General features: G+C 43.3%; 1 protein-coding gene across 4 annotated transcripts; it reads left to right on the top strand.

The window, feature by feature from the left end:
• Nucleotides 1–2,210: 2,210 nt before the first annotated feature.
• On the top strand, nt 2,211–31,405 carry LOC120020424 (aspartyl/asparaginyl beta-hydroxylase-like). Of its 4 annotated transcripts, none has more exons than XM_038964082.1 (11): nt 2,211–2,538; nt 13,594–13,749; nt 14,000–14,044; nt 14,784–14,852; nt 20,736–20,813; nt 22,248–22,310; nt 22,509–23,135; nt 23,543–23,635; nt 25,327–25,368; nt 25,555–25,599; nt 28,981–31,405. In XM_038964082.1, the coding sequence occupies exons 1-11, from the start codon at nt 2,499–2,501 to the stop codon at nt 28,986–28,988; spliced, it is 1,266 nt and encodes a 421-aa protein (XP_038820010.1). In that variant the 5' UTR covers nt 2,211–2,498; the 3' UTR covers nt 28,989–31,405. The 4 variants fall into 4 exon arrangements, with proteins under 4 accessions (XP_038820010.1, XP_038820009.1, XP_038820008.1 ...); XM_038964081.1 differs by having other exon boundaries at nt 2,234–2,538; nt 22,239–22,310; nt 23,546–23,635; XM_038964080.1 differs by having other exon boundaries at nt 2,240–2,538; nt 22,239–22,310.
• Nucleotides 31,406–62,779: the final 31,374 nt, after the last annotated feature.

The following is a 62,779-nucleotide window of genomic DNA, read 5'->3' as shown; positions in this document are numbered from 1 at the left end:
CCACAAATGTGCATGTGTCTGCTCAAACGGTCAGAAACAGACTCCATGAGGGTGGTATGAGGGCCCGACGTCCACAGGTGGGGGTTGTGCTTACAGCCCAACACCGTGCAGGACGTTTGGCATTTGCCAGAGAACACCAAGATTGGCAAATTCGCCACTGGCGCCCTGTGCTCTTCACAGATGAAAGCAGGTTCACACTGAGCACATGTGACAGACGTGACAGAGTCTAGAGACGCCGTGGAGAACGTTCTGCTGCCTGCAACATCCTCCAGCATGACCGGTTTGGCGGTGGGTCAGTCATGGCGTGAGGTGGCATTTCTTTGGGGGGGCCGCACAGCCCTCCATGTGCTCGCCAGAGGTAGCCTGACTGCCATTAGGTACCGAGATGAGATCCTCAGACCCCTTGTGAGACCATATGCTGGTGCGGTTGGCCCTGGGTTCCTCCTAATGCAAGACAATGCTAGACCTCATGTGGCTGGAGTGTGTCAGCAGTTCCTGCAAGAGGAAGGCATTGATGCTATGGACTGGCCCGCCCGTTCCCCAGACCTGAATCCAATTGAGCACATCTGGGACATCATGTCTCGCTCCATCCACCAACACCACGTTGCACCACAGACTGTCCAGGAGTTGGCGGATGCTTTAGTCCAGGTCTGGGAGATCCCTCAGGAAACCATCCGCCACCTCATCAGGAGCATGCCCAGGCGTTGTAGGGAGGTCATACAGGCACGTGGAGGCCACACACACTACTGAGCCTCATTTTGACTTGTTTTAAGGACATTACATCAAAGTTGGATCAGCCTGTAGTGTGGTTTTCCACTTTAATTTTGTGTGACTCCAAATCCAGACCTCCATGGGTTGATAAATTTGATTTACATTGACCATTTTTGTGTGATTTTGTTGTCAGCACATTCAACTATGTAAAGAAAAAAGTATTTAATAAGAATATTTCATTCAATCAGATCTAGGATGTGTTATTTTAGTGTTCCCTTTATTTTTTTGAGCAGTGTATAACATATATTTTGATTTGTTCAACACTTTCTTGGTTACTACATGATTCCATATGTGTTATTTCATAGTTGTGATGTCTTCACTATTATTCTACAATGTAGAAAATAGTAAAAATAAAGACAAACCCTGGAATGAGTAGGTGTGTCCAAACTTTTGACTGGTACTGTAAATATATACACACACACACACACACACACACACACACACACACACACATTTCCCTACTTCAATCAACAATTGTCCATTATGTTCATGTGCAGTTGTATTCCTGAAAAGCATGTCTAGAATTCTCTGCCTGCCACGAACCCATTTAAGGATGATGTGGACTCCTGCATGACTGGGCACGTGGGCGCAAGCTTAGCACAAGTGTACATCATATAATTGAATATTCAACTGGAAAGTCATTATTTGTATACTACCGCATACTTGCAGTGCATGAAGGGAGTACTCTACTTTGATAAATATAGATATCCGTTTCTGAAGAATTAGAGCAGAATCAGCATTGCGCTGACACTGGATTTAAGTGCGCAAACACTAATGAGCTCATGGAAGCTACTAGGCTATGCAATTAATTGGGCTTGTTCGAAATTGGAGCAGACCGTGCAGGCGACTGCCGACTGACTGATCTACAACAAACCTTGCATCAATAATAACTACTCATTATTATTTGTAGATCAGTCAGTCATAATTTACCCATGACACATTACGGTTTTGATTCTCTCGAACACGGCCATTCTCTACACACAGTCTCTCGTCTTGTTTGTGATAACTCACTTTTAGTAGGTCTTTCTATCAAATGCACATCTAACATGCATTAATAAAATTCCGTCACAAGGCAACGTGGCTTTAAGCGACATATTTGTTAAAAACTGTTTACAACTGCACTATGGCTCCGTGATTACATAAGTTACGTAATAAAGTGATGAACACCGTCTGGTCTCGCGATGGATTTATCTTCTATCTTGCCACGTTCCAGTACAGAAAAAAACGGGAATGAACGAGGGCTTTCTCTAGAAGGGATACAACTTTTGTCAAAATTGACTTTATGTAGCAGGTTTACGAGAATTTACGCAGCAGGTTAGGATAATTAACGTATCAGGTCCGAAGAATTAGGTCAAGGTTAGGAAAATAGTTAAGGTTCGGGTTAGCGAAAACCTCCTTTTGAGGTCAAATTCGAGAAAAACTGTATCCCATCTAGACATGACCATGGGCGAAGTGGTTCTAACCTGCGGGTATCCACACGATTGAATAAGACAACATCCTCTGAAAGCGAATTGGACGACATTTTCCCTTTCTCCGCCCATCTTGTCTTCGTAAAACCCGCACTGGCTGAGGGCGCAGTCACTCAAAAGTCGACGGGGTTGCTATGGGCTTCGGTTTATGAGGGCAGAGAGATTTGATTTCTACTGGGCCACCTTTAATGCAAGAAATTGACAGTGACGCTCGCTAATTTTTAATTTCCACTTGAATTCAAGCAACTTCGAATAGCCATGGTCACGAAGAAAAACCCACGAGGACAGAAACTGAAAGGTTCGTAATTTCAATTTCAGTAATGGCAGTGGTGCATGCAACCAACCTTCACTTGGCTACAGAAGGCCTTTGAAAGTTAATCGGCCGGCATTTAGGCAATGCAAGTTAGCCTACAATACTATAGACCCATAACTGGACAAGATGTAGCACAACGTCCACAATATACCCAAAAAGTTACCAAACAATTGTGTCCCTTTTTATGGAGTCACCATCAACTATACATTTGTCGAGTTATAGTAGACGTCACAAGTGTCTTTGTATCCAGATGATAGAGGCTTTGCCTCTCTGCTACATTGTATAACGAACGAGGCATTCGTTCGATTTGAAGCACTGTTGCAATTCGTTAGGTTGCAAAGCATAGCATGAGAGTATCAGGTCAATTTTTGATTACAATTGAGTGGCCTGTGCACAAATGAGGACTTTGAGTCATATCGTTCCCAATTATTGCATTGTACGCAGCAAGGCCAATTAAATATCTTCCTCGTAGACTACAACAGAAACTACATCAGTAGACGATGGTATCGTCCCCTTTTTTAGTTTTTGGTCGTTTCTCCAAGTGTTCACGTGTCAATAATGGAAGAACGTGGGAGGGGTTACACGTGGCTTCTATCGTCGTCGCGGTTTCAAACCAGGACCCCTATGGAGACGTTTTAATAATATGGCGCCGCTCCCCAAGTTATCAAGATAATAAGTTACAATGGCGTGGTCTGAGCCCCATACTTTAAACGTTAACTAGTGGTTTAAGGGCAGACAGACTGCAAGGGGGCGCGGGCTTTACATGTAGCCTACGAGTCATGCTAAATGTATGTCCCCTTTGCAAAACTCCAGTTGCATTGTGACACGTGGCCTTGGGCCGTAGAATGTGTTGCACATAGTAAATTATTGGCATAATCTCATAACATCAGTTTCAGTGCCCTTCCTACTTTAGGCTAGGCTACTTATAGAACTTTATTTCTAAATCATTCGTCTGATACAGAACGCCCGATGTCCACTGTTTTGTACTCTTTAAAGAAATATGATAATCATCAGGCCACTATTCATATCGATCATATCAGTGTGAATATTACGGGCCAGGCTTTTGACTGAGCTGCAATACTAGAACGTTTAGAAAAGTAATCAAGAAATGAATTACAAACGTTACATCAATTTAGTGGTTGCAAATGAGTTGAAGATGGGTCTACACACGTCGTATGTTAAGTGATAAAGGTAAAATAATGTTTAAAAAAAACTTTATGTACAGTTATCAGAGTATTTCACAAGACAAGGCGCCTCCCCCTTCATGTATGTTGACCGTTGTACGGGGGCATATTCACTAGGTGAACTGTTCAGGAAGTTGCAGAAAGAAATGTAGTGTAATATCTAGAGGTGACATAATTTACTATTCTACACGACCGAGAAGCATCTGTCATACATTTATGAGTTAACATTGGTTACGTTGCACCGCCCTGAACAGGCCCTCATACTCACTGCCCAACGTCTGACTATGAACTGCCTGCCTATGGGTATAGGGATGTGACTTATTGATACATGAAAGCGAAAGCTGTTTTCGATTCTGCATTTATGGTTATGTAATAAGCAGTTAAAAGTATATGCCAAGTCAAATTCTGTACTTTATGACCAATCTAAAAATGTATGTAACCAAATGTTTTCTTTTGAATGTACATTCTTTCACCATATTGTTTGTTTAGAGGTTTGATTGTCATTGATATTCTACAATGGTTTTCTATGGACATTTTATTATGTATTATCAAATTGATATATATATTTTTTTTTATGAAATTGCCCCATCCCAGGCTTCCTCATCTCTTAGAAGCTTGGTGTGATTGGACGAAGGCCAAAGAACTGGTAAAGGCAACAACTGCTTGCCCTGACCTGTGTGAACATGTTTTTTCTTTGCAGTGGATTTAGTCAAAACTAGATACTATTCTTGAGGAATAATCTTGCATGTGTGGTGTGAGCTTGTTTGTATGGGATGTTTTATAGCTTACTTGTACAAGAGTGGCAGGATTGGAACATGTTGTATAAACTTCCCACATGCTCTAAATGTTTGTTTTTGCCTCACTGATGCTGGAGTTAATTTGATTGCTATTGAATTGATAACACAGAAGTATCAATATTTGGATAAGAGTTAACTGCCCATTTTATTGCTAGAGTCCCGTGTACATTATGTAGGCCTGCTGCATCTCAGAGCCAGGACACGGTTTGTTCAATTTGAACTATGGTTATGCATTTCGGGGTTCTACAACTATTGAAGGACAGACAAGCTAGTCTTTATGGAGAGTCAGTAATGTGGTTTTGAGATTATTTTAGCTATTTGCCTTTTAAAATATTCATACCAAGTTTAGTATTCTGACAGTAGCGGTGCGTGGATAAAGTCACTGAGGAAGCCAAGTCAGGAAGAAAAGCCATATTACAACCTATGTGGTAATAGCGTTGTTTATAACCTGTTAGTTCATATCCCTTACCACCGTGAGATAGATAGATACACACACAGTGCATTCGGAAAGTATTCAGACCCCTTGACTTTTGAAATGCATAGTTTTTTCCCCCCTCAGTCTACACACAATACCCCATAATGACAAAGCAATAACAGTTTTTTTTGTGTTTGCGCATTTATTTAAAATAAAACAGAAATATGACATTTACATAAGTATTCAGACCCTTTACTCAGTACTTTCTTGAAGCACCTTTGGCAGCGATTACAGCCTCGAGTGTTCTTGGGTATGACGCTACAAGCTTGGCAAACCTGTATTTGGGGAGTTTCTCCTATTCTTCTCTGCAGATCCTCTCAAGTTGGATGGGGAGTGTCGCTGCACAGCTATTTTCAGGTCTCTCCAGAGATGTTCGATTGGGTTCAAATCTGGGCTCTGGCTGGGCCACTCAAGGACATTGAGACTTGTCCTAAAGCCATTCCTGCTTTGTCTTGGCTGTGTGCTTAGAGTCGTTGGCCTGTTGGAAGGTGAACCTTCGCCCCAGTCTGAGGTCCTGAGCGCTCTGGAGCAGGTTTTCATCAAGGATCTCTCTGTACTTTTCTCCATTCATCTTTCCCTCGATCCTGATTATTTTATCAGATTAATCAAACCATTGACGTAATGAATGATAGCATTGTGCACCAGTAATACTAGTAAAGACAGTTGGGCACAGATTCCAGTCAATATAGTCAAGTTGAACTTGAACACTTCTTGTGCTTAAAATGTCATATGCACTTTCAGTATAGACTGAACCATCACACTACCACCACCATGCTTGACCGTTGGTATAAGGTTCTTACTGTGAAATGCAGTATTTGGTTTTTGCCAGGCATAATGGGACCCATGTCGTCAAAAAAGTTATACTTTTGACTCATCCATCCATAGAACATTCTTCCAGGAGTCTTGATGATCATCCAGGTGCTTCCAGGTTATTTTCTGGCAAACTTGAATCAACTTTTTGGATGAGATGGGTCCCATTTTATGTCTGGCAAAAACCAAACACTGCCTTTCACAGTAAGAACCTCATACCAATAGTCAAGCATGGTGATGGTAGTGTGATGGTTTGGGGATGCTTTGCTGCCTCAGGACCCGGAGGACTTGCCTTTTAATAGAAGGAACCATGAATTCTGCTCTGTATCAGAGAATTCTACAGGAGAATGTCACGCCATCCGTCTGTGAGCTGAAGCGCAGCTGGGTCATGCAGTAAGACAATGATCCAAAACACACAATCAAGTCTACATGAAAATGGTTAAAAAGCAACAAATATGAAGTTTTAGAATGGCCGATTCAAAGTCCAGACCTAATCCCAATTGAAATGTTGTGTCAGGACTTGAAACGAGCAGTTCATGCTTGAAAACCCACAACTGTCCCTGAGTTAAAGCAGTTCTGCATTCCCCCACAGCGATGTGAGAGACTGATCAACAACTACAGGAAGCATTTGGTTGCAGTCATTGCAGCTAAAGGTGGCACAACCTGTTATTGAGTGTAATGGGGCAATTACTTTTTCACACAAGGGAACTGGTTGTTGCATAACTTTTAATTAAATCAATAAAATAAGTATATATCTTTTTATGTTATTTGTAAAGGATACCTTTATCTAATATTAGGTTTTGGTAGAACATCTGATAACATTCAGTATAGAAAATATGCAAAAATGAAAAAGGGGCAAATACTTTTTTGCTGCACTTTTTCAAGTACTTTACACCATTGAATATAATGTACCAAGTAATTACACATACATAAGATATTACTATATATACACAGTACCAGTCAAAAGTTTGAACACACCTACTCATTCAAGGGTTTTTCTTAATTTGTATTATTTTCTACATTTTAGAATAATTCATCAAGGATATCTCTGTACTTTTCTCTGTTCATCTTTCCCTCAATCCTGACTAGTCTCCCAGTCCCTGCTGCTGAAAAACATCCCCACAGCATGATGCTGCCACCACCATGCTTCACCGTAGGGATGGTGCCAGGTTTCTTCCGTACCTGACGCTTGGCATTCAGACCGAAGAGTTCAATCTCGGTTTCATCAGACCAGAGAATCTTGTTTCCTCATAGTCAGAGTCCTTTAGGTGCCATCGGGTTCTTGGTCACCTCCCTGACTAAGGCCCTTCTCCCCCGATTGCTCAGTTTGGCCGGGCATCCAGCTCTAGGAAGAGTTTTTGTGGTTCCAAACGACTTCCATTTAAGAATGATGGAGGCCACTGTGTTCTTGGGGACCTTCAATGCTGCAGAAATGTATTGGTACCCTTCCCTAGATCTGTGCCTTGATACAATCCTGTCTCGGAGCTCAACGGACAATTCCTTCGAACCCCATGGCTTGGTTTTTGCTCTGACATGCACTGTTAACTGTGGGACCTCATACAGACAGATTTCCTTTCCAAATGATTTCCAATCAATTGAATTTACCGCAGGAGGACTCCAATCAAGTTGTAGAAACATCTCAAGGGTCATCAATGGGAACAGGATGCACGTGAGCTCAATTTTGAGTCTCATAGCAAAGGGTCTGAATACTTACGTAAATAAGGTACTTCTGTTTATTTTTTTTATACATTTGCCAAATTTGCAAAAAAAAGTTTGTCATGGGGTATTGTGTGTAGATTGAGGGGGGGGGGGGATTATTTAATACATTTTAGAATAAGGCTGTAATGTAATTTGTTCTTGAAAAAGTTAAGGTGTCTGAATACTTTCTGAATGCACTGTATATATTGGGTCAAATTACATTCATTAGACCTATGATTCATTGTTCATTACAGCTAAATAATTTAATGTATTAAATAAATAATAAATGTCAAACGCTGAAGCTAATTTCTGAAGCTTCTGTAGGCTATTGCAGTAGTCTACACAGCATAGAAATACATTGGATTTTACACCGCATAATACGATTCCCAGAGTGCATTTCATCTCCCAGGGTGCAGTGCTCCGCCCAGGGCTGCTGGCTGGCTACCGCTCCTACAATTTCTCTTCATTACTTCAGTTTAACTGACGCCCGGCCCAGAAAGATAATTTCCTTAGACAGCCACATAGCAAAGTCAGATTATAAAATTCCTAATAAGACACTTTAGTTATCACCTTTGTGCACAAAACATCCATTGCATTATTCAAATAATTGTCACTGAGGTCCATTTTTATTTTTTCCCTCACTCACAACCGAAGATATTAACATTTTATATTCATCCAATGTCGGCCATGTTTTTGGATGACGTGATGACGTCGTCGCTGCTCCCTGTGCGCACTGTTCTAGTGCGTAGTGATGGGGGGTGGGATCAATATCAGGATACATTTTTTTGACTATCGTAATATTATTTTGCGCTAGTTTGCTGTACCTGCACCAAAATGATTACTTTCTTCATAAGTTGTTCTCCATTCTCTTTTTAAATAGGGAGCTAATTTTGTTTTAAGCACTTTTATTTTCATGACTGATCAAAACTTCTCATGGCTCTCTCTTGTCCATCTGCAGCAGCAATATGTTTGGAACATCGAATCGCAATAAAATCACAGTATGTAATCGCAATACATATATCCTATTGGCACCTAAGTATCGTGATAACATCGTGTTGTCAGGTCCCTGGCCATTCCCAGCCCTACTAGTGCGTGTGTGAAGATGGGCCGTGTAAACTGAATGCAACCCGGATATAGATGGTCCATGAATCGGCGTATGTGAACGTGAGTAGATTACGTTTAAAACAACATCTGACATATTGGACACGGTCTCTAGTTCTTATTATACCTAGGCGTTAGCAAGCCCAGACAAATGGGAAGTGTTTCACGTGACTTTTGGGTTGTAATCATATTTAAAATGCTCACATGAATTTCATACTTAAGATATTTTCATGACATTGTCACTCAAAAATAATTTTAATTCAGTTGCTAGTAGAATAACGTTACAATGCAAATGTCATGTGTGAAATCGTTTTTTATGTTGTTTTGGAACTCAACCTCCCTTGCACTGCACGGCTTTGTAACACATTTTGCTTAGTTGTTTTGGTGGGCTGGCCCTTATCTGCTCGCTAAGCAAAGTATTTCTATAGTTAGCTTCTGAAGCCAGTCAACAAGCTGCGGACGTGGAGGTATGATGTTTCGTTAGAAGTCATGCTGTTGCATTTTCTCTCTCTCACTAGCTTCGCAGAAGTTTGGCTTGCTTCTCAAAAGTGACTCGCGTGCGCTGTCAGCATCATGCACAAGTAGCCTGGCTAGCTTACTGCTGCCCCCTTGAGAAGACAAGTAGCCTGGCTAGCTTACTGCTGCCCCCTTGAGAAGACAAGTAGCCTGGCTAGCTTACTACTGCCCCCTTGAGAAGACAAGTAGCCTGGCTAGCTTACTACTGCCCCCTTGAGAAGACAAGTAGCCTGGCTAGCTTACTGCTGCCCCCTTGAGAAGACAAGTAGCCTGGCTAGCTTACTGCTGCCCCCTTGAGAAGACAAGTAGCCTGGCTAGCTTACTGCTGCCCCCTTGAGAAGACAAGTAGCCTGGCTAGCTTACTGCTGCCCCCTTGAGAAGACAAGTAGCCTGGCTAGCTTACTGCTGCCCCCTTGAGAAGACAAGTAGCCTGGCTAGCTTACTGCTGCCCCCTTGAGAAGACAAGTAGCCTGGCTAGCTTACTGCTGCCCCCTTGAGAAGACAAGTAGCCTAGCTAGCTTACTACCGCCCCCTTGAGAAGATTCAGACAAATTACTAGACAGATTCCATCCTCTCAATCTGTATTCCGTATATGACGAGACAAATTTGACAGACTGAAAGTTAAATATTTCTAGTACTGAACCGTTATTCATGTTCTAGTATCGAAAAAGTACCGACGTTTCGGCTATACCGTGCAACACTATTCATTTTAGATTTCAACTAAGCACCATTGTTAGGCTAATTTCCTGATGTTCCCACATAGCATTATATGGGCTATCACAGTGCTGTTACGTTACTGGTAATGTGAGTAGTATCACTAAAGGTCACTTTGGTTATGCATGCAAACTAGTGTGTTGGCTCCATGTGTTTAGAAGGAGCTTTCAGCAATATGGTAACCCTGTATCTGGTCTGGAGTCTCTTTTAACTCTATCTGTGGACTTGGTGACTTGGGACTGGCCCTTTTAACCAAACCATTACAGTGTATAGGTGTATAAGGGTGGGGCACCATGTGTGGGTTGGATACCAAGCAGGTTTTATGGTTATAACCTGAGGGCATTCTCTGGAAAACTGAACACATCACGATTAGATCAAACTGGCCTTGGGAGAGTCTGGGGGTGGGGGGATTGAGGACGGGAGTAACATTATCTTGTCACCTTGACAATAGCCACCAATTTCTGTCCCAAAATGTCATGGTGTGTGTTTTGAGGGTGTGTTTGTATGTTTGAAAGAGAGAAAAGAAGGGGAGTGTGTCAAAGCAGACATTCCACAGGATCCTTATGTAAGCTCAAACTGAACAATATGTACTCACAAACGACAAGCAGAGACCGAGAACAGGGAGAGGGAGTCCGTTTCCTCCAACTAACTTACTAAACATTTGAAAAGAGGTTACAGTGGAACTACTGAGGTGTTGTGGTCATGGAGCATCCAGCTGAAAGACACGGTGCGTGTGTGTTGAATACATTCTCACTGTAAATGTTAGTTTTGCATCAGAGGATGTGTGTGTGTTAATACATGTATGTGATAGGTAGTACACAATGGCAGCCTTATTCATTTGGTAATCTTAACTTTTTCCTCCTAGTACTGACTTTGCTGAAAGCTACTTTGAGGAAAAATGGACTTACTATGACTGAGATATGTGGTTGTCCCACCCAGCTATATTAAGATGAATGCTCTGGATAAGAGCATCTGCTAAATGACTACAATGTAAATGTAGGGGGGAGTTGGTTATGAGGCTCTCCAGAGAGTTGGTAGGGAATGGTGTGCAGTAAACGCCTGCACGAATGGCTCGGGACAGGAGCACCAGATCTGCTAGATTAGGGCAGCACCCTTTTCAGGATTGTCAGTACCAATGTTCTCATGAGGATTGCAAACTGTTTAGAAGGTTTGTTTGCATCTGATTTGTAAGCCCACTTAGGCTATTTTCATTCTGTTGTAATATTGTGTAGGCTTAGTGTTCAGAACTGTATGCCTACATCGAGTAGCAAATACTTTAAACCAAACAGATGAAAATAGTGCGAAAAGATTCTGGTTTTAACATGACCAACAACTTTCTGACCAAGGTTCGAACAGTGACCAGGTTTCGGACAGATTAGCCTGCCTAGAGGTTGATTGTTTCAGCTGTTTGTACAGCCTCCCACGTATTTTAATGTGATTTTCATGTGTGCTTGGCAATGTGTGGCTCATTGTGCATTTATGCATTTGCTGTTTCTTGCTATGATTTGTGGTCATGTGAGTGATGTTCTGGATGAGCAACATTTAACACAAAAAATAACCCAACCCCTTCCCCCAACTTGCACACTGTTTTTCAGCAGATTGTCCTATGTCACAGGTAAGGTACATTTGTCGCAGGTAAGGTACATTTGTGAAAGGCGTTGTCCCTCATTTCCTGAGTAGGCAGAGTAGTCGGCAGTTTTTAAATGCCTCCATTCTCTCTAAGAGCCTGCTTAAACCGCCCATGTAGGGCTAACGAGTATCCCCCTGGCAACCAGGCAAAGTCACTGAAAGCCAGGATTTGCATGGCCTGTGGCCTGTAGCCTTTAAATCCCTCTCCCTCAGTCTGCTCAATCACACGGTAGTGTGTGTGTGATTAGGTGTCAGTCAGTTCTCCTAGTAAAGAGCTCCCCTTCTCTACCTGATGCTGTTCTATTGTTACTGGGGCGGGAGGCAGCTGGTGATGGGGGAGGGGGGCGAATCGATACAGTATCGATTTTATTCATAATTCTTTTGCAAAGTAGCATTAGCGAAGGCTAGTTTGATCATCCATTTTTAAATAGTGAGCCAACATTTTTTTTCAGCACTTATTTCCATGACTAATCAAAACTAAATTTTTCATGCGCTCTCTCTGTAGCAGGCATATAGTGAGCAATATGTTTGGAACATCAAATCGCATTATCAAATCGCAATACGCAATACATATTGAATTGTGAGAATCGCAATACAAAAATCATATCGGCAACTAAGTATCGAGATAATATCATATCGTGAGGTCCCTGGCAATTCCCAGCCCGAGAGGCAGCACTATAATGACAGCCAAGAGGGATGCTGGGTAATGTCCCGTTGGCATGGTGTTAACAGAGCCTCTCCATATGAGTGCCTGAATGTCTTCTGGCTGGACAAGAGGACAGCTCTAAAAATAGCCCTATTTGCTGGTTCAGGTCCCATATCAGGTTCCAGCTGAGTTTGCCAGGAACAAAAAGAGGAGGAGGGCACAGAGGTTTGGGGGAAGGAAGTATAAGGGTGATAAGAGACGCACGGAGGCTTTTCCCAATCGGACTGGTCAGGGGCAGTCTGCACAGATGGAAGAGCCAATAGTCGAACCCACCCGGGTGCTTGAACCCGCAATGGTTGTCGAACAGACCGAAGGTAGATGGAGCGACGCTGTCACATAAGAACTTCATCCGGAATGAGGAATATATAGATATATACGTTGATTCGACCCGTGGCATCTTCTTTTGGTGATGGTAGAGAAACCGTTGTTTTTCTGAGGGGTCCAGACCTTGGGTTAATACTTTGGCTTTTGTTCTGCTCAGCTTAGGGACGAGAAGAACAAAGGACACAGCTCTGTGGATAAAGATTGGGCCTAGTGTTTGGGTTGGTTTTGGTGCAGATGTGGAACAACTTTATTTAACTTTTAGAATGAAACATCAGAAACTGTAGTGTGTGGATGGATTTGCAAAAAAGTGAAGTTGACTAATTGGTGCATTAATTATGACAGAGGGCAAGGGGATATTTTGTTGGGACTTACCGAGACATATTTTTATAACTGTCACGACATTGACATGAGCAGGTGCTGTGTATCTGAATATGGTGCATCTGCCTATGTGTGAATGGTTTGACCTAGCTTGAGGGTAGGGGACTCGGCACCTGTTCATTCTTCCATTGCCATCTCTTCGAATACATTGATATTTTTACCCATAGTGCTCTGTGTACAGTGTCAAATGCACCCAGAATAACTAGCTACTCTACTGATTTTGTATTGTTGCCTTTAAGGACAACCATAGATTTTTGGGCTTTTGCTTGAACATTCACACACTGAATTATAATTCAGTTACTTGAAAACTCTCGGCCTATGTTTAATCCTCGTGAGGTTTGTGGCATTCATTTGGTTTTCGTGCTATTTTTAGGCAATACTTTATATACCATTTGTCTTGTAAGTGGCAAAAAAAGTAGTCAGTGGCATGGGTTTTCTCTATTCTTACCCATTTACTTCCTTTTTTTGTATATGAATGCAATAACAAAACAACATATAATCTAAAGTATTATGGTGCAGTTTCTCTCTTAGCTGTCAGCTTCTTTTAACTACAAAGGCTTTCTGATTGGGATAACATTTAGGCCTGTATTTTGACCATCTCACAACTCAAATGGAACAAATTGCATTTGTGTGAATTTGCGTGAAGCCGTTATCCTGTACAGTATTGGCTTCAGATCTGACTCTTTTCTCTCTCGCCCACCATTACAGAAGGCAAAGCACAGCTAGCCAGTAAGAATGGCAAGAAGCCTGAGGGAGCAGGTGGAAGCTCCTTCTTCACCTGGTTCATGGTGTTGGCCCTCCTGGGGGTCTGGACCTCCGTGGCCGTCGTCTACTTCGACCTGGTCGACTACCAAGGCACCATCGGTAAGTGACACCGTGACACGAAAAACAACTGTTAACTGTAGGAAGGCTACACTTCCTACTAGCTACAGCAAGCAGCAAGTGATACGGAGTGCTTTTCAACCTTGATGTTGTTTTACCTTTGGTGCATGTGTGCACATGCTCAGTGTGTGGCTCGGAATATGCCTGTACACTAATCATGTTTGGATTCATGTTTAAATATTGTCATTTCTCTAATGTGAATGTTTTCGTCTGGTCTTAATCTTGCATGCAGCCAAGGCAAAGGACATGCACAGTACCCTCTCTGAGACACTGCAAGGTATGATATTTGTGCCTATGATCATGCCCCCAAATGATCGTGTCAACCATTTCACTCACTAACCCTCCTGTCCTAATTGAAATAATCAATTTGTTTCCCATACATGTCATCTAATCACTTGCTTTTGACTCAATTCTTATCGAAGAAAAGATAACTCATTTTAAGTTTTGCATTAGTCTTAAATTAACGTCATAGGAGAGACTACCTTCACACTGTATTTCTAATTATTAATACCAATTAAATAAGTTTCCACTGCCATAGATGCAATGTAAATGAACAAATGTAATGCAAAGCTGGAAAAATAATATTTTCCTTTCTTTTTTTAATGCTGAGCTAGACAATTTATAAAAATAATACTTAGCCCCGCTATGTTGTGATTATACCTCATAATTAAAAGTAAATAAATATTGAAACGCTAACATGATACTATAATGCTAATGTGATTTTACCAGAAACGCTAGTATGATCATTTAAATAATTGCTCATTATAACATTGCTAATGATAATTAATAGCAATTTAACGATGTAACTTCTGGAAATGCAGAAATGAATGTTAATGATTATACTAATAATCATGTAAGAATAGTGGCAATGAACATGTTATTATAACTTAAATACTATTGTTTCCCACATCCCGCTTTCGATTCAATTGCATAATGTATTATCCTACCTCATTTCACCATTCATACCCAGCCCCCATTGACCCGTGGCTAAAGACTGACTCCTGTTTCTTTGCTAGGTAAACTTTCGTCCTATGACGCCGATGGAGATGGTGACTTCGATGTGGAGGATGCTAAAGTATTACTAGGCAAGTTCATCGATTTTACTGGATTGTTATTTATTGACGTGTTTGTGTGATAATCAGGGGAGGCTGGTGGTCTGTGCTATAGGAGGATGGGCTCATTGCAATGGCTGGAATGGCAGAAATGGAACGGAGTTAAATGTGATTTCCATATTGTTTGTGTTTGATTCCATTCCAGTCAATACAATGAGCCCATCCCAATGAGCAGCTCCTCCCACTAACTGATTTGGGTTTTGTTTTGCATGACTGACTTTGGTATCCCGGATGTCTACCACAAGACTATTTTAGTCAATTGTACCAAATGAACTGAACAATGAATCCACGAGGTCTGCATGTGCATGGTGTGAAATGGTGTCTGGAATTGGATTCCATGCTGACCGTTGTGTTTCAGGCCCACACCGCTGACATGACATCCATTTATCAATAGACATGCGCCACAATTACCACAGGGCCAAACTGCTGCATGCTTTAAGAATAACTTAACAAGGACGTAGATGTGGTGTTCTCTCATCTCAAAGTCACTTGTCATGTCTTAAAGTTGCTATTTTCTTTATAAACAAAAGGGAGAGAACTTACTTCAGGAGTGTTTTCTCCAAAGAGGTGGTCCCATGTTCTGATATTGTCTCCTCTGCCGCTCTCTGCCATAAAGACTCCTGCTCTGCTTTGTCGCCCAGACCACTGCCTGTCTGGCACGGCTGTTGTCCCCCTGCTGCTAGTGATAGATTCTGTAGAGTCCCTCTGCATGCCCCTCTCTAGGCTATTATATTGCTATCCTCTCCTCTCTTTAGTTTCTAACTCTGCTTCATGCGACCTTAGACCTACATATAGTTTCCCTTGCTGCCTAACCTCGCTTAAAACTTTCCACCCTCTCCTTTCCTCCTTTTTTCCTGCTCTACCACATCTTTCTCCTCTTTCCTTTTCTCCCTCCCTTCCTCTCTTTCCTTGTTTTCCCCTCTTTGCGTAGGCCTGACCAAAGATGGCAGTCAGGAAAGCTCGGACTCCTTCGAGGAGGTCCTGGATATGTTAGCGGAGGAGGGCTCTGATTGGTTTCAAGGCTTCTTCACCTTCCTCTATGGCCTCATAAACCCGTTTGAACCATTTGAGGATGAGGAGGGAGCAGCGGAGGAGGAGGAAGAAAGTGCTGGCACTTCTCAGACTGACGGGGTTCTGGGAAAGGGTTGTGTGATCTTAGGTCTCCACAACCAGTAACCAGTAGCCATATCCCTCTTGGTATGAGGTCCCAACTTGTTTCTCCTTTAGACTTGTTTCCCATTGCTTGAGGAGCAAGTGTTTGTGGAAAAGCCCTCAAAATCACCAATCCCTAGTAGAATACTTTTTAAAGGGTTTTATCATGGCACAGTCAACCCCTCAAGTCTCTTTTTGTAGATTTCCTATAGAGGGACGAAGACTATAATGCCTTCAAGATTTTTGGAGCACTTTCAAATGCAGAATAATGCTTTTCTAGGATATGTGCGTTTCCACTGAGAAGACTGCTTGCAATACCCAGCAAACTAGGAACTTATGCAATGAACAGTTGCACTTTGACAACAGATGGTTGTCTCCTTTTTCCACCCACACTACTGCATGCCCTAGGGTCCTAACCACAGCACATATTTATCCACTTAGCAGGAATTATATTTGTATTTTTTTACTTGAGTTCATCATTTCGTCTTAGTTTATTGAAGCTTGTTGAAAGGTATTTTTTTAAGACATTATCAGTGACGCATTCCCTCGTTATGGTATTTCTTTGTCTCTTGTCCGTGTTAGGATTACTATTAATTTTTCATGTTTGTTGGTTTTTAAACGTCTTCAGGTCAGCTATTTGTCCCCGTCTTTCCATTTTTGTCTTCGTCATCAATTTGTTAAACACAATACAAATAGTGTACATTTGTGTCTGGATAAGTAGTGCATTTTTATGTATTGGCCAAGAGTCTGCACATATTGTCGTCTACTGTTAGATATTCAGAGACCGGCTTGATGAAGGACTTATTACACAGGTGTTAATCATTTCTTTTGTTAAAGCAAACCCCTTGAGAAAGTAGCTTTTGGCTGTTCCTTAAACCAATTGTCTAGAAGTCCTAAAACAGGGTTATGAAATATGAGGTCGTTTTGGGAAAGTGTGCTCCCTGTTGAGGATTCCATGCATTTGGAGCCTGACTCAATGGCTAAAATGAGTTCAAGGACTTTTACCAAATTCCACACCCCATGAACATTTTACCTGATTTGAGACACAGAAGATATGGCATTATCCTCATGTCAACCCCAATGTCATAACCTCAACCCCAGATCTCTGAAACAGATCAGTGCTGACTCACACTCACACCCTAAAGAGACTCACCCAGCTAGATTAGTCTTTAAATGATAAACATTGTAGCCTATAGGTGGAACTCAACAGCTGGAGAGTGAAGTTCCAGTCATTTGTAGTTGCATGGTAAAAGGAATGTGTAATCTATGACAACATTCTACGTTTTTTTTGTAAACAAACACAGGCTTCTAGTAAGTATTAGCAAACACAAATGTCTGGCACAAAAGGTACAAGGAATAGCACTGTTAAAGATGCAAGAAACCTGCTGAACAAGCTTTTGGGTGGAGCCCATTCAGATTTCATATTGGCTTCAATAATTTAGACTTGACTTGGTGCTCAAGTCCAATGACTGAACAACGACAGTATAGCTACATAACAGGTTCAACTGGTGAGGTTAATGGTGGACTACCATCTATTGTTTCATTTGGTCTTTGGCACCATCGACGGAAGGGTCAATGATCCTCAAATTGAATGACTATGAATCCAAATGTATTGGTTAGGTGTAAAATTCCTTACACAGTCATGTTACACTCACGTGGTCGTCCTTTCCGAGTTGTACATACTCCTACAAGTAATGTAATGAAACCATCAGAATAGGACATATGGGTAAGCACTATGCAGTCGTGCGTGTGTTAGCATGTGTTGTCTTTGAGGTGTAGCATGGGCATGTTTTGAGTTGTCAAATATTCAGATCTTTTTTTTAATGGTCACCTGATTGTTAGCTACTAATGCCATGTTCCTTTTGAAAAATATCAGATGAACCTCGACGCGATCGGAAAAGAGCGAGACACAGAGGTACCCCCCCAATTATCTCTGCTGAGAGTAAAACGTCAAGAAGCTCTGAGTAGCTGACTGAGCCAGATGTCTACATTTTAGATGTGTGAATGCATGGCATCACATTCATGGAAAGCTGGTCTGCTAGTTAGAGAACCTGTATATCCTGCTAAAATGTTGAAAACTTAACATGACTAAGTTGGTGATGATTTCTTCCAGTAGTCATTGTTTTTTCTTTTTCCTATCGACTTAGTTGAAACAGAATCTCCAAAAACAAAGTTCAAGAAAAATAAGGCGACAGAAGGTACTTGGTCGTGGATCAATGTCCAGATTGCTTTGTAGGTTGCCTAGTTGTAGAATTTTGTAAGCTTTTCCGTGTTTTGCCTATATGATTGAGGTCTGGCTCATTTTGTTTTTTAAATCATACTGAATTTGCCCCTAAATTGTAACTACACCCCAGCTGCTATGGTACAAATTACTCTTAATATTCCAAAAGCTGTATGTCGAAGGCTTTACTATTAGATTGTGAAAGCTTAGCCCCGCTGGATAATAAATATTTGCCTGTGTGTAAGCTTGCCAATAGTGTCAGTGAAAGCTGAGCGGGGTACAATACTTCCCTCTATCTGTTATTGGTTGAGCTTGGTTTTGTTCTGTTGTAACAGTTGCTCTCCCCTACTATTGGTAGGCTTTTCGATTCGGCTGTTCCTATTGGTGGTTGAGTACCAAGCAGATACGCCCGTCTGAGACTATAACCGTATTTAACTTGTTGTTTTCCTAAACCTCAGATGAAAAGCCAAGACATGCTGCCAAGAGAGAAGCCCAAAAAGGTATTGCATGAGGAACCGTGTGTGTTCCAGTGTACAGTAGACTTTGAACTAAAAAGGTCTTGCTTTAGTTCTAATAACCACATTGTGGTCTTTAGAATGTGTATTTACTAGTCGAATGAAGTTTGAATTAATGTTGAATTGAATTGATGAAAATTATGGTTAGGCTTCTTGGCATAAACGCTTGAATTGGTTTCTAGCCGCATGCTCTATTTGACTACCGCTTTTGTAGTAATAGGGTATTTGGTATGAAATAATTGAAATTCACCTTGTCAGTGGTGTGCTAGGTGTTATATTGGACAGCATCATATAACTGTTGGACTAACTGAATCCCATCCGTGGAGTAAGAGGTGTCAGACCACACCCCTATATACCTTATATTTTGACAGGGTAAATTCTAGCGACACCTTTCTAAAGTGCAGAAAGATGCCACTTGCTGTTATCCAACACTCCCAGTCATCAAATCCAAATACCCAGGGTGCTTTGCAACCTACTAAATGCTTGCAGTGTGATCCTAGCAGCCTGGCGGCAATTTTTTTTTTTAACAGCTAAACGGTATTCTCGTATCCCAGAACAACCTCTGACCAAAGATGTGGGCTGGAAGCTGAGGGAGGCCTTGAAACAGCAGCTAGCCATCATCCATGAGCGAGTGGAGGCCAAAAAGATTGCCAAGATGGCGCTGGCCGAGGTGAGGAACATCCTGGCCAGGGAGGAGGAAGAGAAGGTCCTGGGGCTGACGAGGGATGAGTCGGCAAAGAAGGCCAAGGTGGCGGTGGCAGCTAGGATGAAGGAGGAGGAGGAGAAGATAGAGAAGGAGGAGTTTGAGAAGGCCTTGGAGAAGATTAGGAAAGACAAAGAGCAGGAGAAAGAGAAGGGCAAGAAAGATAAGAAGGAGAAGAAGCCAGAGAAGAATTCAGGGGCAGAGGCAGTGGGGCAGAAGGCAGAGGCCAAAAGTAAAGAGGCCCCCAAAGCTTCTGCTAAAAAGCTCAAGGTGTCTGATAAGGGGGTGAGGAAATGATGCGAGACTCTTCACACCTGCACTGATGTCGGTGATCATTCTACCCCCCCGGTGACAGTGACACAGGATGTTAAAAGATTAATGAGAAACCCCTCCTGTGAGAGGTCTCACTCCAGTTACAAACCTCTGCGAATGGGAGTAGGAAACCCCCTAGTATGCAGGGTGCCCATTCCCGCAATGTATAGTGCATATTGTTTTAGCCACTCCCTGCTTGTGAGAATCACAATGCTGTCCTCTATAGAAGTATGAACTGTTAAATAAACGGTGCCAAGAGGACCACAAAGTGCTATAATCTTACATCAGAAAGATTACTTTCTTTTTAGAGTCAATCTAGAATACATTAGTAGAATTGAACAAGGACGCAATCATTTATTTAGCATTTAGTGGAGATGGAAGTCGTGATTTCATCAAAGGGGCAAATTATAGATTTGAAAGGATCAGCTGTGTGTGTTCCGTGTTAATAAAGTTGCTGGATACTTGAAGGTTTCCTGTCTTCAAGCGCACTTGTCTCACACGGTTCAATAAGATACTTTGGTGTTACACAAATGGGCATCACATGCATTGTGTTGAAAAGGGAACTTTCTCCCATTTCTACTGGAACACTCCTCTTTTGTTCTCCTATCCTGATCTCTCTCTTAGCACTATAGAGCTCACTTTTTCACAGCATATTGGAACACAATACAAATTCAGTGTTGAAGCGCAAAAGTCAACCCAAATCAGCCTTTAAATGTTATCTTTTTATTTTTGTCCTTTTGAATGTTTGTTTTCTAAAAGTTGATACGTAAGACCTCCTAGATCTCAATCCTAATGTTACTATATTATTACTAGCCATATACATGAATATTACTAAGCCACCTAACCAAATACAGTATACATCATACAGAGTTGTGGCCTTCGTAAAGGCTCTTCTGAACATGAGTTGTTGCCATGTCATCCTCATCCCCCTGCATCACATGTAAAACCCCCAGGACTGAAAGAGAAGGCTACTGTCGTCTTTAGCAGAGAGGGAGCACCAGAGGAGGCTCCTGCAGCACCTGTGGAAGAAGGTACAACTCCTGCGGGTCTGCACACACATGTGCACACACACAACAGCATTTAATTGTAGTAGATGGCAAAGCTCATAAGAGGTAGCTTATGTGTGCCTGTATGCTCTCTCAATGAAACCCACCCAAAGGAGAATACACCGGTAGCATCGGTGGTGGGCAAATCCCTTGAACACCATACAGATGCCACAAACACATTTACATTTGAATCATTTAGCAGACACTCTACCACACTGTTGCATACCTTCTGTACATTAAGAATGTGACCATACTCAAACATAGCCTACTATCTATTTTCCTCGTATTACAATTATATTACTTTCCCATGTCAGACGTTTATGCAGTATCCTAATTGCTTAAACATGCAAGTTATTCCTCACTATTTTTATTGAATTTGAACTGTGGGCTGGACTAGACAAAATTATAACTAGAATATCACAAGCTCTCTTTAAGGCTGACTCGCACTTAAGGTTGACTCGCTCTTAAGGTTGACTCGCTCTTAAGGCTGACTCGCTCTTAAGGCTGACTCGCTCTTAAGGCTGACTCGCTCTTAAGGCTGACTCGCTCTTAAGGCTGACTCGCTCTTAAGGGTTGACTCGCTCTTAAGGGTTGACTCGCTCTTAAGGGTTGACTCGCTCTTAAGGGTTGACTCGCTCTTAAGGGTTGACTCGCTCTTAAGGGTTGACTCGCTCTTAAGGGTTGACTCGCTCTTAAAGGTTGACTCGCTCTTAAAGGTTGACTCGCTCTTAAAGGTTGACTCGCTCTTAAAGGTTGACTCGCTCTTAAAGGCTGACTCGCTCTTAAGGGATGGTCTTTATGAAACCTTTAGCATCAGTAGAACTGTGTCCACCACCAGAGACCCACATGGTGCTGCTATAGCTATCTATGTCAAGAGTTAACCAGTAAAATCGTCGTACAAACATGTAGACTCTTAATTCCATATGTCTGCCACCTGTCCAGTCTATACATGTTTCCCCAGAGGGGCTGTCATTGGTTGAGGGGACATAAGCCTCATATACCATTTATCCATTGGCTCTGATAATCTGTTTTTGCCAAATACCTGGCACTGCTGTGTACACGACATGCTTTCACCTACTGTCGATTAGACACCTATACCTGTTGTGACATAATACAAACTAATGTACCAGAGCTATACCTACCATGGTTTTAGTCTGCAGTTTCTGGACTGTAGGTCTACAGGTTCATGATTTATTTTAGCTTTTAATAAAGGAGCATACACTTATTCTTTATTGACACAAACTTAGCAGTTTCTTAAATGTGTCTCAAGGAAGACATTTGAAAAGTTCTGTGCTAGAGGAAAACTATGAAGTATGCCAGGTAATGCCTTAGTTCAAGTTAAGGACCAGGTGGATGGTCTTAACGGTTCCCCTCTGCTCCCTTATCTCTCCCCGCTACCCCTTGCTTCAGCCACACCAGAACACATTGTTGAAGAAGTGATCGAAGCCGCCAAAGCAGAGGAAGCTACTGCTTTCCCACCAGGTGTGTGTGTGAGCTTGACAACATTTTCTAAGATGTTTGAATGGATTGTGGCTTGAAATTGTCAAGTTTAAAATGAAAAATGTCAACCAATATCATGGACTCGTATAACTTAGTGTCATGTTCAAACTTGCTTTAGTTGGCTTTGTCAGGAAATCCACGTTATCAGCTAAATTGCTTAACGCTGTTTTTTCCCTACAGAGCCTGAGGTGGATGAGGAGGAAGAGCCTGAGGTGGATGAGGAGGAAGAGCCTGAGGTGGATGAGCCTGAAATCTTTGAGGAAGAGCCCGAAGTTCTAGAGGATGATTCTTCTCCCTTCGAGGAGCATTCTTCTCCCTTCGAGGAGCATTCTTCTCTCTTCGAGGAGCATTCTTTTCCCTTCGAGGAGGATTCTGCTCCCTTCGAGGAGGATGAGCCTCAAATCGAGGAAGAGCCCGAAGTACTGGAGGATGAGCCAGAGGAGGAGGAGGAGGTTGTTGAGGAGGCCGTACCAGTTGAAGAAGAGGCTGCTCCTGTGGAGGAGGTAGTTACCACTGTAGAAGAGACCTTCGAGGAGGAGGCTGCCCCCATTGAGGAAGAGGTTGTAGAGGAAGCCGCCCCAGTCAAGGAGGAAGCCGCACCTGAGGATGAAGAGGATGAACCTGTTGAGGAGGTCGTTGAAGAGGAAGCCGTCCCAGTTGATGGGGAAGTCGCTGCCGTGGAACAGGCTGTTGAGGAAGAGGCCACCCCCGCAGAAGAAGAGGCTGCACCAGTTGAGGAGGAAGCTGTGGAGAAGGAGCCAGCAGCAGAGGAGACATTGGAAGAGGAGGCAGCACCAGCAGAAGAGGGTAAGGAAAAATAATCCAGAACAGAACAATAGGCTTTATTCCAGGTAGGCTTAATCTGGGTCTAAAAAGTATTGAACCAAAAATCCTTTCAAGTGCTGACGAGTCATTTTTCTTCACACTGCTCTCAGAACGAGCACTGTTGAACACCAGTGCTCGTGCTGCATTGCTGAAGTGTATGACACATTATCTGCTGAAAATAGCTACATGTATGTAGAGAGATCATGCACAGGCCCTTCTCACATCTCATCTTGCGGTAGTGAATAGGGCACTCACTGTCTCCTGGGTTTTGCATTGCTTATGGGTTTTGCATTGCATTGCTTATGTCACCTTTTGGAAAATAATAGATTCAATCAGTTTTTTGGAAAATAATGGTGTTTCCTTATATCCATTGTTGCTTTGCTCCAAAGAAGAGGTAGAAGAAGAAGCAGCAGAAGAAGAAGAGTCTGAACAGGAAGCAGAAGCTGAATCAGAAGAAACTCAAGAGGAGGAAGACCTTCCAGGTGTGTGTGTGTGTGTGTGTGTGTGTGTGTGTGTGTGTGTGTGTGTGTGTGTGTGTGTGTGTGTGACTACGTATGTGCACATGCAAGCGTATACAGTTGAAGTCAGAAGTTTACATGCACCTTAGCCAAATACATTTAAACTCAGTTTTTCACAATTCCTGAGATTTAATCCTAGTAACAATTCCCTGTCTTAGGTCAGTTAGGATCACCACTTTATTTTAAGAATGTGAAATGTCAGAATAATAGTAGAGAGAATTATTTATTTCAGCTTTTATTTCTTTCACCACATTCCCAGTGGGTCAGAAGTTTACATACAGTCAATTAGTATTTGGTAGCATTGCCTTTAAATTGTTTAACTTGGGTCAAACATTTCGGGTAGCCTTCCACAAACTTCCCACAATAAGTTGGGTGAATTTTGGCCCATTCCTCCTGACAGAGCTGGTGTAACTGAGACAGGTTTGTAGGCCTCCTTGCTCGCACACGCTTTTTCAGTTCCTGACTGATGTCTTGAGATGTTGCTTCAATATATCCACATAATTTCCCATCTTCATGATGCCATCTATTTTGTGAAGGGCACCAGTCCCTCCTGTAGCAAAGCACACCCACAACATGATGCTGCCACCCCCGTGCTTCACAGTTGGGATGGTGTTCTTCGGCTTGCAAGCATCCCCCTTTTTCCTCCAAACATAACAATGGTCATTATGGCCAAACAGTTCTATTTTTGTTTCATCAGACGAGGACATTTCTCCAAAAAGTACGATCTTTGTCCCCATGTGCAGTTGCAAACCGTAGTCTGGCTTTTTTAATGGTGGTTTTGGAGCAGTGGCTTCTTCTTTGCTGTGCGGCCTTTCAGGTGATGTCGATATAGGACTCGTTTTACTGTGGATATAGATAATTTGTACCTGTTTCCTCCAGCATCTTCACAAGGTCCTTTGCTGTTCTGGGATTGATTTGCACTTTTCGCACCAAAGTACGTTCATCTCTAGGAGACAGAAAGCATCTCCTTCCTGAGCGGTATGACGGCTGCATGGTCCCATGGTGTTTATACTTGCGTGCTATTGTTTGTACAGATGAACGTTGTACCTTCAGGCATTTGGATTTGCTCCCAATGATGAACCAGATTTCTTTTGATTTTCCCATGATGTCAAGCAAAGAGGCACTGCGTTTGAAGGTAGGCCTTGAAATACATCCACAGGTACACCTCCAATTGACTCAAATGATGTCAATCAGCCTATCAGAAGCATCTAAAGCCATGACATCATTTTCTGGAGTTTTCCAAGCTGTTTAAATGCACAGTCAAATTAGTGTATGTAAACTTCTGACCCACTGGAATTGTGATACAGGGAATTATAAGTGAAATAATCTGTCTGTAAACAATTGTTGGGAAAATGACTTGTGTCATGCACGAAGTAGATGTCCTAACCGACTTGCCAAAACTATAGTTTGTTAACAAGAAATTTGTGGAGTGGTTGAAAAACAAGTTTTAATGACTCCAACCTAAGTGTATGTAAACTTCCAACTTCAGCTGTACCTCCAGATGTTGCAACCGTGAAAGTAGTTTACGTTCATTCTTTCTTCAGTGCTCTCTTTCTCTCTGTGTCTCTTTCTCTGTCTCTTTGTGTCTATATGTCTCTCTCTTTCTGTCTCTGTCTCTCCCTCAACTAACTGCAACTGTTGCTTTTCTGTTGCAGAGGAGGTAGATGATTTTGATGAGCCATTTGAGGAGTTCACAGGTTGGTGCTAAGATAACTCAGTCGAATGTTCTAACTAGGGACAGCTTTTCTCTGTATGTTGTATTCTTTCATAGTGGCCATTGATCCTGTTCTCTGAAAGCATGGCCAGTAGTACTGCTCTGTAGTGTACTCAAGACTGTTGAAGCTGTTTTTTAGTTCCAACTGTGGTTTGTTTTGTTTCTACAGAAGAGTATACCGAGGTAGAAGAACAGATTGAAGATGCGCCAACAGGTAAACTTTAACTAAGAATCTACATTTCACAGAATCTACATTTTCCAGCTGGATGTAGCCCTACTGTACTGAGTACATAATCATTGTTTAAAACTTCTTATGGCTGCAATCTCGTTAACGGGTTCGATATGACAACAGCCAGTGAAAGTGCAGGGCGCCAAATTCAAACAGAAATCTCATAATTAAAATTCCTCATACATACATGTATCTTATACCATTTTAAAGGTAATCTTGTTGTTAATCCCACCAATGTGTCCGATTTCAAATAGACTTTACAGCGAAAGCACCACAAACGATTATGTTAGGTCACCGCAAAATCACAGAAAAACACAGCTATTTTTCCAGCCAGACAGGAGTCACAAAAAGCGGAAATAGAGATAAAATGAATCACTAACCTTTGATGATCTTAATCAGATGACACTCATAGGACTTCATGTTACACAATACATATGTTTTGTTCGATTAAGTTCATATTTATATCCAAAAACCTCAGTTTACATTGGCGCCATGTTCAGAAATGCCTCCAAAATATCCGGAGAAATTGCAGAGAGCCATGTCAAATAACATAAATACTCATCATAAACTTTGATGAAAGATACATGTTTTACATAGAATTAAAGATACACTTGTTCTTAATGATTTCATAAATCTTTACGGCAAAAGCACAATATTCAATAATCTGAGAACAGCGTTCAGCCACAAAAGTTAGCCATACAGTTACTTGCCAAATTGTGCAGTCAACAAAACTCATAAGCATTATAAATCTTCACTTTGCTGATCTTCGTCGGAATGCACTCCCAGGACTCCCATTTCCACAAGAAATGTTCGTTTTGTTCGGTAATGTCCATCATTTATGTCCAAGTAGCTACTTTTGTTAGCGCGTTTAGTACACATAGCCAAACGCTCGTGCAGGTCCAGGCGAATGTCGGACGAAAACTTCAAAAAGTTATATTGCAGGTCGAATAAACTTGTCAAACTAAGTATAGAATCAATCTTTAGGATGTTGTTATCATAAATATTCAATAACGTTCCAACCGGAGAATTCCTTTGTGTCTATAGAAGTAATGGAACGCAAGTCGATATCATGTGGAATGCGCGTGACCAGGACCTGGCTCTCTGCCAGACCACTGACTCAAACAGCTTCCATCCGGCTCAACATCACAGTAGAAGCTTCATTCAACGTTCTACAGACTGTTGACATCTAGTGGAAGCCGTAGGAAGTGCAAACAGATCCATATCCTACAGTGTTTTCAATAGGCGATGAGTTGAAAATCGACCAACCTCAGATTTCTCACTTCCTGGTTGGATTTCTTCTCAGGTTTTTGCCTGCCATATGAGTTCTGTTATACTCACAGACATAATTCAAACAGTTTTAGAAACTTCAGAGTTTGTTTTCTATCCAATACTAATAATAATATGCATATATTAGAAACTATGACTGAGGAGCAGGCCGTTTACTCTGGGCACCTTTGTGCACCTTTCATCCAAGCTACTCAATACTGCCCCTGCAGCCATAAGAAGTTATGTTTTCCCTTTGGATATTAATCAGCAGTACAGTATCGTATCATGCTATCTAAGAAAACGTGTCCCTAGAAACCCAGCTTTTCCAGTGAGTCTGACCTTTGGGCTTGTTTCCACAGCAGACAAAAAATAGCCTGTCTGTATGTTGTACGATAAGATATTCCTGACTTCGAAGCCCATGCCAGGTAGGAAACGCTTGATCAATAGGTAGTGTTGTCTAAAATGTGTAGGCCTTATGGCTCGTTCTGCCAAAGAGAAGACCCATTGGTCACACTATTTGGCGTTATGGTTTTATTGTGTTGTGTTGAAGCTTAATATGGACTTTGTGTAAGCAATGTTGACTGTAATTATTGGTCAGTGGATTAATCCTATCAAGATAGGTTTTGTTCAAAGGACTTAACTCTTAGCTAGTGCTAGCCGTGATCCTCACCTTAACCCTTACTTAAACTTAACTCGTAAATTTCCATTTCAATAGGGTTACATCAGTTGGGATGTGCCAAGGATCCCGTTTAGACTTTTCCCTTAACTCTTCCTTGTGGTGTGTAATGAAGGCCAGTGCAGCTATTTGTAGTGTAGGCTGTAGCTCCCCCTTGAGGCTGGTTTATGAAACACAGTTTATAAAATGGCTCGAGCAATTCCACTCATTTGACATATTTACATATTGTTTAACTTCTCTGGGCCAGGTGGGCCACCGGCCAATAGCCAGGGAAAATACAGCGCGCCATATTCAAATAACATGATATAAAAATCAAACTTTCATTAAATCACACATGTAAGATACCAAATTAAAGCTACACTCGTTGTGAATCCAGCCAACATGTCAGATTTCATAAAGGCTTTTCGGCGAAAGCATAAGATGCTATTATCTGATGATAGCACAACAGTAAACAAAGAGAGTAGCATAATTCAACACTGCAAGCACGACACAACGCAGAAATAAAATATAAATCATGCCTTACCTTTGACGAAATTCTTTTGTTGGCACTCCAATATGTCCCATTAACATCACAAATGGTCCTTTTGTTCGATTAATTCCGTCGATATATATCCAAAATGTCAATTTATTTGGACCGTTTCATCCAGAAAAACACAGCTTCCAACTTTCGCCAAGTCACTACAAAATATATCAAAAGTTACATGTAAACTTTACCAAAACATTTCAAACTACTTTTGTAATACAGCGTTAGGTATTTTTAAACGTTAATAATCGATCAATTTGAAGACGGGATGATCTGTGTTCAATACAAAAAGAAAACACTGACGCAACTGAAGCGGTAGGAACTGCAAGCAAGTCCATTAGAAATCTGGTGTCTAAGAAAACTAATTGAAAAGACAGTGACATCAAAAAAAATCAAATTCTGAATGGTTTGTCCTCAGGGTTTTGCCTGCTACATAAGTTCTGTTCTTCTCACAGACATGATTCAAACAGTTTTAGAAACTTCAGAGTGTTTCCTATCCAAATCTACTAATAATATGCATATCTTATATTCTGGGGATGAGTAGCAAGCAGTTGAATTTTGGCATGCTATTGTTCCGAAAGTGAAAATGCTGCCCCCTGCCCTCAAGAAGTTAAGAGGATTTTTTTGATCCTATTAAACAAATTATTGCAAGATTACTTATGATGTGAGTAGAACTGAAATGGAGGGCATCAAGCCTGTTTTTATCAATTTGATTGTGCTGTCATTTTGTAATAATTACGTAGTAATCATATCCATTGTATTAGTACATTATGTTGTCTAAATATTTTCTCTACAAGATTGTAATTGAAATATTAACTAAATTGAATGATAACTTTGATTTGAATTCTGCTGTTGTACTCCATCACTGTCACTTACTGACGTCACTATCTTCTTCCCATAGAAACGTAGAGCCTGCGATCTCAGCGCAGTAAGACGGAGCGAGGACCAGCCCACTGAGCACGTGCAGCCGTGCTTCCCCACCTCCAGAGAAAGAGTAGCGTTGCCACGACTTCCGCCACTGTCTCCGTTTTCTCACTCACACACTCAGAATTTAGTTTTTCTTCCGTTAGTGTAAAATCTCACTGTTCCATTACTTGTTTGATTAGTATGTTGTTTTTCTCTCTTGCCTTTTTGTTTTCTTTTCTGTTCTACTTTGTTTCCATGATTTTTAGTTTAAAGAATTCCCATTTCCTATACTGGAACGTATCAATGAATTTCTCTTCCGGATGTAGGTAGATGATGTCAGTCGTAGGTTGTTTTTCCTTCCCTGTGTATAACAAGCAGAGGCACGTGTTGCTTTGCTTGTCTGAACCGAGTTCAGCAGTGTGGTTTCACCCTGTTGAATCGTGGGTCAGAACTTTAACATTTTTTATGTTTTTTTTTTGTTAAACATGAAGGTATTATGCAAAGCTGCACTGATCTTTCGTGGCAATTTCACTCTAAGTTTTGTATTCCCAGTATGTAGTGAGTCTACTACACGTGGAAGGTAAACTCGGACAAGTCAGGTGACGTGTTGGGCGAGTGTGTGAGCTTTGGTGTGTATGACTGAGAATGTGTGTAGATGTTTTGTGTGTGCGTGCGATTGTTTGTCTGTAGACATATCGCTTTGAAAAACAATCCCTATTAGCCGTAGTTCTCATTAAGATGTGTTTGAGACTCTTCCTCATTTCGTTTTTGTTTGTTCCAACTCCTAGTACCTCTCACTCTCTGATATTTTTAAAGTACTGAAAGTGTTTTTGACTCACTCAGACCTCGAGCCACAACAGTGAACATCTTTTTCTATTTCTTAGGATCTATGGGAACACATTTCTTTTCTAGCAATGCGAGTTTTATTTTATTTAAACTTTTTTGTTGTCTCTTTTGGACAGTATTTGGGTTGGAAGTAAACTATCCAAATGGAAGATATGTTGGCGTATGCTATTTTGTTCTGGGAAAAAGAGATACAAAAAAAATACCGGGAGACGAGGGAAGGGCAGGGTCTCGGGAGTATATGGTCGTAACCCTTAGGTTTAGCTCAGTGTGGATGTAGCTGCTCTGGGCTAACGGTCTGACACAACCCCACCCAGTCTCCTGGTGAAACCCCACCCAGTTTCCTGGTGAAACCCCACCCAGTCTCCCAATAGGTCTGCCACACACACACGCACCTGGTCCAACAGGAATCTGATTAATCAAAATTCATAATTCAATACACTTAAACACAAAACAAAAGTCTGCGTCAACAATGTTCATAAACTTTTGTTCCATTTCTCTCAAAATGTACAGTTTCACTTGTATATTAACTGGCTCTAGCCCAGGGTAAGTGCTTAATTTGGAACAAAGATTTATGAATGTCTGGGATTGTGGAAGATTTTAGCAGACACCAGGAACACATCTTGTTGTTGTCCCTCTGCATGTGTTTCAGTGCAGCCCCTAAAACCAACTGTAACCAACTGTTCAAAGAGAAATGCTGTAGTACATCTAGAATGGAATGTGACCGTGTAACCTGTTAACTCTAATGTCCTAACGACACCCAGCTCGAATTTGGCTAGCATTTACTATTGACGTTATTGTCATTAATGTTGTCATTGTTGTTTTTACTACAAGGACAATGCTAGCTCATGATCTGGACTTGAGGGTGAAGATCATGTTTATTCTTTTGAAGGAGTTACGTGTTTAGTCTGTGTTCAAACTCCTCCGTAATGTTTCTGTGAATTCAAATTGGTGTGTTTTATTTTTTTTATCTTTCCATTGTAGCAGTTTTCTGTGCATTGTGGTAATAAGGGGCGTGCCAGATGATATGATGCTGATTTTAATGTGATGGACTGTAGGAAATGCTGCAATGCAAATCTTTTCTGGGGGGAAAACGGTTTGTTTTGACATATAAAACAAGTCAAGTGGTTGCAATATAGTTCCTAGGACATATTTTGTCTTTTTTCTATAACACTAATGGGTATTTTTCTATTCCCTAACACTTTTGAAGTTGATGTGAATTTTTAACGTGGTGTTAATTTTACATTATAACAAACTTTACAAGATAGATATCTGTTCTAGATTTTTAAATAAAAATACACTTTCTAGGATCAAAACTTTTTTTTCCTGAATGTTAAAGAAAGTGTTCAACTTTTTTCAAAGCCATATGTGAAAGGTGGGGCACTGCTGCTCAGAACAGACTTGATTAACTCCAAGGGAAAGCCATTGCACAACTAGCAATAACAGAAAACATCACTACAATAGGCAAAAAAGTTTTTAAATTATTGTGAAAATGCATCCTGTATGCAGGGTTGGATGACTGTCACAGTTTCTGTAAATGTTCTGTTGAGGGGCTGCAATAAAGGTTTGGGACAACACCATGGTGTAATTTATTCTCGTGCTGACCCCTTTCTGGGCACAGTAGTCCACCAAACCATGCATGGTAACACTTTTATACTAAGTTACCCTTTAAGTCTGAAAAGAGTCAGTATGTAAACCCAGTCATTCGCAAGTACCAAAGTTGTTTGTTAATGTCTGTTTGTTAATTACTTAGACTTTACATCCCCCCCCCCCCCCCATTAAAGGGTACCTTATAGTAAAGTGTTACCCAGTGCACTACACAATCATCTGAGAATATTACCACAATACGAGGCAGCTTTGATACAGAGGTAAAGCAGCAAGAATAATAGAAACTCTACTGACCCACTTTTGGTGTAACCTAGTGTGCAGTATAAACTATATCCTTTGTAAAAGATCTTGCCATATACTGTACTTCTATGCCTTGTTCCTCGTTCCACCACCAGATTGCACGTTTTGTAAAGTTCCGAAAGAAATATGCTATGTCGAACAAGCATGCCTCTGACATGTTCAATAAGGAATCATGTCGTCGCTATTCGTGGCATTTCTGTCTGCAACGTTTGACAACCTTTGGCAACGGAATGTGGCACAGAAAACCTTTCTTTGAAATCCTCAACCAGATCCATTTTTGCCATTTGTTGTCCATCCGTTCACAGGTGCAGGTGGAGATTCTCAATCCAAAAGTTCAGGCAGGCCTATCGTTTTATTATATAGTAGCCTAACATGGATTATAGGTAAGTATTAAAGGGTATTGTGCGATTTTTATTTTATTTATTTTTATTGCTCCTTATTGCTTCACTTTGGGCAAGTTCATTTTGAATAATTGAATTGTTGCATAATCTTATTTTTCGGGCAGACTTATGCTAATTGACGTAGACCTACAGTACTTACAGTGCATTCAGAAAGTGTTCAGACCCCTTGACTTTTTCCACAATTTGTTACGTTACAGCCTTGTTCTAAAATGGATTTTTAAATAAATGTCCAATCTACACAATACCCCATAATGACAAAGCAAACGCAGGTTTTTAGAAATGTTTGCACATTTATAAAATAAAAAAAACGGAAATATCATATTTACAGAAGTATTCAGACGCTTTACTCAGTACTTTGTTGAAGCACCTTTGGCAGCGATTACACCCTCAAACCTTCTTGGGTATGACGCTACAAGCTTGGCACACCTGTATTTGGAGTTTCTCCCATTCTCTGCAGATCCTCTCAAGCTCTGTCAGGTTGGACGGGGAGTGTTACTGCACAGCTATTTTCGGGTCTCTCCAGAGATGTTTGATCGGGTTCAAGTCCGGGCTCTGCCTGGGCCACTCAAGGACATTCAGAGACTTGTCCCAAAGCCACTCCTGCATTGTCTTGGTTGTTGTCCTGTTGGAAGGTTAACCTTTGCCCCAGTCTGAGGTCCTTAGCGCTCTGGAGCAGATTTTCGTCAAGGATCTCTCTGTACTTTACTCCATTCATCTTTCCCTCGATCCTGATGAGTTTCCATTCCCTGCCTCTGAAAAACATCCCCACAGCATGATGCTGCCACCACCGTGCTTCACTGTAGGGATGGTGCCAGGTTTCTTCCAGATGTGACGCTTGGCATTCAGACCAAAGAGTTCAATCTTGGTTTCATCAGTCCAGAGAATCTTGTTTCTCATGGTCTGAGAGTCATTAGGTGCTTTTTGGCAAACTCCATGCGGGCTGGTCATGTGCCTTGTACTGAGGAGTGGCTTCCATCTGGCCACTCCACCAATCAGGCCTTTATGGTAGAGTGCTGCAGAGATGGTTATCCTTCTGGAAGGTTTTCCCGAGGAACTCTGGAGCTCTTTCAGAGTGACCATTGGGTTCTTGGTCACCTCAATGATCAAGGCCCTTCTCCCCCGATTGCTCAGTTCTAGGAAGAGTCTTGGTGGTTCCAAACTTCTATCATTTAAGAATAATGGAGGCCACTGTGTTCTTGGGTACCTTCAATGCTGCAGAAATGTTTTGGTACCCTTCCCCAGATCTGTGTCTCGAAACAATCCTGTCTCGGAGCTCTACGGACAATTCCTTCGACCTCATGGCTTGGTTTTTGCTCTAACATGCACTGTCAACTGTGGGACCTTATATAGTCAGGTGTGTGCCTTTCCAAATCATGTTCAATCAATTGAATTTACCACAGGTGGACTCCAATCAAATTGTAGAAACATCTCAAGGATGATTGATGGAAACAGGATGCACTTGAGCTCAATTTCAAGTATCATAGCAAAGGGTCTGAATACTTTTGTAAATAAGGTATTTCTGTTATTTATACATTTTAAATTTGGAAGAAGAAAAACATTTGCTCTGTCATTATGGGTTATTGTGTGTAGATTGAGTATTTATTTTATTAATCAATTTTAGAATAAGGCTGAAACGCAACAAAATGAGGAAAAAGGGAAGGGGTCTGAATACTTTCCGAATGCACTGTACTTATTAGCTAGCATGATAACACATAAACACATGACATTTGAAATATCTTTATTCTTTTGGAACTTTTGTGAGTATAATGTTTACTGTAAAAAAATATATATATTGTTTATTTGACTCGTGTTTACTATCTATTTCACTTTCTTTGGCAATGTAAACATATGTTTCCCATGCCAATAAAGCCCTTAAATTGATTTGAATTGAAAACAGAGGCTACAAGCTGCAAAACTCTAATGATAAGTTTACTGATAATTACTGATAATTACTGATAAGCAGATGTAGTGTGGCTGTAGTTTTTCACCATACAAACAAGTAGTAAAAACTCTACCTGATTACTATTGAAAAGCCTGTGTAGTGAAGCTGTAGTGTTTTGACTACTTATTTAATACAAACATCAAGTAGTAAAAGTCTTTACCTGATTACTACTGGAAACACGACTGTTTTCCTAATAAATATTACAAAACTCTACTTGTGTACCTTGAGTAGTATAAACTACACAATTCCAACAAAACTCTACATAGTCACCACTGCACAAATAGTTTTTGTATAGTACTTTTTTCATGAGGGTATACACCTATCGCAAAGGATTGAATAGGTGCACACAATGTGGTGGAAAAGCTCTTCACTGAGCCCACAGGAAGCCTAGGTGGAGCTATAACCACGTTATAGCCATCCTTTCACATCCATGTGTCCAGGGGAAGGGCTTAGCAGTTGATTTGGGACTGATAATGTATCCCCTCTCACTAAAACAATCATAGAGGACTTTGGAGTAGAGAAAATAGATCCACGTGTCTTTTAAATGAAAAGTGAGAACAGAAGGATAAGGAGAAAATACTCTGGAGAATTAAGAGCGCAACAAGTCTTTTTATGAGGAAAGGAGAGGACGGCAACAAGCCTTTATGAGGAAAGGAGAGGACGGCAACAAGCCTTTATGAGGAAAGGAGAGGACGGCAACAAGTCTTTTTGAGGAAAGGAGAGAACGGCAGCAAGTCTTTATGAGGAAAGGAGAGGACGGCAACAAGCCTTTATGAGGAAAGGAGAGGACGGCAACAAGCCTTTATGAGGAAAGGAGAGGAAAGGACGGCAACAAGTCTTTATAAGGAAAGGAGAGGACGGCAGCAAGCCTTTATGAGGAAAGGAGAGGACGGCAGCAAGTCTTTATGAGGAAAGGAGAGGACGGCAACAAGCCTTTTTGAGGAAAGGAGAGGACGGCAACAAGCCTTTATGAGGAAAGGAGAGGACGGCAACAAGCCTTTTTGAGGATAGGAGAGGACGGCAACAAGTCTTTTTGAGGATAGGAGAGGACGGCAACAAGTCTTTTTGAGGATAGGAGAGGACGGCAACATGTCTTTTTGAGGATAGGAGAGGACGGCAACAAGTCTTTTTGAGGAAAGGAGAGGACGGCAGCAAGTCTTTTTGAGGATAGGAGAGGACGGCAACAAGTCTTTTTGAGGAAAGGAGAGGACGGCAACAAGTCTTTTTGAGGATAGGAGAGGACGGCAGCAAGTCTTTTTGAGGATAGGAGAGGACGGCAACAAGTCTTTTTGAGGAAAGGAGAGGACGGCAACAAGTCTTTTTGAGGAAAGGAGAGGAGTGGACGCAACAAGTCTGATGAAACGATAGAGGGAAAGAGTCCATTTTAACTGGAGATGAAAGGAGGGCAGTAGGCCTATAGCATGAGAGGAGGAGAAAAGGAGAAGAAAAAGAGCAGAGCAACACGTCTTCAAAGCAGGGGAGCGGCGATGGGTTCCTAACAGCCTGTCCAGTAGCATTCTGTCCCCGTGATATCACGGCTCCACCCCCTCATTATGCACAGGCTCACTAGCAGGGGGGAGGGAGGAGAGGTAGGGGGTGAGAGAGGGGGAGAGTTGTTTTGTTGGAAGGGGGCTCGGCCAGAGGGGCTCTTTGTGTTATACAGCAATGTGGTTAATCGAAAGACCTATCATGGACGTCACAACCCCACCCCTCCTCCCCCCTCGGAGTCCTGGGTGGTTAGGGGAGGGGATGGATGGCGTGAGGAGGGGGGGGGGGATGGAGAGAGGAGGAGGGGTTGATGAGGCTCGGGGGAGGGGATAGGTCATTAGTCAGCATGGTGAAAAGGAGAGCAGCAGGAGATAGGACACACTTTTTCATACTTCTCTCTCCCACTCTGTCTCTCTCTTTCTGTCTCTCTCTCCCTCTGTCCTCTCTCCCTCTCTGTCCTCCGTCCCTCTCCCTCTCTGTCCTCCCTCCCTCTCTCTCTGTCCTCTGTCTCTGTGCTCTATCTCTCTCTCGCTCTCTCTCGCTCTCATTCTCCCTCTCTCCCTCTCTCTCTGTCCTCCCTCTCTCTCTCTGTCCTCCCTCTCTCTCTCTCTCTCTCTCCCTCTCTCTCTCTCCCTCTCTATCTCTCTGTCCTCCCTCTCCCAATTCAATTCAAGGGGCTTTATTGCCATGGGAAACATATGTTAACATTGCCAAAGCAAGTTAAGTAGATAATATACAAAAGTGAAATAAAGAATAAAATGAACAGTAAACATTACACTCACAGAAGTTCCAATATAATAAAAACATTACAAATGTCATATTATGGATATATATACAGTGTTGTAGCCATGTGTAAATGGTTAAAGTACAAAGGGAAAATAAATACACATAAATATGGGTTGTATTTACAATGGCACACTGTGGGATTTTAACCTAGTAGATATGGAAGTTTATCAAAATCGGGTTTGTTTTTGATTTCTTTGTGGATCTGTGTAATCTAAGGGAAATAAAATATGTGTCTCTAATATGGTCATACATTTGGCAGGAGGTTAGGAAGTGTAGCTCAGTTTCCACCTCATTTTGTGGGCAGTGTGCACATAGCCTGTCTTCTCGCCAGGTCTGCCTACGGCGGCCTTTTTCAATAGCAAGGCTATGCTCACTCAGTCTGTACATAGTCAAAGCTGTCCTTCATTTTAGGTCAGTCACAGTGGTCAGGTATTCTGCCACTGTGTACTCTCAGTTTAGGGTCAGTCACAGTGGTCAGGTATTCTGCCACTGTGTAGTCTCTGTTTAGGGTAAGTCACAGTAGTCAGGTATTCTGCCACTGTGTAGTCTCTGTTTAGGGCCACATAGCATTCTAGTTAGCTCTGTTTTTTTGTGAATTCTTTCCAATGTGTCAAGTAATTATCTTTTTGTTTTCTCATGATTTGGTTGGGTCTAATTGTGTTGCTGTCCAGGGGCCCCGTCTGTTTGTGAACAGAGCCCCAGGACCAGCTTGCTTAGGGGACTCTTCTCCAGGTTCATCTTTCTGTAGGTGATGGCTTTGTTATGGAAGGTTTGGGAATCGCTTTCTTTTAGGTGGTTGTAGAATTTAACAGCTCTTTTCTGGATTTTGATAATTAGCGGGTATCGGCCTAATTCTGCTCTGAATGCATTATTTGGTGTTTTACATTGTACACGGAGGATATTTTTGCAGAATTCTGCATGCAGAGTCTCAATTTGGTGTTTGTCCCATTTTGTGAATTCTTGGTTGGTGAGCGGACCCCAGACCTCACAACCATAGAGGGCAATGGGTTCTATAACTGATTCAAGTATTTTTAGCCAGATCCTAATTGGTATGTCGATTTTTATGTTCCTTTTGATGGCATAGAATGCCCTTCTTGCCTTGTCTCTCAGATCGTTCACAGCTTTGTGGAAGTTACCTGTGACGCTGATATTGAGGCCAAGGTATGTATTGTTTTTTGTGTGCTCTAGGGCAACGGTGTCTAGATGGAATTTGTATTTGTTGTGCTGGCGACTGGACCTTTTTTGGAACACCATTATTTTGGTCTTACTGAGATTTACTGTCAGGGCCCAGGTCTGGCAGAATCTGTGCAGATTATTTAGATGCTACTGTAGGCCTTCCTTGGTTGGTGACAGAAGCACCAGATCATCAGCAAACAGTAGACATTTGACTTCAGATTCTAGTAGGGTGAGGCCGGGTGCTGCAGCCTGTTCTAGTAACCTCGCCAATTCGTTGATATATATGTTGAAGAGGGTGGGGCTTAAGCTGCATCCCTGTCTCACCCCACGGCCCTGTGGGAAGAAGTGTGTGTGTTTTTTGCCTATTTTAACCGCACACTTGTTGTTTGTGTACATGGATTTTATAATGTCGTATGTTTTTAGCCCAGCACCACTTTCTATCAATTTGTATAGCAGACCCTCATGCCAAATTGAGTCGAAGGCTTTTTTGAAATCAACAAAGAATAGGAAGACTTTGCCTTTATTTTGGTTTGTTTGTTTGTCAATTAGGGTGTACAGGGTGAATATGTGGTCTGTCGTACAATAATTTGGTAAAAAGCCAATTTCACATTTGCTCAGTACATTGTTTTCACTAAGGAAATGTCTGCTGTTAATGATAATGCAGAGGATTTTCCCAAGGTTGCTGTTGACGCATATCCCACGGTAGTTATTAGGGTCAAATTTGTCTCCACTTTTGTGGATTGGGGTGATCAGTCCTTGGTTCCAAATATTGGGGAAGATGCCAGAGCTAAGGATGATGTTAAAGAGTTTTAGTATAGCCAATTGGAATTAGTTGTCTGCATATTTGATCATTTCATTGAGGATACCATTAACACCACAGGCTTTTTTGGGTTGGAGGGTTTTTATTTTGTCCTGTAGTTCATTCAAGGTAATTGGAGAATCCAGTGGGTTCTGGTAGTCTTTAATAGTTGATTCGAAGATTTGTATTTGATCATGTATACGCTTTTGCTGTTTGTTCTTTGTTATAGGGCCAAAAAGATTGGAGAAGTGGTTTACCCATACATCTCCATTTTGGATAGATAATTCTTCATGTTGTTGTTTGTTTATTGTTTTCCAATTTTCCCAGAATTGGTTAGAGTCTATGGATTCTTCAATTACATTGAGCTGATTTCTGATGTGCTGTTCCTTCTTTTTCTGTTGTGTATTTCTGTATTGTTTTAATGATTCACCATAGTGAAGGCGTAGACTCAGGTTTTCTGGGTCTCTATGTTTTTGGTTGGACAGGTTTCTCAATTTCTTTCTTAGGTTTTTGCATTCTTCATCAAACCATTTGTCATTGTTGTTCATTTTCTTTGGTTTTCTGTTTGAAATTTTTAGATTTGATATACTGTTAAGATTTTCTACTGCCAAGTTTACATCTTCACTATTACATTGGAACGTTTTGTACAGGAAGTTGTCTAAAAGGGATTGAATTTGTTGTTTCCTAATAGTTTTTTGGTAGGTTTCCTGACTACATTCCTTTCATCTATAGCATTTCTTAATATTACTCAGTTCCTTTGGCTTTGATGACTCATGATTGAGTATTGCTCTGTTCAAGTAGACTGTGATTTTGCTGTGTTCTGATAGTGGTGTCAGTGGGCTGACTGTGAACGCTCTGAGAGACTCTGGGTTGAGGTCAGTGATAAAGTAGTCTACAGTACTACTGCCAAGAGATGAGCTATAGGTGTACCTACCATAGGAGTCCCCTCGAAGCCTACCATTGACTATGTACATACCCAGCGTGCGACAGAGCGGCTGGTTATGTTGTAATAGTTGTGCCTAGGGAGGCATATGGGGGAGGGAATGCTGTCACCTCCAGGCAGGTGTTTGTCCACCTGTGTGCTGAGGGTGTCAGTTTCTTGTCCGGGTTCTGGCATTTATGTTGCCACAGACTAGTACATGTCCCTGGGCCTGGAAATGATTGATTTCCCCCTCCAGGATGGAGAAGCTGTCTTCATTAAAGTATGGAGATATAGGTAGCACACAGGAGGACATTTTTCTCTGTTAAGATCATTTCCTTTTGAATTTCTAGCCAAATGTCAAATGTTCCTGTTTTGATTAATTTAATGGAGTGAGTTAGGTCTGCTCTATACCAAATTAGCATACCCCCTGAGTCCCTTCCCTGTTTCACACCTGGTAGTTTGGTGGATGGGACTACCAGCTCTCTGTAACCTAGAGGGCAACCAGTGGGTCCGTCTCCTCTATACCATGTTTCTTGTAGGATGACAATGTCTGTATTTCCGATTTCTTTGATGAAATCCAGATTCCTGCTCTTTAGATCAAAGGCAGATGACCTCAGGCCTTGGATATTCCAGGATAAGATAGTGAAGGCTTTGTGTTCCATAAAGTGTCCAATGTTGTTGGTTTGGCCTCAGGCCAGTAAGTGTGAGTAGAGCCTGTTGAGCATCTGGTACATACCATTGGCTTGGACTAGTGTACGAGTGGGGGTTGGGCCTGTTTGCCTGCTCAAGGCCTTGGCATATGTGTGACTTCCATGTTGAGGTCCTCTTTGCAGGAGTGGGGGGCATGGGGTGGGCAGGAGGGGCATAGGTCTGATCTGACGGGGCCTAAATGGGGTGTGGGCATGGTTGACTTGGAGGGGGGGTGTTGATTGGTTGGGGTGGGGGGTGGATTTGGCTGGTGGTGCTGTGGTCTGGATGTAAGTCCTCTCGGCTTGGGTCCTCTATGTGTAGGTCTGGGGGGGTGTGGATGTGGATGGTGGTGCTGTGGTCTGGATGTAGGTCCTCTAAGTGTAGGTCTGGGGGGGTGTGGATGTGGATGGTGGTGCTGTGGTCTGGATGTAGGTCCTCTAAGTGTAGGTCTGGAGGGGCGGGGGGGGGGGGGGGGGGGTCTATTGGATCTATCACTCCAGTGTTTATCTGCTAAATTGTAATTACTTCGCTACTATGGCCAACTTATTGCTTTACCTCCTCACGCCATTTGCACACACTGTATATAGACTTTCTTTTTTTCTATTGTGTTATTGACTGTACGTTTGTTTATCCCATGTGCAACTCTGTGTTGTTGTTGTTTGTGTCGCACTGCTTTGCTTAATCTTGGCCAGGTCGCAGTTGTAAATGAGAACTTGCTCTCAACTAGCTTACCTGGTTAAATAAAAGTTCAATATTTTTTTTTAAAGATATATTGCTCCTGTGTGAAGTGTTGAGGCTGCGTTTGAGAGCGATGTCCTTTAGGGTCCGGGCGAAGGTGGGTACTGCTGCCTTGTAGAGGTGGACCTGGTCATAGAGGCTGTTCAAGTCCAGGGTGGAGTGGTGGGCCAGGAAAACATTTGGTTTTTGAGGCACAGTCACAGGAAATACTTGCGTTTAACTGCTGTATGGTAGCGGGGTAGAAGTATGGAGATAACCACTGGTGGAGGTGGAGATAAGGTGGAGATAACCACTTGTGTTGGGGAAAGTAGAAGAAGCTTTTTCAATCACTCCCTTGAGTGCTGTGGCCACCCTTTCCTGCTGTGCTCTCAGATTGTTTATACCTGTGTGTATTAATATGTGGCTGGGTGAACCTAGTTGGTCCTCAGACAGAAGGTCTAGGGTGCGCTGGGTGTATTATTATGTGGCTGGGTGAACCTAGTTGGTCCTCAGACAGAAGGTCTAGGGTGCGCTGGGTGTATTATTATGTGGCTGGGTGAACCTAGTTGGTCCTCAGACAGAAGGTCTAGGGTGCGCTGGGTGTATTATTATGTGGCTGGGTGAACCTAGTTGGTCCTCAGACAGAAGGTCTAGGGTGCGCTGGGTGTATTATTATGTGGCTGGATGAACCTAGTTGGTCCTCAGACAGAAGGTCTAGGGTGCGCTGGGTGTATTATTATGTGGCTGGGTGAACCTAGTTTGTCCTCAGACAGAAGGTCTAGGGTGCGCTGGGTGTATTATTATGTGGCTGGGTGAACCTAGTTGGTCCTCAGACAGAAGGTCTAGGGCGCTGGGTGTATTATTATGTGGCTGGGTGAACCTAGTTGGTCCTCAGACAGAAGGCCTAGGGCGCGCTGGGTGTTTGGACACCAGAGTTTAGACACACTGTGTTTGGGAAAAGTTTTTTTTCTTGTATATATTTCCTGTTAGAGTCCATAAGGAGTACAATCTGTGTCTTCTGTATGTCCTCAGTGGGTGTGGGGGGGGTTGTCAGGAGGGCTATCAGGGTGGCTGACAGGAGGGGGGTGCTCAGAGGGGGTGAGATCCCCTGGGCTTGGGGTTCTTCATTTGTCTGTTCTGCTGTGATGTCGAGACTTTTGTCGCGAGCTGAGGTGGGCTGTTCTGCTGGCTTCTCTGCGGGGGTGGCCACCTCTCTAGTAGGTTGTTCTCTGTCACACGCCATCCCCCTCACCCTCTCCTCCAGCAGTCTGATCCTCTCCTCTAGTGCTGTTCTTCTCCTGCTCTTGCTTTTTCTCCTGTGGAAGTTGTCTCACCACAGTCCAGAGTGCAGATATGTCTCTCTCCAACTCCAGCTCTCCGGGTCTGGTTAAGAGAGTGTTGTTGTCCTGGACTGTTGTCTGGGTCTGTGCTGACTGGAGTGTAATCACCTGCTGTTCCAGCTCCACCTGCCTTACCTCCAGTTAGGTGAATTTATCCTTCATTTCAATGATGGAGTGCTTGTCTGTGGGGTTATATAATGAAGAGGTCTGGTCTGACCCGATCTTTCTCAGGGGAGAGCTTCTGCTGCTGAGCTAATTCTTTGATTAGGTGAAAGTCCAGCTGAAACTGTTTGGGGTTGCCCTGTACCAATACTGTTCCAGACTTATAGAGATTTATATTAGCTGACTCAGAGTCCTCATTGTCAAGTATCCTGAGTTTCCACCTGTCTGTAACACCCCACCCTCTTAACAGAGGGGTAGTGTTAATATAGCATTGTGCCATGCCAGGGGATGGTCTGTGTGGAAGATGAGGTTGCTGATGTTCCATTTTTATAATAGTCAGCAAAAAATGTCTCTTGATTTTCCATAAGGAGCTTCATTTTGTGCTCTTTTCGTGTCTTATCATTCTTTACATATTTTAATTACCTCTGAACAGCGAGAGGCAGCTTCTAAGGCCTCTCCATTTGGTTGGAGTAGACTGTGCTACGCTCCTGCCATTGTTGGGCTAAAGGGCTTTGACACCTCTCACTTGACACATCAGTGCTAATTGAAGTTGTATCAAGCTTGGTAGCCTTAACTTAGCATTCAGTCCTTATAAAGTAATGTAATGTATTTTCTTCTTGGCTTTGGAAATAAAATATAGCTTCAGACTAAACATTACTCACTCAGTTCCAGGCTGGATGGTGTTTTCAGGTCTGGGTAGCCATTTGATTAGCTGTTCAGGAGTCTTATAGCTAGGGGGTAGAAGCCTTTTGGACCTAGACTTGGCGCTCCGGTACCGCTTGCCGTGCGGTAGCAGAGAGAACAGTCTATGACTAGGGTGCCTGGAGTCTTTGACAATTTTTAGGGCCTTTCTCTGACACCGCCTGGTATAGAGGTCCTGGATGGCAGGAAGCTTGGCCCCGGTGATGTACTGGGCTGTACGCACTACCCTCTGTAGTGCCTTGTGGTCGGAGGCCGAGCAATTGCCATACCAGGCAGTGATGCAACCCGTCAGAATGCTCTCGATGGTGCAGCTGTAATAAACTAAAGTTAAATAAACAATCAGAAATGAACAGTAAACATTACTCTCACAAGTTTGAAAAGAATAAAGACAGTCCTGGCTATTTAAAGTGTAACAATGTGCAAATACAAAAGGGAAAATAAATAGTCTTTTCTAGTGGCAACAGGTCACACATCTTGCTGCTGTGATGCACATTGTGGTATTTCACCCAGTAGATATGAGAGTTTATCAAAATTGTATTTGTTTTCAAATTCTTTCTTTAACACACGCACACACATACACACGCACACTCACCCTCTCCCACACACACCACCCCCTCTGCGTTTGACACTATTGTCCCCTCTCCTCCTAATGACAGTGTGAGAGGGGTCTCAGTGTGAGAGGAGTCTCAGTGTGAGGGCCTTAGCTGCCCTCTCCTCCTCCTAATGACAGTGTGAGAGGGGTCTCAGTGTGAGAGGAGTCTCAGTGTGAGGGCCCTAGCTGCCCTCTCCTCCTCCTAATGACAGTGTGAGAGGAGTCTCAGTGTGAGAGGAGTCTCAGTGTGAGGGCCTTAGCTGCCCTCTCCTCCTCCTAATGACAGTGTGAGAGGAGTCTCAGTGTGAGAGGAGTCTCAGTGTGAGGGCCTTAGCTGCCCTCTCCTCCTCCTAATGACAGTGTGAGAGGAGTCTCAGTGTGAGGGCCTTAGCTGCCCTCTCCTCCTCCTAATGACAGTGTGAGAGGAGTCTCAGTGTGAGAGGAGTCTCAGTGTGAGAGGAGTCTCAGTGTGAGGGCCTTAGCTGCCCTCTCCTCCTCCTAATGACAGTGTGAGAGGAGTCTCAGTGTGAGAGGAGTCTCAGTGTGAGGGCCTTAGCTGCCCTCTCCTCCTCCTAATGACAGTGTGAGAGGAGTCTCAGTGTGAGAGGAGTCTCAGTGTGAGGGCCTTAGCTGGCCTCTCCTCCTCCTAATGACAGTGTGAGAGGAGTCTCAGTGTGAGGGCCCTAGCTGCCCTCTCCTCCTCCTAATGACAGTGTGAGTGTGAGGGCCCTAGCGCCCTCTCCTCCTCCTAATGATAGTGTGAGAGGAGTCTCAGTGTGAGGGCCCTAGCGCCCTCTCCTCCTCCTAATGACAGTGTGAGAGGAGTCTCAGTGTGAGGGCCCTAGCGCCCTCTCCTCCTCCTAATGACAGTGTAAGAGGAGTCTCAGTGTGAGGGCCCTAGCTGCCCTCTCCTCCTCCTAATGACAGTGTGAGAGGAGTCTCAGTGTGAGGGCCCTAGCTGCCCTCTCCTCCTCCCAATGACAGTGTGAGAGGAGTCTCAGTGTGAGGGCCCTAGCTGCCCTCTCCTCCTCCTAATGACAGTGTGAGAGGAGTCTCAGTGTGAGGGCCCTAGCTGCCCTCTCCTCCTCCTAATGACAGTGTGAGAGGAGTCTCAGTGTGAGGGCCCTAGTGCCCTCTCCTCCTCCTAATGACAGTGTGAGAGGAGTCTCAGTGTGAGGGCCCTAGCTGCCCTCCTCCTCCTAATGACAGTGTGAGAGGAGTCTCAGTGTGAGGGCCCTAGCGCCCTATCCTCCTCCTAATGACAGTGTGAGAGGAGTCTCAGTGTGAGGGCCCTAGCGCCCTCTTCTCCTCCTAATGACAGTGTGAGAGGAGTCTCAGTGTGAGGGCCCTAGCGCCCTCTTCTCCTCCTAATGACAGTGTGAGAGGAGTCTCAGTGTGAGGGCCCTAGCGCCCTCTCCTCCTCCTAATGACAGTGTGAGAGGAGTCTCAGTGTGAGGGCCCTAGCGCCCTCTTCTCCTCCTAATGACAGTGTGAGTGTGAGAGGAGTATTAGCATGAAAAAAGCTGGAATGGCAGGAGGACAGGCAGAGCTCGCTGTGAATGTCACATGTCATCTGCCTCCGAGAGAGAGCGAGAGAGAGAACTCAATTAAGCCCCAAAACAGACTGGGGAGTATGGACATCGCTCAGCTCACAGTGGCGATCCATCTTGGCCCAATCAATATTCAGTGTCATGATGAGGTAATTTATGGGGCAGAATCTTTATGAGACAGAGAGAGACATGATAAAACACTGTAGCAGCTGCCTGAAGACGGATGCCTCTAAAACCTGTGCTCATATTTCACCGGGCCGCTCCTTTAATTTAACACCCAGGTCCCAAAATCTGAGCGACAGATATCGCCCAGGTAAAGTATGCGTAATGAGAGTATCGACATGGCTTGCTTTTACTGTGAAATACGGCGCCCAGATAAGGTCTTTATTGTGAATTACTGCACCCTTAATCCAAATGGTCTCTCAAAGATATGGGATGTTGGAATGCTGGGATTTACCTCCTGTTTGTTGAAAGTTGATTTGAATATGTTGATTTGAGATATGAGTGATTATTGATTTTGTAGGAGTATTTACATCAGAATGTCTCTGTGAAATACAAAGGTTTATATCATCCAATCAAACACAGCCCCTAGATTTGTGGGATAAGTCAAAAACATCTGAAAGTGCTTGTGGTGAAGGATTATGTGCAACCATTCAATCCGTAGTGCTGAAGATCTGGGCTACAGCATGATTGAAATTAAAAAGCAAAGTTTGCACATTCGCAGAGACCGCATTCACAGTAAACACTGCATATTCCAGCTCAATCAGAAGTGACATTTCAATCCCGCTGTAGCACAGCTCTTCAGCTCTAGGGATTGTATCTAGCCCCAACTCAGCAGTACATTCATTAAACACACTTTCCCACCTCGTGGGGAGAATGTCATTTGTTGACTTTCTCCAGGATTCCAGTTTCCATTTTGGATTGATTTGGGCCCTGAGTCTTTGTTAGGCCTTCAAGCTATAGGGAATCCTAATGGTTACATGCAGATTCTTTCTGATTTCACAGTTGTATATGTGCCCCCAATGCCAATTCAGTGTTTCCCAAACTCAGTCCTGGGGACCCCAAGGGGTGCACCTTTAGTTTTTGTTGCCCTAAAACTACACATCTGGTTCATATTATCAAAGCTTGATGATGAGTTGATGATTTGAATCAGCTGTTTAATGCTAGGGTAAAAACCACAATGTGCACCCAGGGGGCCCATGGACCGAGTTTGGGAAATCCTGCGTTCATTTCTATGAATAATATTGTTTGTCAGTCTGGCCTTCAAGCTACAGAGATGCTTTCACTGACTAATACAGCACAGTCTCTCTTGGGCCTCAGAGCTACAGGGAAGCTTTGCTGTGAAATATGGTTTATTTTCAGATTTCACAGCTACAGGAGGGACACTTTCCAAGGCTTCCTAAGGCTAAAGAGGATTTAATATCCCTGAGATATCCCTATACTGTTTTCTCACTCGGGCCCTAAAACTACAGGGAAGCAGAATTTTACTACTATAAATTCCCTGGAGGACCATTGAGTGAAAGGCCCCTGGTTGGTTTCTCTCTCTGGGTTTTCACAGTTAGAGTGGCTGCTAAAATTCAGAGTGAAATCTGGTGTCACTGTGAAGGCCTTAAGTGACAGTACTGGAGGACTGTGTGTGGGTGCGTGTGTGTGTGTGTGACTCCATAGAGTCCAAAAGGACAGAAGAGCCAACACCCATCAATGAAACCATGATGAGTCACCACCTCAGGCCTGATTCAAATGGCAGCGTTGTGCTGCAGCATATCTTAAACCATAGATTCAATTGGCTAATAATGTAGAATTATAGGACAGAAGTACATTGTACAAATCCTAGAGTTTGTGCTGTTTTCAGGGATTGTATCAAATTCTAGAGTTTGTTTGTACCCCTTAAGTATGATACTTGACCCAAACCTTCCCATAATGCTGGCTAACTGCATGAATGACAGCTGACAGGAAAAGTCAAAGAGCATTAGCAAGGTGTGGAGGTGAATAGTACTAACAGGGGTTTTCTATTGCAGTGTGAATACTGTACAGGTTTTGTGCTGTTGCTCTTTCAGCAGAAACCTAACCTAGCATCCAGGGCCTGATGGTTGGTTCTCTGTAAGTGAGAAAGTGTGCATGCATGAATGTCAGTGTGTAGGTCGGCCTCCCGAGTGGCGCAGTGGTCTAAGGCAGTGCATCGCAGTGCTAGCTGCGCCACCAGAGTCTCTGGGTTCGCGCCCAGGCTGGGCTGGGTTCGCGCCCAGGCTCTGTCGCAGCCGGCCGCAACCGGGAGGTCCGTGGGGCGACGCACAATTGGCATAGCGTCGTCCGGGTTAGGGAGGGTTTGGCCGGTAGGGATATCCTTGTCTCAGTATGTAAAAATGTAATAAAATGTATGCACTCTACTGTAAGTCGCTCTGGATAAGAGCGTCTGCTAAATGACTAAAATGTAAATGTAAATGTAGGAGGGAGGAACTTATGTACACGCGTGTAAGCATGAGTGTGTTTTACTGCCCCAAGTGAATGTGTGAGTGTTTGTGTGTGCGCATCAGTGGGTCTTTGAATGTGTGAGGCAGGGGAGCAGCTTTCACTGAGGACAGGGGGAACATGTGCCCCCACTTTCTGAAATGGCATTTTGGTCCCCCCAGTTTTATCATTGGAATGTGATACAAAACGAGGCTACGGTGTGCTTTAGGACCATGCGGACGCATCCGAGCGTCGGACAGGCTGTTTGGAGTGTTTATCCGACTCAATAAAAAAATACAATAATTATGTCCCCCCCACTTCTAAAACCAAAGTTGCGCCCCTGGTGTGAGGTGTGAGTGTATAAGTGTGTGTGTGCGTGCGTGCATGTGTGCATGTGTGTGCAGTGACAGGAGCAAGATACTCCTCATGCAGCCCGCCCTCAATGTCACGTGCCACTCATCCGTCTCCCGTGGAACCGGGTGGTGTGAGAGCGTGTGACACTTTTAAATCCCCTCAGATGGAGAGGAGGACATCTGCCCCCTCCTTTCCCCTCCTCTTTTCTCTCCTTCCCCCTTTCCCACCCCTACCAACCGGTGTCTCCAGCACAGGTTACTGCGATCAATCACGTTGCCGTGACTGCGAGGCCCTGGGTCATCACGGCGATTGCAGATGGCTCTTTATCTGCGAGGAGCAGAGCCCCCGCCGCCATGGATGGGCTGAATTAGGATTTATCCGGATGGTCTGCACTTTCAACAAACAGCCTTCTGGACTGACTAGGGCTGCAGCCTGCAGCAGTATCTGGTGAGAGGTGGACCTCTGGGCAGCTTTAGGCCTGGAATAGCTATTTTGCCTGTCGAAATACTGGACTGACCAGATCTAGTTTGGAATATCTATTCTTCCTGTTGAAAAACTAGACTGGGCAGTTCTAGGTCCGCAATATCTATTGTATTTTGTCTGGTGAATGGGTGGGCTGGCTGGAGATAGCCCTCCCTTGGGTTGTGCCGTGGCGGAGATCTTTGTGGGCTATACTCGGCCTTGTCACAGGATGGTAAGTTGGTGGTTGAAGATATCCCTCTAGTGGTGCGGGGGCTGTGCTTTGGCAAAGTGGGTAGGGTTATATCCTTCCTGTTTGGCCCTGTCCGGGGGTATCATCGGATGGGGCCACAGTGTCTCCTGACCCCTCCTGTCTCAGCCTCCAGTATTTATGCTGCAGTAGTTTATGTGTCGGGGGGCTAGGGTCAGTTTGTTATATCTGGAGTACTTCTGTCTTATCCGGTGTCCTGTGTGAATTTAAGTATGCTCTCTCTAATTCTCTCTTTCTCTCTTTCTTTCTCTCTCTCGGAGGACCTGAGCCCTAGGACCATGCCTCAGGACTACCTGGCATGATGCTTCCTTGCTGTCCCCAGTCCACCTGGCCGTGCTGCTGCTCCAGACCTGCTGTTTTCAACTCTCTAGAGACAGCAGGAGCGGTAGAGATACTCTTCATGATCGGCTATGAAAAGCCAACTGACATTTACTCCTGAGGTGCTGACTTGCTGCACCCTCGACAACTACTGTGATTATTATTTGACCATGCTGGTCATTTATGAACATTTGAACATCTTGGCCATGTTCTGTTATAATCTCCACCCGGCACAGCCAGAAGAGGACTGGCCACCCCTCATAGCCTGGTTCCTCTCTAGGTTTCTTCCTAGGTTTTGGCCTTTCTAGGGAGTTTTTCCTAGCCACCGTGCTTCTACACCTGCATTGCTTGCTGTTTGGGGTTTTAGGCTGGGTTTCTGTACAGCACTTTGAGATATCAGCTGATGTAAGAAGGGCTATATAAATTGATTTGATTTGATTATAGCCAGGTTTGTATGCAGACCAATGGAAAGGTGTGTGCATGCAGAAGTATGCCCAAATGGCATCCACAGATGTGTATTAACTCATTAGGATTAGTCTCACTCCAGCAGGCCAGCCTTCTATCCTGAGCACTGAGCAGTCACAGGCTGCATCTCAATAGTGATCATGGTTTCCTCTCCTAGTCTCCTTTCACCTTATCTGCACTTATGTGAAAGAGCTGAACAGTACAAGAGAGATTCTCTATAGTAGGACATTGCATTGCTTTCATCTATCCTTTGTTTTCAGGATCAGTGCAGATGAAAATGAAGCTATTTAGGAGAGGAGGCCGTTTATATACAAAACCATTGAATAACAGAATCAGGGAGGTTAGCTTGCTTCTGTCAATCTTGACATGCTTTTAGAAGGTTTGACCTTGTTGTATTGAAGTGCTTTGTGACATTAGGGATGTGAGGGAGCCCTGCACTTCAATGAAATCTAATCTAGCCTACAGTAATTATTCTTCTCTTTGAATCTAGCGTACAGTACAGAGTACACTCAGCCTCCACTACACTTAACCTTGAATAAATGCAATACGTTTGTCCTGTTAATAAGTACATGCATGAATTGAGGGTGTATTGAATATGGTTATAAGGAGACTGATTTAAAGCTGTTATCATTGTGTCATATTAAATGCAATAACTTTAAATACAGTTGAAGTCGGAAGTTTACATACACCTTAGCCAAATACATTTAAACTCCGTTTTTCACAATTCCTGACATTTAATCCTAGTAAAAATTCTCTGTCTTAGATCAGTTAGGATCACCACTTTATTTTAAGAATGTGAAATGTCAGAATAATAGGAGAGAGAATGATATCTTTCAGCTTTTATTTCTTTCATCACATTCCCAAGTGGGTCAGACGTTTACATACAGTCAATTAGTATTTGGTAGCATTGCTATTAAATTGTTTAACTTGGGTCAAACGTTTCGGGTAGCCTTCCACAAGTTTCCCACAATAAGTTGGGTGAATTTTGGCCCATTCCTCCTGACAGAGCTGGTGTAACTGGGTCAGATTTGTAGGCATCCTTGCTCGCACACGCTTTTTCAGTTCTGCCCACATATTTTCTATGGGATTGAGGTCAGGGCTTTGTGATGGCCACTCCAATACCTTGACTTTGTTGTCATTAAGCCATTTTGCCACCACTTTTGTAGTATGCTTGAGGTCATTGTCCATTTGGGAGACCCATTTGCGACCAAGCTTTAACTTCCTGACTGATGTCTTGAGATGTTGCTTCAATATATCCACATAATTTTCCATCTTCATGATGCCACCTATTTTGTGAAGTGCAGCAGTCCCTCCTGCAGCAAAACACCCCCACAACATGATTCTGCCACCCCCGTGCTTCACGGTTGGGATGGTGTTCTTCGGCTTGCAAGCGTTCCCCTTTTTCCTCCAAACATAACGATGGTCATTATGGCCAAACAGTTCTATTTTTGTTTCATCAGACCAGAGGACATTTCTCCAAAAAGTACGATCTTTGTCCCCATGTGCAGTTGCAAACCGTAGTCTGGCTTTTTTATGGCGGTTTTGGAGCAGTGGCTTCTTCCTTGCTGAGCGGCCTTTCAGGTGATGTCGATATAGGACTTGTTTTATTGTGGATATAGACACTTTTGTACCTGTTTCCTCCAGCATCTTCACAAGGTCCTTTACTGTTGTTCTGGGATTGATTTGCACTTTTCGCACCAAAGTATGTTCATCTCTAAGAGACAGAACGCATCTCCTTCCTAAGCGGTATGACGGCTGCGTGGTACCGTGGTGTTTATACTTGCGTGCTATTGTTTGTACAGATGAACGTGGTACCTTCAAGCGTTTAGAAATTGCTCCCAAGGATGAACCAGACTTGTGGAGGTCTACAATTTTTTTCTGAGGTCTTGGCTGATTTATTTTGATTTTCCCATGATGTCAAGCAAAGAGGCACTGAGTTTGAAGGTAGGTCTTGAAATACATCCACAGGTACACCTCCAATTGACTCAAATGATGTCAATCAGCCTATCAGAAGCTTCTAAAGCCATGACATCATTTTCTGGAATTTTCCAAGCTGTTTAAATGCACAGTCAACTTAGTGTATGTAAACTTCTGACCCACTGGAATTGTGATACAGTGAATTATAAGTGAAATAATCTGTCTGTAAACAATTGTTGGAAAAATGACTTGTGTCATGCACAAAGTTGATGTCCTAACCGCTTTGCCAAAACTATAGTTTGTTAACAAGAAATTTGTGGAGTGGTTGAAAAACTAGTTTTAATGACTCCAACCTAGGTGTATGTAAACTTCTGTCTTCAACTGTATCAGATAAAATTATTTTACAATACAACATGCAGTAATTAACCTGTCATTATTCATTGGTGTGTTGCTCAAGATTTTTATATTTCAGAGTATGTTCCATTAGTCATCCGATAAAATTGAGGAGTTTACCACATCGGTCACCGGCTTCGTTAACAAGTGCATCAACAACCTCGTCCCCACAGTGACTGTTCGTACATACCACAACCAGAAGCTATGGATTACAGGCAACATCCGCACTGAGCTAAAGTCTAGAGCTGCTGCTTTCAAGGAGCTGGACACTAATCCGGACGCTTATAAGAAATCCCGCTACGACCTCCGACGGGCCATCAAACAGGCAAAGCTTCAATACAAGACTAAGATCGAATCCTACTACACCGGCTCTGACACTCAAAGGATGTTGCAGGGCTTGCAAACTCACAGATTACAAAGGGAAACTCAGCCACGACCAGCCCAGCGACGCAGCCTACCAGATGAGCTAAATGCCTTCTATGCTCGCTTCGAGGCAAGCAACACTGAACCATGCATGAGAGCACCAGCTGTGTGATGTCGCTCTCCGTTGCGATGTGATTAAGACCTTTAACCCATAAGAGTCAAAGCCCTGTCTAAGCCAGGGAAGAATTTTTTTTTTAATGAAAAATTGGATTTGGCCTTAGTGCTATTAGCCCACACAAACACATTGAATAACAGATTCACTACATTGGACAAAAGATAGTTGTTCAAAAAACCCAAAAAATCTAAAGGAAGTTTGTTCTGAAGTGTCTGTCCTATATCTGAAAGATATAAGAAGATCAGAAGACTTTCTTTAAAACATTTTTTTTTTACATGTATTTAAGGTCCCCCGGTACCAGTTGAAAAAATGAATGGAAGTACAGCGCATTTGGAAAGTATTCAGACCCCTTCACTTTTTCCACATTTTGTTACCTTACAGCCTTATTCTAAAATGGATTAAATGAAACATTTTCCTCATCAATCTACACAATAGCCCATAATGACAAAGTGAAAAGAGGTTTTTAGAAATGGTTTGCTATGAGACTTGAAATTGAGCTCAGGTGCATCATGTTTCATCCTTGAGATGTGTCTACAACTTGATTGGAGTCCACCTATGATACATTCAATTGATTGGACATGATTTGGAAAGGCAAACACCTGTCTATATAAATTCCCAAAGTTGACAGTGCCAAGGCATGAGGTCGAAGGAATTGTCCGTAGAGCTCCGAGACAGGATTGTGTCGAGGCACAGACCTGGGGAAGGGTACAAAACATTTCTGCAGCATTTAAGGTCCGCAAGAACACAGTAGTCTCCATCATTCTTAAATGGAAGAAGTTTGGAACCACCAATATGTTTCCTAGTGCTGGCTGCGAGGCCAAACTGAACAATCGGAGGAGAAAGGCTTTGGTCAGGGAGATGACCAAGAACCCAATGATCACTCTGACAGAGCTCCAGAGTTCCTCTGTGGAGATGAAAGAACCTTCCAGAAAGACAAACATCTCTGCAGCACTCCACCAATCAGGCCTTTATGGTAGTGGCCAGACGGAAGCCACTCCTCAGTAAAAGGCCCACTTGGAGTTTGCCAAAAGGCACCTGAAGACTCTCAGACCATGAGAAACAAGATTCTCTGGTCTGATGAAACCAAAATTGAACTCTTTGGCCTGAATGCCAAGCGTCACATCTGAAGGAAACCTGGCACTGTCCCTACGGTGAAACATGGTGGTGGGAGCATCATGCTGTGGGGATGTTTTTCAGCAGCAGGGACTGGGAGACTAGTCAGGATCGAGGGAAAGATGAACGGAGCAAAGTACAGAGAGAAAAACTGCTCCTGAGCTCTCAGGACCTCAGACTGGGGCCAAGGTTCACCTCCCAACAGGACAACGACCCTAAGCATACAGCCAAGACAACGCAGAAGTGGCTTTGGGACAAGTCTCTGAATGTCCTTGAGTGTCCCAGTCAGAGCCTGGACTTGAACCCGATCGAACATCTCTTGAGAGACCTGAAAATAGCTGTGCAGCGACGCTCCCCATCCAACCTGACAGAGCTTGAGAGAATCTGCAGAGAAGAATGGGAGAAACTCCCCAAATACAGGTGTTCCAAGCTTGTAGCATTATACCCAAGAATAATCGCTGCCAAAGGCGCTTGAACAAGTACTGAGAAAAGGGTCTGAATACTTATGTACTTATACTTATTTGATATTACAGTTTTTTTATTTGTAATAAATGTGAAACATTTTCTACAAACCTGTTTTTCCTTCGTCCTTATGGGGTATTGTTTGTTGATTGATGAGGGTGGGGAAACGATGTAATCCATTTTAGAATAAGACTGTAACGTAACAAAATGTGGAAAAGGTTTAAGGGTCTGAATACTTTCCGAATGCACTGTATATATGGAGACTTAAGTGCCAAAAAGAAGGGGTTAGGCAAGTCTTGTAAGACCTGTGGGCATCCTAGAGCAAAACAACCGACATGCACATGTTCGTGAGAGTCTCACCTTTCCACAGAGGGGTCATATTAGAGTGTGTAGCCCAAACTGTACAGACGCTGCAGACAGTAGTTATCAGATCGGCTGTACCGACTTCAGATGAGTCACTTGTGGGGGTCATAGAGCACCATCGTGTTCCTGCGTCTCCTCTTTCTATAGAGGAGTCAAAATAGTTTTTAGGCCAAACCGTTCGGATGCTACAGACGATTTTGTGAGAAGACAGATATCTCTAGCTTAAACTGACTGATTAGATTTCCGCAGGGGCGCGGACATCAAACTTAGGGAGTTTTAAACAGGTTAATATTCGCAAGGCCGCTGGGCCAGGCGGAATACCAGGATGTGTACTCAGAGCATGCACTGACCAGCTGGCAAGTGTCTACACTGACATTTTCAACCTATCCCTGACCCGATTTGTAATACCAAATTGTTTTAAGCAGGCCACCATTGTCCTGTGTCCAAGAACGCTAAGGTAACCTGCCTAAATGACTATCGCCCAATAGCACACATCTATAGCCATGAAATGCTTTGAAAGGCTGATCATGGCTCACATCAACACCATCATCCCAGAAACCCTGGATGCACTCCAATTCTCACACTGCTCCAACAAATCAAATCAAATTTTATTTATCACATGCGCCAAATACAACAGGTGTGACAAATACAATTTGATTTGATTTGATTTAGTCCAGGTAGCCATTTGATTAGCTAGTTATCAGTCTTGTTAAGCAGTCTTATGGCTTGGGGTAGAAGCTATTCAGGGTCCTGTTGGTTCCAGCCTCGATGCACTGGTACCGCTTGCCGTGCAGTAGCAGAGAGAAGGGGAATAGAGACAAGGTAGAGTCGCAATTCAACTGCTCAGACACGAGAGGTATGTGGCAGGGTCTACAGCCAATCACGGACTACAAAAGGAAAACCAGCCCCGTCGCGGACCATGATGTCTTGCTCCCAGACAAACTAAACAACTTATTTTCTCGCTTTGAGGACAACACAGTGCCACTGACACGGCCCGCTACCAAAACCTGCGGGGTCTCCTTCACTGCAGCCAACGTGAGTAAAACATTTAAACGTGTTAACCCTCGCAAGGCTGCTGGCCCAGACGGCATCCCCAGCCGTGTCCTCAGAGCATGCGAAGACCGGCTAGCTGGTGTGTTTACGGACATATTCAATCAATCCTTATCCCAGTCTGCTGTTCCCACATGCTTCAAGAGGGCCACCATTGTTTCTGTTCCCAAAAAAGCGAAGGTAACTGAACTAAATGTCTATCGCCCCGTAGCACTCCCTTCCGTCATCATGAAGTGCTTTGAGAGACTAGTCAAGGACCATATCACCTCCGCCCTACCTGACACCCTAGACCCACTCCAATTTGCTTACCGTCCCAATAGGTCCACAGACGACGCAATCGCAATCACACTGCACACTGCCCTAACCCATCTGTACAAGAGGATACCTAATGTAAGAATGCTGTTCATCGACTACAGCTCAGCATTTAACACCATAGTACCCTCCAAACTCGTCATTAAGCTCGAGACCCTGGGTCACGACCCCGCCTTGTGCAACTGGGTCCTGGACTTCCTGACGGGCCGCCCCCAGGTGGTGAGGGTAGGTAACAACATCTCCACCCCGCTGATCCTCAACACTGGGGCACCACAAGGGTGTGTTCTCAGCCCTCTCCTGTACTCCCTGTTCACCCATGACTGCGTGGCCATGCACGCCTCCAACTCAATCATCAAGTTTGCAGACGACACTACAGCGGTAGGCTTGATTACCAACAACGACGAGACGGCCCTCGGAGTGTGGTGTCAGGAAAATAACCTCACACTCAATGTCAACAAAACAAAGGAGATGATCGTGGACTTCAGGAAACAGCAGAGGGAGCAGCCCCCTATCCACATCGAAGGGACAGCAGTGGAGAAGGTGGAAAGTATTAAGTTCCTCTGCGTACACATCATGGACAAACTGAAATGGTCCACCCTACACAGACAGTGTGGTGAAGAAGGCGCAAGAGTGCCTCTTCAACCTCAGGAGGCTGAAGAAATTTGGCTTGTCACCAAAAACACCCACAAACTTTTACAGATGCACAATCGAGAGCATCCTGTCGGGATGCATCACTGCCTGGTACGGCAACTGCTCCGCCAACAACCGTAAGGCTCTCCAGAGGGTAGTGAGGTCTGCACAACGCATCACCGGGGGCAAACTACCTGCCCTCCAGGACACCTACACCACCCGATGTAACAGGAAGGCCAAAAAGATCATCAAGGACAACAACCACCCGAGCCACTGCCTGTTCACCCCGCTATCATGCAGAAGGCGAGGCCAGTACAGGTGCATCAAGTGGGGACCGAGAGACTGAAAAACGGCTTCTATCTCAAGGCCATCAGACTGTTAAACAGCCATCACTAACATTGAGTAGCTGCTGCCAACATACTGACTCATCTCTAGCCACTTCAATAATGAAAAATTTATGTAATAAATGTATCACTAACCACTTTATATAATGTTTACATACCCTACATTACTCATCACATATGTATATACTGTACTCTATACCATCTACTGCATCTTGCCTATGCCGTTCGGCCATCGCTCATTCATATATTTTTATGTACATATTCTTATTCATTCCTTTACACTTGTGTGTATAAGGTAGTTGTTGTGAAATTGTTAGGTTAGATTACTTACTTGTTAGATATTACTGCATGGTCGGAACTAGAAGCACAAGCATTTCGCTACATTCGCATTAACATCTGCTAACCATGTGTATGTGACAAATAAAATTTGATTTGATTTTAATAGGTTTGTCGTGCCCTCTTCACGACTGTCTTTGTGTGTTTGGACCATGATAGTTTGTTGGTGATGTGGACACCAAGGAAGTTGAAGCTCTCAACCTGCTCCACTACAGCCCTGTCAATGAGAATGGGGGCGTGCTCGGTCCTCCTTTTCCTGTAGCCCACAATCATCTCCTTTGTCTTGATCACGTTGAGGGAAAGGTTGTTAACCTGGCACCACACTGTCAGGTCTCTGACCTCCTCTCTACAGGCTGTCTCATCGTTGTTGGTGATCAGGTCTACCACTGTTATGTCATCGGCAAACTTAATGGTGTTGGAGTCGTGCCTGGCCATGCAGTCATGAGTGAACAGGGAGTACAGGAGGGGACTGAGCACGCACCCCCGAGGGGCCCCCATGTTGAGGATCAGCGTGGCGGATGTGTTGTTACCTCCCCTTACCACCTGGGGGCGGCCCGTCTGGAAGTCCAGGATCCAGTTGCAGAGGGAGGTATTTAGTCCCAGGATCCTTAGCTTAGTGATGAGCTTTGAGGGCACTATGGTGTTGAACGCTGAGCTGTAGTCAATGAATAGCATTCTCACAGAGAAATTCCTTTTGTCCAGGATGGAAAGGGCAGTGTGGAGTGCAAAAGAGATTGCATCATCTGTGGATCTGTTGGGGCGGTATGCAAATTGGAGTGGCTCTAGGGTTTCTGGGATAATGGTGTTGATGTGAGCCATGACCAGCCTTTCAAAGCACTTCATGGCTACAGATGTGAGTGTTACGGAGCGGTAGTCATTTAGGCAGGTTACCTTAGTGTTCTTGGGCACAGGGACTATGGTGGTCTGCTTGAAACATGTTCGTATTACAGACTCAGGCCGGGACAGGTTGAAAATGTCAGTGAAGACACTTGCCAGTTGGTCAGCGCATGCTCGGAGTTCACGTCCTGGTAATCCGTCTGGCCCAGTGGCCTTGTGAATGTTGACCTGCTTAAAGGTCTTACATCGGCTACGGAGAGCGTGATCACACAGTCGTCCGGAACAGCTGAAGCTCTCATGCATGTTTCAGTGTTGCTTGCCTCGAAGCGAGCATAGAAGTAATTTAGCTCGTCTGGTAGGCTCGTGTCACTGGGCAGCTCATGGCTGTGCTTCCATTTGTAGTCTGTAATAGTTTGTAAGCCCTGCCACATCCAACGAGTGTCGGAGCCGGTGTAGTACGATTCAATCTTAGTCCTGTATTGACGCTTTACCTGTTCGATGGTTCGTCGGAGGGCATTGCGGGATTTCTTATAAGCGTCCGGGTTAGAGTCCCGCTCCTTGGAAGCAGCAGCTCTACCCTTTAGCTCAGTGTGGATAGTGCCTGTAATCCATGGTTTCTGGTTGGGGTATGTACGTACAGTCACTGTGGGGACGACGTCATCGATGCACAAATTGATGAAGCCAGTGACTGATGTGGTGTACTCCTCAACGCCATCGGAAGAATCCCAGAGCATATTCCAGTCTGTGCTAACAAAACAGTCCTGTAGCTTAGCATCTGCTTCATCTGACCACTTTTTTATTGACCGAGTCACTGCTGCTTCCTGCTTTAGTTTTTGCTTGTAAGCAGGAGGATAGTATTATGGTCAGATTTGCCAAATGGAGGGTGAGGGAGAGCTACCTGCATTGACCTTTAAAAAAAAAAAAAACCCTATGCACATACGCTGGACTCTACCCACACACTCACACATACTTACACCCTAAAACACACACACGCCCACACATACCATGCGTACATATGCATACTGATGCCACACACACACACTTTCCCACTCACCACATATGCTGCTACAGCTCAGTCTATGATCTATCCTGTTGCCTAATCACTTTACCCCTACCTATATGTACTGTACATAGCTACCTCAATTACCTCGTACCCTTGCACATCGACTCGGTACTGGTACCCTGTGTATATAGCAGAGGTGGGACCAAGTCATTGTTTTACAAGTCACAGGTAAGTCTCAAGTCCCAAGTCAAGTCCCAAGTCAAGACAGGCAAGTCCGAGTCAAGTCTCAAGTCAAGACCAACAAGTCTCAAGTCAAGTCTCAAGCCCTAAACTTTGAGTTTCGAGTCCTAACAAGTCATAATGTGCTCTTCACCAAATGTAATACCATTTCATATTTTTAACAAGAGTAATAGTTAGTATATTACATTTACGCAAATCATAAATGCTTTTAAAAATATATATTTTTATTACTTTCCAACAAACTCTATATTTCCATGGAAATACATGGGTAGCCATGAGAAAGACCTGCCCCCCATAGCGATCGACTATCGAGGATCACTATGGGAGCGCAATCGGGCGATGTAGGCTTGTACACAATTGCCCAACCTTAACACACACTCACTCTCTCTCTCTCTCTCTCTGTGGTTACAGTAGGCTAACGTGTGTCAATGGTTTTAGGAACAGTAGTAACATCAGTCAGGATTTAGGCTACCAACTGCCTAGCCAGTTGTAGCTCAATCTTGGGTGCAATGATCACGTTCCTGCACTGACTGACTGTGTGGAGGCTCATTGATTTAACATTACGTTAGCCTACACTAGCAAAGTTATAAATTATATAGCTGTTGGCTATATTAGCCACGACTTACCGTTCTTTGTGCAGCTTCAAATGTCGAACAAAGTTGAAAGTTGTCATTTTCTTCCTGCATGTTTTGCAAGTTGCAATCCGTTTTTTGTTGATACAGCGTAGTCTTTATATCTGAAAATAATAATTTTGGGTATCATCTTTCCAAGGGCTCCATCTGAATTCACCTGCCGACGTTCCTCTGCACTCCCATGCGCAACATTTCTCAGCTCGCACAATTTGATTGGCTGCTGTCCGATTCAAACTGTAATCCATTAAATGAAGAGTTGATGTGCTGAACACTTTTTTTAATAGCATAATCTTTTATATTTGGGCTTGGGGGGGTATCATCGGCTATGAAAAGCCAACTGACATTTACTCCTGAGGTGCTGATCTGTTGCTCCCTCGACAACCACTGGGATTCTTATTATTTGACCCTGCTGGTCATCTATGAACATCTCCACCCGGCACAGTCAGAAGAGGACTGGTCACCCTTCATAGCCTGGTTCCTCTCTAGGTTTCTTCCTAGGGAGTTTTTCCTAGCCACCGTGCTTCTACACTTGCATTGGTTGCTGTTTGGGGTTTTAGGCTGGGTTTCTGTACAGCACTTTGTGACATCAGCTGATGTAAGAAGGGCTTTATAAATACATTTGATTGATTGATTGATCAAGTCAGTCCAAGTTAAGTCACGAGTCATTGCTGTTAAAGTCAAAGTCAAGTTGCAAGTCATCATATTTGTGACTCGAGTCCACACCTCTGGTACATAGGCATGTTATTTTTACTCGTTATTTATTATTCACTGTGTATTTATTCGTGTCACTATTTCCTTTTTTTCATCTATAACTCTGCATTGTTGGAAAAGTACCCTTAAGTAAGCATATCACTGTTAGTGTACACTTGTTGGCTTCGAAGCATGTGACAAATACAATTTGATTAGATTTTTTATTTAAAAAAATGTGTTTATTTTTCCTTTTCAAGTGTCCCTGTCTAACACGGAAAGCTTCCCAGACACAATGAATGCTGGGAAAGCACAGGAGAACTATGTATTTCACGACCCACTTCACAATTATGAGAGACGTTTGTCAGAGGAAAACCAGTCCCCTCTCCATCCGCTAGAGTAAACACACACAGGGTCTCCAACTCCCCACCACACGGGCTGCCTCGTCTGCCCCTCCTGTCAGTGTGTGTCATATCAGTAGGTCCATTGGGAGAGCTGGCATTTATGACAACTGCCCGAGTTACCAGACCGACAGCCACCAGCCAGCATATGGGGCCTCCAATGGCCCAGTTGCTTGGAGCATGGTGTTTGGAGCACAAATCTTAGATTCCTGCATGGGCCAAATATGTTTTGTTATTTTGTTATTCCTGTGTTTATCATATTGCACAACAGCTGATCAAACTAACACTGAGTTGACCCCTCCCCACTCAGACCACTCCCAGACAGTCCTAGCAAAATTGTTGTAAAATTGTAAAATTGAATGAATAAATGTTTTTCCTCAATCTACACACGATACCCCATAATGACAAAGCAAAAACTGTTTTTTAGACATGTTTGCAAATGTATTAAAAATAAAACAGAAATACCTTATTTACAGAAGTATTCAGACCCTTTGCTATGAGACTCAATTTAGCTCAGGTGCATCCGGTTTCCATTGATCATCCTTGAGATGTTCCTAAAACTTGGGAGTCCACTTGTGGTAAATTTAATTGATTGGACATGATTTGGAAAGGCACACACACCTGTCTATATAAGGTCCCACAGTTGACAGTGCATGTCAGTGGAAAAACCAAGCCATGAGGTTGAAGGAATTGTCCGTAGAGCTCCGAGACAGGATTTTGTCGAGGCACAGATCTAGGGAAGGATACTAAAACATTTCTGCAGCATTGAAGGTCCCCAAGAACACAGTGGCCTCCATCATTCTTAAATGGAAGAAGTTTGGAACCACCAAGACTTCCGAGAGCTGGGCGCTCGGCCAAACTGAGCATTCGGGGGAGAAGGGCCTTGGTCAGGGAGGTGACCAAGAACCCGATGGTCACTGACAGAACTCCAGAGTTCCACTGTGGAGATGGGAGAACCTTCCAGAAGGACAACCATCTCTGCAGCACTCCACCAATCAGGCCTTTATGGTAGTGGCCAGACAGAAGCCACTCCTCAGTAAAAGGCACATGACAGCCCACTTGGAGTTTGCCAAAAGGCACCTAAAGGACTCTGACCATGAAAAACAAGATTCTCTGGTCTGATGAAACCAAAATTTAACTCTTTGGCCTGATTGCCAAGTGTCACATCTGGAGGAAACCTGGCACCATCCTGGTGAAGCATTGTGGTGGCAACTTCATGCTGTGGAGATGTTTTCAGCGGCAGGGACTGGGAGACTAGTCAGGAGAGGGAAAGATGAACGGAGCAAAGTACAGAGAGATCCTTGATGAAAACCTGCTCCAGAGCGCTCAGGATCTCAGACTGGGGCGAAGGTTCACCTTCCAACAGGACAACGACCCTAAGCACAAGGCCTAGCCAGAGCCCGGACTTGAACCCGATCGAACATCTCTTGAGACCTGAAAACAGCTGTGCAGCGACACTCCCAATCAAACCTGATAGAGTTTGAGAGGATCTGCAGAGAATGGGAGAAACTCCCAAATACAGGTGTGCCAAGCTTGTAACGTCATACCCAAGAAGAAGAAGAAGACTTGAGGCTGTAATTGCTGCAAAAGTTGCTTCAACAAAGTACTGAGTAAATGGTCTGAATACTTGTGAAAATGTTATATTTCGTTTTGCTGTTATTATGGGGCATTGTGTGTAGATTGAGGGAATACCATTTTTTTTTTTTTTTAATGAGGGTGTAACGTAACACAATGTGGAAAAAGTCAAGGGGTCTGAATACTTTCCGAATGCACTGTACATTGCTTTGGAAGCATCTGTTGAAAGACCATATCATGAAGCATATGTTAGAACATCCCAGTAAGAACCCAAGTTCATGACCTTTAGGACTCAATGACTGTGGTGAAATTCTCAAATGGCCTCACTACATCCATATTGGCTCCTTCTCATGACTATAAAGATAAGGACTAATTAGGGTTGTATGAGATTGCTTTCAGCTATAAAGACTTTCTGATCAGGTGAGGAGAGCTGGCCATCAGCCACTCTCTCGGTAAGTGTCCCCTTCTTTCTTAGGGTAGATGGATAGTGTGGCTGTTCTAGTGTTTTGCAAAATTACATGTGCAGACAATTATTTTGCTATGAAATTAAATATGTCTGACGTGATTCTTAAGTGAATGTAGTTGATTTTATTGAATTGTTAGTGGATATTTGTAATAGACAGAAGCA

Source organism: Salvelinus namaycush, chromosome 25 (assembly GCF_016432855.1).
Source record: "Salvelinus namaycush isolate Seneca chromosome 25, SaNama_1.0, whole genome shotgun sequence".
Classification (NCBI taxonomy): domain Eukaryota; kingdom Metazoa; phylum Chordata; class Actinopteri; order Salmoniformes; family Salmonidae; genus Salvelinus; species Salvelinus namaycush.
Note: the sequence above shows the minus strand (reverse complement) of the source record. Positions and strands in the feature narration are given on the sequence as shown.

Coding starts and splice junctions, on each gene's coding strand:
- LOC120020424 (XM_038964080.1), top strand. CDS start 2,499: ATGGTCACGAAGAAAAACCCACGAGGACAGAAACTGAAAG. Junction 2,539..13,593: donor ACGAGGACAGAAACTGAAAG/GTTCGTAATTTC, acceptor CCACCATTACAG/AAGGCAAAGCACAGCTAGCC. Junction 22,311..22,508: donor AGCTACTGCTTTCCCACCAG/GTGTGTGTGTGA, acceptor TTTTCCCTACAG/AGCCTGAGGTGGATGAGGAG.